The 72,089-nt window shown below is 36.1% G+C and overlaps 2 protein-coding genes across 2 annotated transcripts in view; both read right to left on the bottom strand.

Annotated features, from left to right (window-relative positions):
- Positions 1-4,109, bottom strand: part of LOC128654427 (keratin, type II cytoskeletal 1-like) — a 10,231-nt gene extending 6,122 nt beyond the window's left edge. The window contains exons 1-4 of the mRNA XM_053708333.1: positions 3,388-4,109; positions 3,058-3,278; positions 1,818-1,878; positions 1,248-1,343 (exon numbers count right to left, since the gene is read on the bottom strand). Coding sequence (XP_053564308.1) covers positions 1,248-1,343; positions 1,818-1,878; positions 3,058-3,278; positions 3,388-4,035 — 1,026 coding nt within the window. The 5' untranslated portion in view covers positions 4,036-4,109. The remainder of the gene's footprint in view (positions 1-1,247; positions 1,344-1,817; positions 1,879-3,057; positions 3,279-3,387) is intronic.
- Positions 4,110-15,918: 11,809 nt separating this feature from the next.
- LOC128652614 (keratin, type II cytoskeletal cochleal-like) lies at positions 15,919-30,154 on the bottom strand. The gene is made up of 7 exons (XM_053705546.1): positions 29,744-30,154; positions 29,399-29,619; positions 26,446-26,506; positions 22,521-22,616; positions 18,606-18,770; positions 17,947-18,072; positions 15,919-16,284 (listed from the first exon to the last, which is right to left on the bottom strand). Exons 1-7 carry the CDS (start codon positions 30,152-30,154, stop codon positions 15,919-15,921), a joined length of 1,446 nt encoding a protein of 481 aa, XP_053561521.1.
- Positions 30,155-72,089: the final 41,935 nt, after the last annotated feature.

Raw genomic sequence — 72,089 nt, 5'->3', positions numbered from 1 at the left:
AAGGTGTTTATTCATGGACTGCTCAAGATTTGCAAACCATAACAATATTGCTAAGATGTTTTAAAACCATTTATTTTGTAAGCACATTAATTAAATGTCAGTGCTTTATTGTTATGTATTATGACACACAACTTGACTTTAATGCCTCTTTAAGTCAACTGATAAAAAGTGTTTTTAAACTAAAACAATCTATAATGTATATAGAAGAGCAGAAATTAAAGGGATATAAAGGTCAAAATTAAAATGTGCAAAAACCCATTTATATTTGAAATAGTAGTATCTTTGCAATATACCTTCGTTAGCAAAAATGCTTCTAGTAAAAGTTGTAACTGATGACTGTCATATGATATAAGGGGCTGGCAATTGGGGGAAAATAAATTTGTCAGAATAAATCTACAGTTTATTTGAGTAAGTTTTTTTTGCATTGTGTTTTTATTATGCACATATTAATTATGGAACTCTACTGTATTTAATGGTCCTTTAAAAAGAAAAGTATAATTATAAGACATTTCTGTTTTGTTGCTATAGAATAACATATTAGACAAGTCTTAATCTTTTTAAAACAAACTGATATCCTTTTTGCTGCAATTGTTTTTCAATAGGCAAACTCCGCCCACCATTTGCCTTACTTAGAGGAGCCAATCTGGTCTTTAGTCCACAGACAGCAAGGCTAGTCACTGTCATAAATTTAGTATAAAATGCAGTTGTTATCTGATTAAGCTAATTAGGGACAGATATGCAGCAGATTTAGCCTTAGAAGTCACTCAACAGGGTGCATTTCATGTTCTGAGAACTAGAAATGGCTCACTTTTCCCAGCTAAATTTCATGAAAAGTGCGAAAAATAAATAATTAAAATATATAGTAAAGTTGTTTCATTATGCACAATTAAACATTTTATATAAAAATCGTAAGGTGCTTACTGTTAATTTAAGCACATGAACATCCAATTTGAAAATTACCAACTTTTAGATGAGAAAAATAATTGATATTAATAACCCTTTAAATGATACAGAAAATGAATTTGAAATCTATAATAAGAACAAAAAAAAAACCCATCTTCAATTCGAACTGTTTAAGTCATAACAAAAACGTTAATAAACAATCATTATCTGTGTATAAAAAACAACTTCAGATGTTCAGAAGCGAGTTATATCTTGTTTTGTGATGTCACCTTTATATAATGTATAAAGGCAAAGCTACTAAACTTTATTGTACAGTTATCCATAGGAATGAAGAGTATCATTACCGCTTCAAATAGTGTCCTTGTAAAGGCAATTTCATCAGCCAGGCTGTCAACTTTAGCATCCAATTCTACTTTGTTCATGTAGGCGCTATCCACATCCTAAAAACAAAATTGGACATGTTTAGACAGTGATAACAGACTCTGCATCTCACACAATCTTTAGTGTGTAAATATTGCAGACAGTGTGTGCTGTAGCAGTAACAATAGCTAGGATCCACACACTTGCAAAAAGTGCCCAGCCAGTTCTTTAGATTGAAAAACTATAACAATATTTATTTTTCTAACAAGTGTATTTCAAATGAACAATAAAGATATACTTTCCATTGTTAGCAATACAATCTGAATTGGGTTTCAATAAACATTTACATTGGTGTTAGATCACAATCTCTATAACCATATACATAAAAATGCTAATTTAGTATTTTAATCTGTATAAACCTTTCTAATTTATTTGACATTTCTTATCTCTCCTAAATTGACTACTGTGAAATACTCTAATCAATTTACACAGGTTAAAAACTGTAACTATAAACTTTGCAGTCCTGAAAATAACCAGTATTTAAAATGTCTTACCTTTTTAAGAATTACAAAATCATTCTCTGCAGTTGTGCGCTTGTTAATTTCATCCTCATATCTGTAAAAATATAAAAAGAAAAGCAGCTTTACTACATTGAATATGATTTAAAGGGAGATTGAACCCAAAAATTTTCTTTCGTGATTCAGATAGAGCATGAAATTTTAAGCAACTTTCTAATTTACTCCTATTATCAAATTTTCTTCATTCACTTGGTATCTTTATTTGAAATGTAAATTTAGATGCCGGCCCATTTTTGGTGAACAAACTGGGTTGTTCTTGCTGATTGGTGGATAAATTCATCCACCAATAAAAAAGTGCTGTCCCGAGTTCTGAACTAGTAAAAAAGCTTAGTTGCCTTCTTTTTCAAATAAAGATAGCAAGAGAATGAATAAAAATTGATAATAGGAGTAAATTAGAAAGTTGCTTAAAATTGCATGCTTTATCTGAATCACAAAATAAAAAAATTGGGTTCAGTGTCCCTTTAAGCTAGAAAGGGAATCTACCATCAATATAGAGAGGATAGATATTGAAGTAAATGATCAAATTATCTAGAATTTTGTAAAAGCATAAATATTATTTTAGCTATTAGAGGATAGTACAAAAGCAGTAGTAGTAGGTATGTATTATTCTAATTCTGAAACAAATTGGTTAGGTTCTTCAGTTTTCATATGTTTAGAAAACACCCCTGTATCATGAATGGTTTAAACCTAGATAACTGTTCTGCACGTGTTCAGTTAAAATCAGTCAATTAAGAATAAAATTATGGCAGATAAATAAATAATAATAATAACTGATCTGCTTAACTATACAAAACATTTCATTTTATAATCTGTACATATCTTGGGTTTTTCTGTGAATTAGGTTGGTCGTTTTCTTAATGAAACAATTAGCCTAGATCAACCCATGGAAATATTACATAGCACATTCTAGATAACATGCAGTAATTAAGATGTTTTTCACATCAGTGCTGACAACTAACTTTAAAATGATGTGTAACAAAAAACATCTACTACATTGATATTAATATTACACATTATCAACTATCAATAAATGATCTTTAGCATTATATGAAATATTGTCTGTGAGAATTTCATTTTAATGCATCATTGTGTACACAAATAATTTCCATTACACCCCTTCCATTAACTTTCAGTTACCAGCAAATATGCTACTACAGGACCTACAGTCAGTTTTAGGTCCATCACACATGCTTTAGTCTAAAATATTAAAACCTACTTGTTTTTGAAATCTTCTACAAGATCTTGCATGTTTCTCAGTTCTGAATCGTAACGACCTTTTTCATTGGTTAGCTGATCCAGTGATCGTCTCAGGTTATTTATATAAGCTTCAAAAAGTGGCTCAATGTTGCTTCTCTTAGTACCACCTTTTTGATCATGCTCTTGCAAGAAGCTCCACTTTGTCTTCAGTACTTGATTTTGCTGCTCTAAGAACCGTACCTAGGATCCAGTATGTATAAAACAGCAAATTATTTCTGCCATATTAAATAACAAACTAGTCTATAGATTTAATCCTATACAAATGAAAATATTAGAATGTAAGTTTCACCTTATCGATGAAGGATGCAAATTTGTTGTTGAGGGTCTTAATCTGCTCTCTTTCTTCAGTTCGAACTTTTTGGATAGTTGGATCAATTGCCAGGTTTAATGGTGATAGAAGGCTCTGATTAATGGACACTTGCTGAATTCCACCAGGTGGACAAACAGGAAAACCGGGACCACCAGGTCCAAAACCTCCATCTTGAAAGCCACCCATACCAAATCCTCCACCTCCTGGTCCTCCACCAAATCCTCCACCACCTCCACCACCCATTCCATATCCACCACCTCCTCCTACACCACCAAATCCTCCTCCTCCAGCACCACCAAATCCAATTGCCCCTCCAAAGCTTCCTCCACCACCTGCTCGAACACTGCCTGTACCAATGGAAATTCTTTTAGTTCCTCCAAGACAAATGAGACTCCTAGACCCAAAACCTCCTGATCGTCCATATCCTCCACCTCCTCCACTACCACCACCACCACCACCACCTCCTCCTCCTCTAGCCACAGAGTATGAACTAAAGCTTACTCTGTTTCCACCTCCACCTCCACCACCACCAGCACCACCACCACCACCACCTCCAATAGAAGCAGAGCTGAAGTTCTTGCTACCTGCTACAGACCGACTAGCAAAAGATTGCTGATTCCTACTCATTGTGGCAAATGAATATAAAGTAATCTAAGTAGAAACATCAATTTGGAATATACAGAAATAAAAATCAGAGAGAAGGAGTATAAGCCCCTCTGACTAAAGAGATAGCTTTTGCACCTTTTATATGATTTTAAAAAGTGGGCTTGGCTGCCTTAGGATTCATAATATCAATTTACTGCAATCATGGGCTTGGCAACTTTGGCATGCCTGGCAGCACATATTTTTTTAAGTTGCTTAGTGGATTGATAAATTGGGACACACCTATTAATGAAAAAAAAGTGGTATGAAATATTACTTCACTTAGATGCTTTGGTGTTATGAAATCCTTTTATCTCGTAAAATAGGGAAACACTTTGCTTGAGATAGACCAAAAAGATCTTCAGGCAATATTAATTAATTTATTTTATCAATGTGTAGAACAAGCATATTATCAAACAATACTCACATCATCTACTATATAAAATTCATACTCTCTCTGAGCCAATATATTAATAAAGAAATTAAACCCCTTTAATTATTAAGAAGGTCCAGTATATCAACTTATGAAATGTTATCTGTATCAATTTGCATTGTTATATATTCTTAAACAAAAACAAACTCAAACATATTTATTTTTCATAGGGTTATAGGGGGATACATAATATGTTTTACTTTTATTATGAAACATTAGTATATAGTTTCACAGTACATGCTGTTCAAATGCAGGTCTGGAAATGACTCTGTGATATCAGTTATCCGCATATCATTTAAACCTAAAAAATGTATCTGTATCTGAGAAAATAAACAAAAAAAGTTATATAAAAATATATTAAAATAAAGATGTTTGCACAGTTTTGTTATATCTGCCTAATTGTGCTGCCCTATATACTTTTTCACATTATTTTACACTTATGGTATACCTGGGAAAAATATAGAGAATTCTGTTTTGGGGACTATACCAGCTGTAGCCAGCTGATAATTACTGTCCATTGATTTTATTATTCTGTTCTTGTCCCCACTAAAACTAGAATAAAAAGTGCCTTTGTCTCACTAGGCTTACCAATTCTCCAATGGAAACTAGATATCCTGCTTTCAAAGAATAAAAATATATAGGTATATGAAACATTTTAAAGGTTTTAATGATTTGTAAACATGCTTTTTAATAAATAAATTAACTTTCTAATATAAAATATTAAGTAACCTATATTGACCTGCATTGACAGAAATACTGTAGAACGGTAAATGATTTAAGATTAATATCTACAGATGGCTTCATTGATATTTTTGGTCATTTAAAAAAAAAAAAAACTATGAAATAATTTGCAATCAACCAAACAGGATAATGCGTGAAAATGCCAGTTTGCAAGGACGATCAGCATTAATATTATGACAATGCAACAGAAATTCTTGTTAAAAAGCTGTTGATAAAGAATCCTTACAATGTTGCTATAATCAGTAAGCCTTCCCAACCTCAAACTTAACCAAATATGAATCACAGAACAGAACTTTCTCAGGTGCCAAAGGGTTCTTTGGTTTCACAAGAAAAATGCTTCACTTGCATATTCTTTTCTTTGATAATCTTCCAAAGAAGGGAAAACAATAATTAATAGCATGACTAAAAACTTATACTAAACTGCAATATTAAATATCAGAAAAAATGTCACTTTTGCTTACACAAAATTATATAAATTAACTTGACATAGATAACAACACTGAATGATAATAACAATTATCATGAGGTATTTCTAAAGTAAAAATAATATCATCAGTTCATGACCTTATTGGGATATTGTGTGGTTTTCAACAACACTGTCAGAGACTTGACTGAAAACTATAATTTGGAAATATTAATATCACAGTAATTTATAACAGTATTTCTCTGCTCATCTCATCTCCTTTTTATGTGTACATCTTTTCAATAAAACTTTTACCTTTGGGCAAAAGCAGATTTGTTACGGTGCATAGACATTTTAACAGACACAGAATATTCAAGAGCAATAAAAGATAACACACCATAAAAGAGCTATTAGCTGTGTTATATTTTTTTGCTCTTGAAAAAAAAGGCAGTTTATCTGTTGAAACGCGTTGAGAGCTTTGAATTTTAATAGAGGTGTGTTACTTGAAGTAAAGCTGTTGTTGCTTATCAACTCCCCCATTTCTGGCCTGAGGATCTTCAATAAATTCTGAAGCAATTTCTACAGTACTGGATTATCAGCTGGGTCCCTTGGAATAATCAGCGCTAACAAAATATTCAATCAAAAATTCTTGAGGCATAGATTTTGACAACAGACAAGAACGAAAAACTGTAGTATCCAGATTGCAGGCTATTTACAGGGATTCAATGATATGGGATGTAACAACAGGTGCAAATATACTAATACCAGCAGGGGGCACAGACTACACAGAGGCTATTCTATAAATTAATGCTGATGCTCCACCCTCTTTCACCTTCATGCCAACTTTTTCTCCTTTGCTTTTAACTATGTTTATTTAAAGGTGATTTTATCATGCATTGGCATTAAATAATTTTATAATATTAAGCATAGCTGTAAATCTAAAGAACCAGTCTGATTTTTTTTGTTCTCATTTTTGTCAGACAGGACATTGTGACACAGAAACCCTTAGTGATGTGCACCCAAACATGATTAATATTATTAATAACCCTCTACAGAATGTTTTCTTTCCTTGTTTTCTTATTACACATAAAATGTAATTGATGTGATCTGTGGAGCAAAGATGAAAGAATACCAAGAATGCATATAATTAGATAACTGGCAGTTTGTAAAACAAAAGTACTAATATAGCTGCCAAGACATACAGATGTGCTTCTTTCCGATTAAGATAAATCACTGCATAGTAGTATCATGTATGAAGATTGTTCCACGTGCATAATCCACTGTCCAGCTGCAAGTTAGAAGAAAATTACAAAAAAATAGCCAATCAGCATCAGCAGTGCTGAGGTCATGCATTGTTATGCTGTGATCTCATGAGATTTCACTGAAATCTCGTGAGATTTTATAATAAACTTCCTTAAAGGGACATTAAACCCCAAAAAATTATTTTGTGATTCAAAAAGAGGACACAATTTCTAAAAAGTTTCCAATTTACTTCTATTATCAAATTGTTTTCATTCTCATGTTATTCTTTGTTGAAGAGATACCTAGGTAGGTAGCGTGCACATGCCTGAAGCACTACACAACAGGAAATAGTGCTGCCATCTAGTGCCCCTGCTAATGTATAACATTGTTGCAAAACTGCTGCAATATAGTGCTCCAGACGTGCACACTCTTTAGCTTACATTTTTGCTTTTCCACAAAGGATAACCAGAAAACTAAGAAAATTTGGTAATTTAAGTAAATAGAAAGTTGTTTAAAATGTTATTTTCTACCTAAATCATAAAAGAAAAATAATGGGTTTTATGTCCTTTTAAACTGAATAGGAAAACAACATATTTGTGTCTGCACGTTCCAGATGTACACTCTCTTGCAAGTCCTGGGACAAACATTCTTACTGGCTAGACATCTTCCTTTTTTTTTTACATAGAGATGTTCAAGTTATAATTTCTAGTCAGCTTTTTATAGCTATGCTGCATAACTTTTAAGTACTTCAACATTTGGGTATTGTGTCCCTTTAAAGGGACATTTATTTTCTCATATTGCAACTAAAATAGAACATTTTAAATAGAACTGTCCTTGTTTATTGAAAAAATTCTGTTTTTTAAACAAAAAATTGTGTTTTTCATACATATGATATATCACTTTTTTTTTTAAATGTCCAGTTTATCCATTTTACTCAAAGCTTTATTAGGATAACTTGCCTACAGTTTTGTATTTTGGAGGATAATGTTTGCCTGCTATATTTTAAATGATGCCAGTCTCCTTGCTGTCAACATAATTGAGCAACACTTTTAAACCTTCTTGGCCACTGGTTCCAAGGTTGCTGAGTTATAGTTGCAATAGATGGGGGTAAATCCCAGTTATACAAAGCTTTTATTTATTTTATTATTATTTTTATTATTATTTATTTTGCGTCACTGTGCCTTTTTACTTCTATTTTTTGTTGTGTTTTCATGTCTCCTTTTCAGCCGTAAGTTATTTAACTTTTGTAATGGTTAATTAATTTTATTTATATATGGCAATATTTTCACTGTAATGGTATTTAGTGGTAACCAGCATTGGCAATTCATTAAAATGATCTATGTAAATGTTTGCAGTTGTGTTATGTGATAGTAAAGTAGTCTATCTGGATAGAATGAAATGTGTCTTGTGATCTTGCAAACAACGACAAGGAACTTGGCTGTAGGTATTTTGGGCCTTTAATCTAGAGGAGTGGTTAGGATTTTCACCAACATACATAACTCATAAAGGGCTAGATAATAACAGGAGCGCAATGTATAGCGCGTTATCTTTTGCGCAATCTTGCAAAAGGAATAACGCACAAACTGGTATTACAAATTGATGGTTAAGTATTTGAAGGCCTCACAGTTCTAGGGTGTTGTGTTTCATATATATATACAGATCTAAATAAATATGATATTTCTGCAAACTAATTTTCTAAAAATGCTTGGCCTGCTGAAATAAATGTTGTATAATCTGTGTGGGTACCTCAAAGAAAAAAAAATGTTAACATGTATGTGTAAATGCAATGAGAGCCAAACAACTAAAAACACCTCTAGCAACAAGGTGTAAAAATGGCTCAACACTGAAAGGGTTCAATTTTACTCAAGGCCAATGATTATCTAGTTATGCTCTTTTGTAATATTCACAGGTAAGTAAGTAAGCAATTGTATCGGATCAGGATGATTTTTTTCTTTAAAATGTGGAAAACTCGCAGTTAGACGTGCACAGAAGAAAAACATTTTGGGACGAAACTTTTGTAATGTTTTGTCCTAAGATTTGCTCATGGGTTCTTACAGTTTGGCCAAATGTTAACAATATTTATTGTTAGTTAGCCAAAATGTGTTAACCCTATGTGGAACATCTTCAGGGCATTAGAGAAGCAACTGCACAACAACTTAAACCTAAAGAAAGTCAAATTAGTAGCTAGTGCTACTGCTACAACCTAGAACTTTGCTGGATTTAGTTATTGAATTGCGTAAATCTGAAGTTTTAAACCTTTTCCCACATTTAGAGTAATATTTTCAGCATATGAATAAATGAACTTTTTTTTGGCTGCTCCACTACTTGTTCGTTCATTTATTTATTAATTGGGCTACTCATTTTGCTTTTTGAAATGAATGCAAATAATACAGCTGTGATTTTTTTTCTTTCATCCAAATCCAGATGCACATGTCTAATTTCTATTGACACAAATGATACACAGGAATTACAGCTCTAGACGAGTGCAAAAGAGAGTGACTAAATGAATCTATAGACTGAATTCGATTATCTTTTTACACACCAGCACATCTATCCTAAAAAAGGAGATGTTTTTGATCTATGTTGAAGGTCATAAAGTCCTGAAATATGCCATTTGTTTAAGAATGACTAAGCAGTAAGCTGGTTTTGTTATCACAACAATGATTTTCATAATGTCTTTAACTCTAAATTGGATCCTTAGTATCAGTTTATCCCAACTTCTGTGCTGATCTAAAGAGAAATGTAGTGAAAAAGAAATGCACTTACAAATTATAAATATGAAAACAATCTATACTATAATCGCGTTTGTAACGCGTCCGTCGCCATCGGTACTTGGGCCCGCAACCTCAATGGAATGAAGGCAGCGCAAGGCAGCCAACAGAATGTTGGCTGCACGCGCAGCCAAAAAATTCACCGGTACGCAGTGAAGGCAAACGGAGCATTACAAAAAAAAAACGCCCGCAATAAGTATTCAAAAAAAATTACTGCCCACAATAAGTATTAAAAAAAAAAAACCTTAGCACCCGCAATAAGCATTTAAAAAAAATATACTAACCGCCCGCACAAAGTATTAAGAAAAAAATAAACTAATCGCCCACACGAAGTATTAAGAAAAAACAAACTACCTAATAAATAAAATTATTTACCCCTAAATCCACAAACCCCAAAATCGCATTAAATCTAATTTACCTATTAACTACTAAACCGCCAACCCCCACAATGCAAAAAACTAAATTAATGACTAAGCCCCCTAACCAAACACCCCCTAAATTAACCCCTTAATTACAATAAAAAAATTATTACAATACAATAGAAAATAAAAAAAATTACATTACATTAATCTAATTAAAGAAAATAAAATAATGCTAATATTACAAAAAATAATAAACACTATCCAAAATATTTTTTTTTTAAAACCTAATCCCTATGAAAATAAAAAGCCCCCCAAAATAAAAAACACCTAATCTAATGCTAAACTACCAATAGACCTTAAAAGGGCTTTTTGTAAGGCATTGCCCTAAATAAATCAGCTCTTTTACATTACAAATAAAAAAGTCCCCCCTAACAGTAAAAAACCCCACTCACCAAACCCCCCAAAATAAAAAAAAACTAACACTAATAAACCTAAACTACCCATTGCCCCTAAAGGGGCATTTGTATGGGCATTGCCCTTAAAAGGGCATTCTGCTCTTTTTTTCAATTTGCCCCCAAAAAAACCTAATTTAAAAAACAAACCCCCCCAAACATTTTTTAAAAAGCCTAACACTAAAGCCCCAAATAGGTACTCACGGTTTCAGAAGTCCGTAGGCGTATCCATCATCTTCATCCACAGCGAAGGCGGCGCAGAGCGGAGGTCCTGAACAGTCTTCGCAGAAGTGGCGGCGGCGGTCCTCGGCGAAGCCGTGGAGGTTCCTCTTCATGCCGCCGCACACTAAAGATTGAATTCAAGGTACCCCATATTTATTGGGGTACCTTGAATTCCTATTGGTTGAATTTTTCAAAATCAGCCAATAGGATGAGAGCTACTGAAATCTTATTGGCTGATTTGAACAGCCAATAGGATTTCAGTAGCTCTAATCCTATTGGCTGTTTTGAAAAATTCAGCAGCCAATAGAATGAGAGCTACTGAAATCATGCCGCCGCACACTAAAGATTGAATTCAAGGTACCCCATATTTATTGGGGTACCTTGAATTCCTATTGGCTGAATTTTTCAAAATCAGCCAATAGGATGAGAGCTACTGAAATCTTATTGGTTGATTTGAACAGCCAATAGGATTTTATTAGCTCTAATCCTATTGGCTGTTTTGAAAAATTCAGCCAATAGGAATGCAAGGTACCCCAAATTGATTGCGGTACCTTGCATTTAATATTTAGCATACCACGGACATCAGATGAAGAGAAGCCTCCATGCCACCGAGGACCACCGCCGCCACCGAGGACTGCTGCCGCCGATGCCACCACAGATGACCACAGCCGAGGATCGCCACATCTGGAAAGACCGCTCCAGAATTCTGCGCCAGACCTCCGCGCCACCTTCACTGTGGATGAAGATGATGGACCCGCGTGGAAGAAGACCTTCTCCGCTGGACTTCTTAAACTGTGAGTACCTATTTGGGGCTTTATTGTTAGTTTTTTTTTATTTTTTGGGGTTTTGTTTTTTTAGATTAGGTTTTTTTGGGGGGCAAATTGCAAAAGAGCTGAATACCCTTTTAAGGGCAATGCCCATACAAATGCCCCTTTAGGGGCGATGGATAGTTTAGGTTTATTAGTGTTAGGCTTGTTTTATTTTGGGGGGGTTTGGTGGGTGGGGGTTTTGCCGTTAGGGGGGACTTTGTTTATTTTTAATGTAAAAGAGCTAATTTCTTTAGGGCAATGCCCTACAAAAAGCCCTTTTAAGGGCTATGGGTAGTTTAGTATTCGATTACTGGGTGTTTTTATTTTGGGAGGGATTTTTTATTTTTATAGGGGTATTAGTTTAGGTTTAATTTTATTATTTTGGATAGCTTTGTTTATTTTTTATGTATATTTACTTTTTTATTTTTTGTAGCTTTGGGGGCTTAATTTTTAACACACAGACTGTACTCTGGGCAGGCTTATCAACTAGAATATAATAAAACAGTAAACAAGAATGAATCCAAAGTGCATTTTATTTGATATAAAGATGTAACCCCTTCTTTTAAACACTTGCTCCAAGCAAATCTAGATGTACAAGAATAAAGAATGTATTTTAATAAACCAAGCCTTGTTTAGAATTAATAGCAAAATAATAAAAAAGAACTAAAACCACAAAAGAGCATGATACACAATATTTTAAATTTTCCTAAAAGGAATATAAGATACATATCACCAGTGTCATGTAGATAAGGCCAAGTATCTCATTAAAGGGGCATGGAAGTCAGTATTATGCTGAAACTATACACATTGACTCAGCACATATACACATGATACTGTTCTTGGAGTTAAAAAAGCTAAAGCAGCATTTTTTTGTAAGGCTGCTTTATAGCAGTTGCTGCACACATCCTAGGGACATATTTTGTTAGAGGAGTGTCTCTGTTGTCTGGTCAAGAGACAAAGCTTTGTAATGTATTCCTTTATTCCTAATAATCTTACAGCCGGCCTTCTGCACAATTGCCTATCTGGTACGGCCAATCATAAATTCTTCTGGGGAATTACAAGTATTTTTTATTTTTTTTAGCCAATAGAGACTGTACAAGGTAGTGTTGTGAATGTGAAAACAAATCTGTAAAGGTATAGAAGTAAAAAAAAAAAACGCTAATTAAATGGACATTAAAGCCTTTTTTTATCTCAAAGAGGGCATTTTATATATATATATATATATATATATATATATATATATATATATATATATATATATATATATGCTGAGTTTAACATCCCTTTAACCAGCATTGCATATCCACACTTTGTGTGAGAAACTATCTAGAGAAACAAGTGTGGAGAATGGTCTTGTGTTGGCTTTATGACAGTTAATGACAAATATGCATCCATTGTATGAAAGCATTCTATAGAAATTATGAGCAATATACTATACTATAGACAAATGCAGTTTATAGACTCAGATGGCATGAAAATCCCCAAGTGTAAGGTAGGAGAATAAAACATAAGCGACATGGGATGCTTATTTGGGTTACATTAGCATTCCCCAGTATTAGTGTGAAAACAAGGCAAGTAGAGGGACAGTTGTTGCTTTATTATTATTAGGGTATGTTTAAATCAATAGCCCTTTCTGCCATAGTTTGCAGATGATGAAGACTTAGAGCTGTAGTTGTGAACTACAACTGAAGGTTTTCCACTTCTTTCGCTATAATGATGACCGGCTGAACTGCTTCCACTTTGAGTCTCATAGTTCCCTCCACTGCCTGAACTGATGCTCTTTCCAGGATTACAGAACACAGCTGAGAAAGAGACAGAACGTATGCTATCATTATATAGCTAATAACTTGAACAATTAACATTTTGACCAGGGGTGGAAACCCCATTTATATAATAAGTAATAAAGTCCTTAAAGGGACATTAAACCCAAACATTTTCTTTAATGATTCAGATAGAAAATACAATTTAAAAAATGTTTCCAATTTACTTCTATTATCAAATTTGCTTTGTTCTCATGTTATTCTTTGCTGAAGAGATATCTAGGTAGGTAGTGTGCACGTGCTTAAAGCACTACATGACAGGAAATAGTTCTGCTCTTTCTAATGTACAACATTGTTGCAAAACTGCTGCCATATAGTACTACAGACACGTGCACTCTCCTGAGCTTACATCCCTACTTTTCAACAAAGGATAACAAGAAAACGAAGAAATATTGATAATAAAAGTAAATTGGAAAGTTTTTTAAAATTGAATGTTCTATCTGAATCATAAAACATTTTGGGGGGGTTTATGTCCCTTTCAAATGTTCTCATGATGCATTTTGTTTTATTTGAAATGGCAATAAAAATCACTTAAAGGGACATGAAACCCAAACATTTTCTTTCATGATTCAGATAGAGAATACAATTTTAAACAACTTTCCAATTTACTTCTATTATTTAATTTGCTTCCTTCTCTTGTTATCCTTTGCTGAAAGGTTTATCTAGGAAAGCTCAGGAGCAGCAGAGAACCTAGGTTCTAGCTGCTGATTGGTAGCTGCATATATATACTGATTGTGATTGGCTCACCCATGAGTTCAGTTAGAAACCATTAGTGCATTGCTGCTACTTCAACAAATGATACCAAGAGAATGAAACAAATTAGATAACAGAAGTAAATTAGAAAGTTGTTTAAAATTGTATTTTCTACCTCCCTGGGTTGCCCATCCCCCCTCCCTTCCAGCTTATATTAATCATAATTAATTTACTGAGCACCCTCAAGGTAGCAGCTTAATCGCAGATTCCAACAAAATAATAGTTAAGTAACAAATTATGGAATTATATAGGTAGAATCACTCAGGACACAACAATGGGTCAAGATAAGATAGTTGAAATAGATGACCCATAAGGGCCAAAATGTTATTTTTTAGCTTAAATTCTTGTAAATGGTGCTATTAGAATTAGTTTACAGATTGTTCTGAGATATAGAAAACTTAATTTTTTTTTGTGGTGTTTAGTGAATTAGGTATGTTTTCTCTTGTTTCCTTGACTTATTGTTTTTTTGTAATGTAATGCCCTGCGAGGCGAAACAGGATTCCATATGTAATAGACTAATTAATTTTTTATGCTGTTGGAAAATAAAGGGAAAAAATGAAATTTAAAAAAAATGTCATGCTCTGAATCATGAAGTTTAATTTTGACTTGAGTGTCCCTTTAACCAAAACAAAAATAACAAACAGGGCCTCTAAAACTATAAAGGAACATCCAACATTGTTCTTCCATGAGTCAGACGGAACATGCATTTTCAAATAATTTTTTAATATACTTCTATTGTAAAATTGTCTTCATTAGATCTAATTTATAACCCTTTTACAGAAATCAACAGCATTTTTCGCTCCTATTATTAGGAGAACTGCCGCAACAGTGGAGGGATAATAAGAGAGGAAATGGGGGAGAATCATAATTGTCAAGCAGTATATTACAGGTGGGGTTGGTGGGGAGCGGGAGTTCAGGGGAGAGGGGTCATATTTTTTTCACTATGTTTTGTTTCATTTACGTTTATAGAGGTAGCTATTTAAGGAAAGTCAAATGTATAATATAGAATAAGACATTGCACCGATCAAGTTATGTTCAGAAATGATTTATTTTCATTTCGGAGCTGCGTCTCCATGACAACGATAGAACGAACTGGAGCTGCGTCTCCACAATATATGTCTATTTCGCTATTTATTTATTTATTCATTTATATTTGGGTATTTTTTTTTGCTGCCTCTTTTCTTTTTTGTATGTATTGATTGAAAATGTGAAAAATAAATATTAAAAATAAATAAATTGTATTTTCTATCTGAATCATGAAAGAAAAAATGTGGGTTTCATGTCCCTTAAAGCAATTTTTTATAACAATATTTAATTTAATAAGAATAGCAGCCATTGAAATGAAACAGTATGCTTGTAGCCTGGAGGCAAAGGGCCAGTGAATTGTAAAGTGTAACTTTCTAATGCTATAGACTTGTCACATCTAATACCAACCAATTACTTACAGATTTGAATGTTGTTATCGATCTCTCCATGCATCCTATTAGAAAGAAATATTGTTAGTATATCTGAAACCATTGTACAATTACGCACATTTTACAGCTATTTACACCTACTAATTGTCATATGGGATTTCATCATTTTTGAAGATGCTGTTATATAAACAATTATAAATGGATGCTGATTTAGCATTTACATTAAATTTGAATCAGGCAATTATTGAGAAATGAATGCCTCTATGTAGCAATATATAGGTCACATGTCCGTGCCAGTTCCGCTAATGACTCTCTTTATAAGTGCTGGAGTAAAAGTAGTGAGTAACATGAAATTATTGTCATCATTGTTTCTTATATGGATTAATAATATATCTGTAAAACATTGTCTGTTTGCAGATTCACAGATTGGAATCAACTGGGCACATTAGTAAATGATGACTGATAAAATATTGCTATCCCCAACATTGATAAAAATGGTTTTATGCATTTGTTTTATGTGAGGAGTTTGGCAGACGACGCATTTGTTTTGAATGAGAGTTTTTGTATATAATGTTATGGAGAGAACTAACCTGCTTTCTTCTCCCTCCAGTAGCGTTTTATAAGTGGCTATCTCAATGTCCAGGGCCAGTTTAATATTCAGCAGCTCCTGATACTCGCGTAATTGGCCGGCCAAGTCTTGCTTAGCCTTTTGTAAAGCAGCTTCCAGCTCTGCCATTTTTGCTTTGGCATCTTTTAGAACAAGCTCACCACGCGTCTCTGCTTCACAGATGGCTGTCTCTAGTGCAGTAATCTGTAAGTATATGTATTTATTTATATACAGGATCAGTAGCCGGCCTACTCAACAAAGGATACCAAGAAAATGAAGCAAATTTGATCAAAGTTGATTAAAATTGTATTGTATGCCTTGTTTGAATCATGAAATAATTAACTTTGGTTTCATGTGTCTTTAAATTGAATTAAACAATTTTAATGATGGAGGGATCTATCTCAGCTCATTAGAAGGGGCATTTCAGTACATAAGACCATGGTGCTTCAGACCATGAAAACTGATCAGATACTTTGCTGTGAGACCCTTCAACAACGGTATTCCAGTTTGCTTCAAAACACATTTCACATCAACCAAAAGTTAACAAGCACCGGCCTTATGACCACTGCTTCTTAACAAGTCTTCTAACTCATAGGTACTGGAATTATTAATCAGGAATAAATGAAAACCCTGCTCTCAAGCAAATAGTTGCACAAGGGCTGCACGAACATTTTCTTGCGCAATGTTATATTTGGACAGATAGATGCTGCACCAGAGGCTTCATCTGAAGCATGAAAGTTTAATTTGGATTTTTATGCTAATTTACCATTTGCACTGCAAATGACCTTCATTAAAATAAATGTTTTGATGGCATTTTAAAGGGACACAAGTCAAAATTAAACTTTCATGATTCAGATAGAGCCTGCAGTTTGCAGCTTACCAATATACTTTCATTAACAAAATGTGCACAGTCTTTTTATATTTACACTTTTTGAGTCACCAGCTCCTACTGAGCATGTGCAAGAATTCACAGAATATACGTATATGCATTTGTGATTGGCTAATGGCTGTCACATGATGCAGGGGGAGTGGGAATAGAAATAACTTTGAAATTTGTCTACTACACATTTAAAGTTCAGACTAAGGGGTACATTTATCAAGCAGCGGATGCTGCAATCTACCCCCGAAGTTCCCGGCTCGCTGGAAACTTTAGTTAAAAAGTATCAATCGTAAGACCGCTGCTCCTTAACTCATCCGCCACCTCTAAGGTGGCGAACAGCAATCACCCCGATCAGATATGATCATTATGATTGACAACCCTGCTCGCGGCCTTGCAGGCGGCAGCATTGCACAAGCATTTCACCAGAAATGCTTGTGCAATGTTAAATTCCGACAGCGTATGCTACAGCGGATCATGTCCGTCCAACATTTGATAAATCTACCCCCTAGTGCTATTGCGTTGTCTTTTTATCATGCATTTGTTGATTATGCAAATCTACTGTATTTAGTGGTCATTTTTGTTAATCATTATCTATACTATATTAAAGCACAAGTATATTTATTTTATCTCCCTAATTGTGGATAAATAAATGATTGCTATAAATAACTGAGTGTATCCCCTGCTCTATGCAATTTCTTTGTAGTTGGGGGTTGATTAAAGGGCTATTTAACCCAAATTTGTTCTTTCAGGATTCAGATAGAGCATGCTAGGTAGGTTTAGTAAGGTCAGCAGCCAGGCTAGTAGGTTAATACGCTAACTAATAATGTTACTACTAGGGGGCTTCATTGCATTCTCGGACTCAGGCAGCACAATATCTTGAGCCATCCCTGGCTAAAGTTTTAAAGCTTTTCTGTTAAATGCATGTGTAAGCCTCTAAAATTAGCAGACAGCATGAATATAATGTGTAAATACAGTATGTGCCTTACCTGTTTCTTCACACTGTCAATTTCTGAGCGCAGTCTCTTGATCATGCTGTTCAGCTCCTGCATCTCATTCTTGCTTTTCTTCACACAGTCTCCGTGTTGCCCTGCTGTTTCCTTCAAATGCTGAAACTAACCATATCATAGCAGTTTCACATGGGCATATGGATATCAGCTAAAGCACAGATGCAGCTAGCATGTATTCTACTTGTGGAGTACACACAATAGTAAATGTATGTACTTTGTTAGGCCCATTGACATAAAAGTATGAAAATGCATTTATCCTATTCATGAGCATACTCAAGTATATTCAATCATTTTATAATTGTCAACATTACAATATTTACATTGGTATTTTTTAATATATTTAATGTTCATTTTACAAAAATGTACATAATAGATTTGTATGATGAAATAATTATCATGAAATATTTAGGTCCTCGTGAGAATGTTGGTATTGGGCCACATAATCACACAGAATCAGTCACACACACACTCACACATGCACACTTACACACACAAACACAGGTATGGACATATTTTAAGTTCTATATAAATAGGAAAGAGTGAAAGCAGGACAGAATTCTCAAACTGTTTATACGGGACCATTGCACAAAATGTGGGTTAGAGCCTGTGTCCAATGCAGTTGGCATTGGCACACTGACCTTTTTGTCATAGGCTGTCTCCGCTTCAGCTCTGCTCCTGGCAGCAACTTCCTCATACTGAGACCTCACTTCACTAATGAGATCGGCCAAATCCAGATCCCGGTTGTTATCCATAGACAGCACAACAGAAGTATCAGCAAGTTGTTCATGAATTTCAGCCAGTTCCTATAAACCATGCAGAGTTGTAGTATAAACAATTTTGTAAAACACACTTTTATTTAGACAACCTAGGACACAAAATCCCAGAGTAATTCTCTTAATAATTTCACCCTACAATCTCACTGCTTTTTCTCACAAAATAAGTATCAAAATACTCAAAACACTACTTACTCTGAAAAGAAAACCCATGAATTGGTAAATAACACTGATTTTAAGGTATAGTGCACTGAAAACGGCTGTATTTGAATTGCAGTGGGCGTAATAGTTAAGCTTAAACATATTTTTGAACTTTTACATAGCAGAAACCTCTCATTATTTCTATGGGAGACATCTTGCCACATGTTTATGTGCTCAAACCCGACAGGAGTACACTAATTCTTCATATACACTAACCAACATGAGTTATTTTAGGGTGCGTTATATATTTATTAAATATAAAATATTGGAGACAATAAATAATTAATGCAAATAATTATTATAGATGTACTAAAAAGTCTAAATAATCTATAGAATATATTATTTTACAATATCTATAATAATTAATAACTATTAATATTTTATTTTTAATATTTTACATAACTTATTCTTCATCTGCATGAACCCGACACCGCGTTAGACTTAAAGAGCGAAACCCGAAGAGCATTACATATATTTCACATTTCAGTGTTCTTTGCATAGAAAAATAACAATTTTTTATTGTTAAATATATATTTCTATATATGTATCTGATAATGTTAATGTAAAATATATATTTATACCTATATATCTATAGGAACTGTATGCAGCATTAAGCTTTTTTTATTACAAATATTGTGTGAATGATGTTTTAAACATATTGGTCTTTACCTTTTACTAGCAAATGTTAATATATCAGGTCAATTTATTCTCAAAATGATCTTATTAAAATCTGACAATACCTGAGTTATACGTGGGAGTGGGGTTTTAGAGGGGAGTGGAACACTCTTCGCGAGTTCAAACAATATAGGGAGTATGTTTACTTAAATGTTGGCTGTTACCTTTAAATCGTGTTTCCTGTACTATGCACTTTTATGCCTTAAAGGACAGACCTAAGAAATGTGAAGAATTTGCAAAGGTTGCCACAACAGCTACAGTATATCCCAAGTGTACTACTGGGGGATTTAGAAATCCTCTATTTATCCTTATTAATTTTCCACTTTTTATCCCTTCTACCTGTCTTCTATTTGTGGATGAAAAGAAGAACAGATTTAAAGGATTCTGATCATTTTTAGAATGAAGGATGCTATTATTATAATTAAAGGGGCACAGCAAACCACCCCAGCAGTCCTCTAGAATTACTACTGTTCAAATGGCCGTAATCTTTGAAAAAGCAAATGGTCGCACATCTGCCAGATGACATTCCGGGCATCTCATAAATGCTTAATTCTGGTCATAAGCTGGTCCGATGCACACAGGTCAATCCACTATCCACTATCTGGGTATCCTGGTGAGAAAAGTTAAACTGGTAGCAATATTTTTACTGAATTAGGAAAGAAAATTGCTCAACAGAGATAGAGGTCGGATAGTAGCTTGTCTTACGAGATGGTGCCCACCCATGGTGTAACCTCTGTACCCTGGATGTCACTGACTGGTTACCGTCCCATAGGAAAAGCTATTAAGTCCTGTCAATCCCCAGTTGAGCCTTGTTCTTTCCTTGGGCTTTGTTGTAATGATGTGATCATGTTCTAAATGATTTAAGCATTGCTTCACCTATATTTTCTACAGTTTAATTTGTAAATGTCCTCCCATTAACATATATCATAGCATAAGGTGTCCAATGCACAATATCTTGTACAACAAATGTAAAAAGTTAGCAATGTGAAAAACCAATAATTATGAAAGAAAAATGTAGGAAACATGTTTGCAAAGTGGTACATTTTTGTAATGGTAAAATATTTGCATGTCTGTTTTGTTATGCTACAGTTGTGTCACAAGATAGAACAAAAGGTACCTCAGGGGACTGGCCATGGGCATTCTGGGAGGTTCAAGAGTCATGGTTAGGATTTTCCCCCTACACTTAGATCCAGCATGAGGAATTAATAAAGGCTCTATTGCCCTTGTGACGTGTGTTATTTGCACTTGTGTCCCACTGTTTCAAAGCTGATGAAGTTGTCTTGTTTTTATTTTCTTTAACTGATTGTTTTTGCTTATGTTAGAGTGGGTCATTTTATAGAGGGAGGTTTTTCTGTGTGCCTGTTATGTAATATTTTTAAGGCATTTTGGTGTCAGGGTAGAACACCTTCTATGCACCGAGAGGTAATCGGTTATGAGATAAATGCTACCACATTGATTATGGGGTAGCTGTCGGCATTTAACATTGCACAAGCAGTTCTAGTGAATTAGCAAGGGTTGTCAATCAACCCGATCGTATGAGATCAGGCGGATTGATGTCCGCAGCCTTAGAAGAGGCGTATGAGTTAAAGGGACAGTCAAGTCCAAAAAAACCTTTCATTTTTCAAATAGGGCATGTAATTTTAAACAACTTTCCAATTTACTTTTATCAACAATTTTGCTTTGTTCTCTTGGTATTCTAGTTGAAAGCAAACCTAGGGAGGCACATATGATCATTTCTAAGCCCTTGAAGGCCGCCTCTATTTTATTTACTTTTCACAGCAGGGGAGAGCAAGCTCATGTAGGCCATATAGATAGCATTGTGATCACGCCCGTGGCTAGTGGCAGACACTGCACTAATTGGCTAAAATGCAACTATATGCAAAATAACTAAAAGTCATGTGATTAGGGGCGGTCAGAAGATGCTTAGATACAAGTTAGTCACAGAAGTAAAAAGTGTATTAATATAACAGTGTTGGTTTTGCAAAAAACTGGGGAATGGTTAATAAAGGGATTATCTATATTTTAAACAACAAAAATTCTGGTGTTAACTGTCCCTTTAAGGAGCAGTGGTCTAAAGACTGCTGCTTCTTAACTCTTGAAGGCTCAGGCGGAAACAGGGGCATTCAGGTCCATTTGACCCTTAATAAATCGGCCCCATAGTCTCCCTAAGGAGTATATGTATACCTCCTATACTGACAAGGCCCATATAGGCAAAAATGTACATCTGGGGTTAGCTGTCCAAACCCATTGTTCAAAGGAGACTCAAGTGGGTAAGACGACCCTCTGTAGGTACTATCCATAAGGGCAAACTGGTATGTTCATGCCCAGTTTCCTAGATCAAATATTGGTACTGAACCTATGTTGCAATTGTATGCAATAGTAACATTAGAACTATATGTTCTTTTAACTATATATTGTATGTACATTCTCGAGGGGATTTTTTTTATACCAAGCAGACAAATTATTATTAAGTATGAATTCTCATAATTATAGGGATTTGATATTAGACAATAATGTTGTCTACATGTTTTTCCATGGGTTTAACCTTTTCTAAACTGCTATGAAAACCTTCAGCTATTTACAGTTAACTGCACTTTTATTTCTTCAGTATGCTGTGCTATGTGTGTCTACCTGAAGACAAATAAATCGGAAGGATTAGACTCTAATCTGTTTCCCGCACCATATAATTAACTTGCATCTTTATATACTGAGTACAGATAATAGGTGTTGGATTGTATATGAAAGGGCTGATGTGATGTAACCATCCATAATAAACATAACCTTAATCTTTTTTTAACACTGTAGGTACCTTTAGTTTAAGAGGTAATAAAGACAATCATTGTTAGCCTGCTCTGCTATTTTTATTGGAGCAAAATCATGAATATTTAAAAGAATAGCATGTACCGTATCATAAAGAGCCCTTAAGAAATTGATCTCATCGATTAGAGAATCTTCCTTGGTCCCCAGTTCTGCCTTTTGCATGAACAAAACATCCACATCCTAAAAAAAAAAAAAGTAATTAAAGTCAATATTCTTCACAAATAACTAACCGTGAGTGTTTTATTGTGTGCATTCAAAAATATCATTAAAATATATGGGGTCAAATTATATGTGGAGCTCAAAAAAGCTTTCATTTGTACTCTGGTATTACTAGTCCATGATTAATATATACTGTGCATGCGGTAGTATAACGTGCGCTACAATATTTATGTTGAATAGCGCATGTGCTTTCTTTCCCTCAGATAATAGATTTCTAAGAAGGCCTGTGCTAAAATTCATATCGGATAACACTTGAGTGCTAAGCCAAAGAAAAACAGTCAGATACTCCATAGTATTTTGAAATGCAAAAGTCTTTACTTCATAGGCATCAGTACAAAACAGAGCAACGTTTCGGGGCTTTACACCCCCCCCTCAGGCTAAGCCGACAGTGATCAAAATATCCACTCAAGTAGCGGAGTATTTGGTAAAGTTCTTTTCCTATAAACCTTCCATGTTTTTGAATGTGCAATAAAAAGCGATAACAGTTAATATCTGTTTTTCAAAAGTGCTAAATGTGAAAGTGGCATTTCAAACTACGTGCAAGCTTAACACTTAACCAACAACTTGTAATACGAACTCAATAAGAAAGCATAGGGCATGCTATATGTACATCTGGTGCGTTAACATTTTGCTTTAGTTAAAATGCGTTATAACCAACCACTTTTTAATACCTAATCATGCGCTATTGTTTGTGCAAGGTCAAGCATCGCTTGTGAACCTGTCCACCTGCGATCCTGATAAATTTTTCTATCATTATTTAGACAGAGAATACAATTTTTAAAAAAACTTTCCGATTTACGTCTGTTATCAAATGTACTTTGTTCTTATGTTATTCTTTGTTGAAGAAATATCTAGGTAGGGTGCAAATGTGTGGAGCACTACATGACAGGAAATAGTCATCTAGTGCTCTTGCTAATGTATAACATTGTTGCAAAACCGCTGCTATATAGTGCTGCAGATACGTGCACACCACTGAACTTACATTCCTGATTTTCAACAAAAGATAACAAGAAAACAAATATTATTTGATAATAGAAGTAAAGAGGAAATCTTTTTAAAATTGTATGTTCTATCTGAATCACAAAAGAAACCTTTTGGGTTTTATGTCCCTTTAAGGTGGAAATAAATATACAGGTAAAGTGTAACATTTAACAGGATTAAAGGGACAGTATACACCAATTGTCATATAACTGCATGTAATAGACACTACTATGAAGAAGAATATGCACAGATACTGATCTAAAAATCCAGAATAAAACCGTTTAAAAACTTACTAAGAAGCTCCCCGTTTAGCACTGTTGATAAGGTTAGGCTGGGACACCCATTGGAAGGGGCTGATAAAACAGCAAGAACAGACACAAACAGGAGAAAGCATGGATCTGTAGACTTGAGGCTACATCTGATACTTTGGGGCTTGGTTAGGAGTGTGAAATTCAGCACAATCTCATTAAAAAATAAGCAAAACTATACATTGTTACAAAATCACTCCCAGATAGGCTTTATAAATGAATCATCTACAAAACATTTATGCAAAGGACAATCTAGTGTACATTGTCCCTTTAAGGAACAAAAAAGATAGATCTATGGTGAAGTAATAAACTTAGCAGAGGAGCAGCAAAGCAAGAGGGCTGACTTCCTTTTACTAGATAGTTTGTACACTTGACATACTGATGACTGTTAAAGGGACATTGTACACTAGATTTTTCTTTGCATAAATGTTTTGTAGATGATCCATTTATAGAGCCCTTCTGGGAGTGTTTTTGTATCAATGTATAGTTTTGCTTATTTTTTAAGAACATTGTGCTGATTTTCAGACTCCTAACCAAGCCCCACAGTGTCAAATGTATACACGCATTTACAGACTCCTGCAGGCTCCTGTTTATGTTATCTGTCTTTTCATATGCAGGGAAGGGGGATGGGCGGTATATCTGCCCTTTTTGTTTAACCAGCCCCTTTCAGTGGGTGTCCCAGCCTAACCTCATCAACAGTGCCAAACTGTGAGCTTCTAAGTAAGTTTTAAAAGGTTTTATACTGGATTTTTAGATCAGTATCTGTGCATATTCTTCTTTATAGTAGCGCCTATTACATGCAGTTATATGAAAATTAGTGTATACTGTCCCTTTAAATAAAACTTTCTTAACTTTATTTACAATTTGGTTTGATGGTCTTCATTCAGAACTGAAAAAGTCAAGCAAGTAAAGATAGAGTTTAAGTGATGAGAACCCATCTGTATTTAAAGGCAGATAATGAATCAACAAAATCAGGCAGATCAAGCAATGTATGTTATAGTATTTTTCAGTGAAACAGAGCTACTGTTAAATGTACTATAGAAGATTAAATAAATGTGAAAAAGAAAAAGATTTAGCATCTTTCTGTACTCAGACTTTACTATAAGTTACAACCACCAAAAAACACCCATGCTAAATAGTTTCTAAATTTTATCTTGAGTTTAGAAATACCCAGGGGAGGGCCCGTGTTTCTGGCGAGCCGGCAGTTCTGAGCAGGCGGGCAGACATCGCCGTAATTCAACCCGATTAAGTACGATCAGGTTGATTGATACCCCCTGTGATTGGTCGTGAATCTGCAGGGGGCGGCAATGCTAAATACGGAGAGCGTATTGCTCTCTGCATTCAGCGATGTCTGTCGGACATGATCCGCACTGTCGGATCAGGTCCGACAGACCTTTAATAAATAGGGGCCCCAATGTTTACATGTTCTTTGTTTTTTTTGCAAGTTATAGGGCAATAAGTACAAGTAGCACTTTGCTATTTCCAAACCATTTTTTTTTTTTCAAAATTAGCGATAGTTACATTGGAACACTGATATCTGTCAGAATTCCCTGAATATCCCTTGACATGTATATATATATTTTAGTACACAACCCAAAGTATTGATCTAGGCCCATTTTGGTATATTATATATGCCACCATTTTACCGCCAAATGCGATCAAATAAAAAAAAATTGTTACTTTTTTACTAACTTTTTCACAAACTTTAGGTTTCTCACTGAAATTATTTACAAACAGCTTGTGCTATTATGACAAAAATGATCCCCTTTGTTCAGAAATAGCAGACATTTATGGCTTTGGCATTACTTTTTGGTAATTAGAAGGCCACTAAATGCCGCTGCGCACCACACTTGTATTATGCCCAGCAGTGAAGGGGTTAATTAGGTAGCTTGTAGGGTTAATTTTAGCTTTAGTGTAGAGATCAGCCTCCCACCTGACACATCCCACCCCCTGATCCCTCCCTGACCCCTCTCAAACAGCTCTCTTCCCTCCCCCACCTCACAATTGTCACCGCAATCTTAAGTACTGGCAGAAAGTTTTTTGGGTTTTTTTTATATCATTTTTTTTTTATCTAGTGAAATGCTAGTGCAATGCCACCCCCTGCTCACTGGCGGCCAATCGGCCGCTAGCTGGGGCTGTCAATCATTTGGATCAGATCAGGCTGATTTCAATCCGTCACCTAAAAGGTGGCAAACAAGTTAAGCATCTGCTGCTTAATAAATGGAGCCTATTAGCTGCACATTCTAGTGACCCATTTATAAGAGTCCCTAACTGACAAAGAAGAAAACATAAGTTACAATATGGCTGCACCCACTGCTTTCTAAACACTAGCTTTACACTTATTTTTTCAAAATATATTTAATCAAGTAATACAATATCATTTTTAAAAATACATCTGGATATTATTCTCAAGCTAATCTTTGCTTCGAATACATCATTTTATATAGCAATTATTTTGTGTTTAATGTCCCTTTAAATACTATTACATCATAACATCTTACCTTTTTCAGTGTCACAAAGTCATTTTCAGCAGTTGTCCTTATATTAATTTCTTCTTCATACCTGATTGTAAAACAGATGCAGCATGTTTACACATAACAGTGAAGTTAAAATATTTCCTACATTTAAAATCCAAAGAACTGATCTAAAGTCTAATAAACTGAATTTGATCTTTCATCACAACTTTACCCTTCCTCTTTATGACAAGTTATATACAGGACATAACTGGACAATATGTAGGTGACTGGACATGATGGTTTGTGAGCCACACAATAAACCCCCTCCCCAAACAAAGCTCTTCCTTAGACCCCGCTCTTGATCCTACCATGTGTGTTTTTCACAACTAGGCAGTAATTATACCCATTGGCTGCCAGTAACACATATAAACATTAGAGATTTAACCCCTTTGCCTACCCCTCACTTTTATTATGCTCCATATCTGTAATTGCATTGAGGTATAGGAGGCATTATGCATTTAATACTCATGGAATGAAAAAAACATTTAAGTGTCCAGTATTTTTGTGAAGATTTTCCTGGACAGTCTGATAAAATATTGGACTATTCAGTTGAATACTGGACACCTGGCAGCCCTACACACAAAAGTATACCCTTTTTTGCTCCATATATTTGTGCTTTTCTAACAATTAAAAGTGTCATTGTTTAAGCACAGTTTACATTATTTTGCAGTCCATGGGCACACTACTTGAAAAGCCTCTTAAGTTTTGTGTTTATCTTATCTTGTGGTTTGTCAGAGAGATATTTAAATGAGCTACATTTCAAGGAATAAATTCCAATCTCTCTGAGGAGAACAGAAAACCTACACTTTTCAGATTTAAATTACTGGAAAAATTGGAAAAATAAGAAAAGGAAATACGTTGCAATGTTATTGTAGATTGTATAATTAAACATTTCATGAATAATATTTGATGGTTATTGTCCCTTTACTTATACTGCAAATTGTCTGAGTTGACTACAAATTACACAGTGATTGCTTATAGCTAGCACTTACTGGCCACAATTTAAAGTGATAAACATAGTCACCAGATTATGGGGCCTATTTAATATGGTGCGAGCGGACATGATCCGATATTGCGGATACGCTGTGTCGGCATTTATCATTGCACCAGCAGTTCTGGTGAACTGCTGGTGCAATTCCGCCCCCTGCAGATTCACGGCCAATTGGCCGCTTGCAGGGGGTGTCAATCAACCCGACAAGTTATGAAGCAGTGGTCTTGATAAATATGCCCCTATGTATTATTACTGTTTTATAAGTAGGTCTTTTGAAATTTAGTGCTTATTGTCTGTATGTACAGGTAGCCCTCAGTTTACGCCAGGGTTAGGTTCCAGAAGGAATGGTTGTAAATCGAAACCGTTGTAAATTGAAACCCAGTTTATAATGTAAGTCAATGGGAAGTGAGGGAGATAGGTTCCAGGCCCCTCTCAAAATTGTCATAAGTAACACCTAATACATTATTTTTAAAGCTTTGAAATGAAGACTTTAAATGCTAAACAGCATTATAAACATAATAAAATAATCACACAACACAGAATATATAATTAAACTAAGTTAAATGAACAAAAACATTTGCTAAACAGCATTATAAACCTAATAAAATAATCACAATGCAGACTTCACTTGCATTTTTCTGCAAACAGTTCTTTCTATGCATTCCAATCTGGACTGATTTATAGACAGGAAGATCTTGTTCCTTTGAAATCTCCTTGATAGCTCAGGTCTGGTTAAACTGATTAATTTCAGCTTGCTTGGCTTTGCTGTAACACAACAGATCCACCTACTGGCTATTTTAATAAATGCACTGCTTCTCAATGCTTTTCAATAGCAGTCACATGACTGAAAAAAAAGGTTGTTATTCTGAAACGGTGTAAATTGAACCGTTGTAAAACGAGGGCCACCTGTACTATGCATTTCCTGGTCATATTAATTTACCTTTTTGTATTCAGGAAATAATCCTTAAATTCTGTCATCTCCGATCAACTGATGCCTCATTTTAGAGCAGCTTGTAAAATATATATTTTCATTATAGGACTGATACGACATAGTACTTTGAAATTATTATCGTTATGTGATAAACATTGTAGTGCAAACATTACATGCTTACATTTACTAGAGTATGTAGTTTGTGAACTTCTTACTATGGAACTGTTGTGAATGTCAGGGTTGTGCAACTTCCACTGCTCTCAAATAGGACTTTTTATATGTGTTTAACCCATTTTTTTATGCAGATCTTTTTCAATGCAAAACCTTAAGGGACATTTTACTAAAAAAGTTAACTGTATTACAGATATTTTTTTTTTTTTTTTAAATGGATGTTCTTGTGCTGAATAAACCAATTTTTTTCTTTGAGAGTTATACACAAATATGTATGTTCTGTTCATTTCACTTAAAGGGAGAGGAAATCCCAAACATTTAATTCATGATTCGGATAGAACTTACAAATGTAACCAACTTTCAAATTTACTTTTAATATCAAATATGCTTCATTCTCTTGTTATTCTTTGCTGAATGAACTTCATTGCACTACTGACAGCATAGCTGAATACATCTAATTAGCCAATAACAAGAGATAAATGTGTGCAGGCACCAATTAGCATATAGCTTTTATTAGTGTAGAATATGTGCATATTCACTTTCAATAAGGGATACCAAGAGAACAAAGCAAATTGGAAAATAGAAGTGATTTTAAAATTGTCTTAAAATTGCATGCTGTATCTGATACTTGCAAGTTTAAATTTGACTTTCCTGTACCTTTAAATTTAAACATCTTTAACAATTATTTTTTCATGAAAAAACTATTTTTAATGTTTGACAGCTGCACAATGTGTTGCTGATATAAACTATGGGTTAATATTTTTTTATTTCTCTTTAACTTTTATTATGATAATGTATCTTTAATCCTATACTGATTTAAAATAAACTTTTCTGTTTCGGCTTACTTAGACTTGAATTCCTCCACTACGTGTTGCATGTGCTTCAGTTCCCCATCCAAGCGACATTTTTCATTCTTTAAACCATCACTCTGTTTATGCAGGTTGCCAATATATGCTTCAAACAATGGTTTGATGTTATCTCTTTTAGAGGCAAATTTTTGGCCCTGTTCTTGTAAAAAGGTCCATTTTGTTTCCAGAATCTGATTTTGTTGCTCCAGGAACCGAACCTAAACTCAATGAAAAAGTTAAACAGAATAACTCAATTATAAATGTCTGTTCCACAGCTATATTAGGTGTTTTATTTTTGAAAAATCAGAGGAAAGTCAATGCACACACACCGCTAAATCTTACCTTGTCAATAAAACACGCAAATTTATTGTTGAGTGATTTGATCTGCTCCTTTTCTTCTGAGCGCACCTTCTGGATATTTGGATCAATATCTACGTTAAGGGGTTGAAGAAGACTTTGGTTTATTGTAACAGACTGAATTCCACGAGGGGGACAAACAGGGTAGCAGTCTCCTCCAAATGTTTTGTTGGATCCTGGGGCTTTTCCGCTGCCTGAACTAATGGAAACTCTTTTGTGTCCACCAAAATTAAAGAGGCTGCCAGTGCCAAATTTTCCACTGTTATGATGTTTAGGGCCAACTCCTACATAATGAGATAAAGAAGAAGTGCTGAAATTCATCTTTACACCTTCAGGTCCTCTTCCAGCATTTTCTTTTCCAGATCTACCATGTGCTGATTGCCGACTTTGGCTCATTGTTTCTTTTCAAGGAAGCGTAGCAAACAAATGTGTTTGAAGCAGAGGAAGGAAATAAAAGATTTATGAGTTCACCACAAAACATGGTGCCTTTTATATGATGAAGATAAGGGGCTTGGTTGTATTGGAGAGTTAAAGATACATTTAGTACTATAATTGGTGTGGTCTGGGCTTGGCGTCACTGGCACCAGGCATTTCTTTATCACTTATTTTAATTCAGGTGTGGATTAAAAACTCCTAATAGCATCATGCAATCCTAAATTACTATGTTTATGCAGTTAATTTCATTATGAATATTATCTAATCTGCTTTATTGAGACTAAAAAAGGCCCATGCATGGTTTGTTCTCCTCCATGAAGAAGAGATTAAATTGTTTTACATGTTCATCTGTCAAGAAGTATTTTCTAAGACAAAGTGCCAACAAATACTTTGCTAAAATGAACAGACAATTTCTAAATACATTTTTCAAGCACTGTTATTTATCTAAATGTAGCTGATGTATAATGGGGTCAGTAGGGATGGACAGATGTTTTATCATGTTCTTTAAAAACATTGGTCATGTTTCTTTATGAATGAGGCCCAACATTCAATGGTCATTTTTTGGAAAAAAAACATTTATTCCCACTTTTTCAAATGTGAACTTTCAACTATTGAATACAACATTCAAACATTGGTTCTTAGAGACTTAAATATGTTTTTAAGAATTAATGTTGAAATGTCAAATGATACAATTTGTCCTAGTATAACTGAAATAACAGAATGAATATCAAGGGGAATATTTGTTCTTCCATTCAAAAGTCATTTCTCAAAAACACGCCCATTCCTAAGTGGACAGTTTATAGTTATATGAGGTATTATTAAATAATAAACTCTATGGCGTAGAATTAATACGCAGCGCATGCTGCTTTCTACACCAGTAGCTTCCAGCTTGCTGGAAACTTAAGTTAAGAAGCAGCGGTCGTACAGTGAATCATGTCGACATATAATAAATTGACCCCTATGTCTAAGTTTGAAATTTAATAAATAAAGGACAAATGTAAAATATTTTTTATTTTTTTTCTTATTTTAAACTTTTTTGAAAGTTTAAAAACCCAAATAATTTCAGAATGAGATAAAATACTTTTCCTTTGTGCGATTGGTCGAATTTGAGGTTAAGAAGCAGCTGTGCAGTGTATGAGACAAAGCCTGTGTTTCTGCCTCCTCCTGTGCTGCTCCTAGTCTATGGAACATTCTACCCCACTACATCAGACTGTTTCCCATTTTGTATAGCCTCAAGCCCTCTTTGAGACCTCTTCCTTATTTAGACAGACCTACCTACCTACCTACCTACCTACCACCTCTGCTCTAAGAGTTTCTCTTTCTAAACAACATAATCTTGAACTTCCTTATCTCACTACTACAACTTCAATCTACATGACAATTTACCCTACGCTTTCTGTCTCCTCACCCTTTAACCTTTCGTTTTTAAGCTCTTCTAAGCTGAGTCCACCTCTGAAATGATTTCATTTGTGTAGCCTGAAATATAGAAACATAGATTTTGATGGCAGATAGGAACCATAGACCCAGCAAGTCAGATATTTCCTAAAAGTATAAACTTATTTAGTTTGTAGGATAGTCTTATGCTTATTTATGTGATGCATCTGTATTTTTTTTTTAACTTGAATCAGTGCACGCCTACACTGCACAGTGCTATGCAATTGGGCAGTGCTTTACTATTAAATTCTAATAATTATCACAATAATAATAAATATGCATAAGCTAAAGAAATAAAAGTTCAGCAAGATAAAAATAAATAGTCTTTTCATTACTATTTTTCTCTCTTATATCCTGTATATATATTATATATAATATCATCTGTTAAACCGAAATAAATGCACAGAAGCAATCAGTGCTACGTTATGGTAGACAAAGAAAAACAATGTTTCAAATATTACCTTCTTCTCTTTAATTTCCTCAACCACATAATCTTTTATTCACAGAATATTTAAATCATTGAAGATATCAAACCTATAACTACACTGAAACATACTCTATGGACTAGATTTATCAAAGGGTAAATGACCCTCATCAGTTGTAGGCTTTCTCATATGAACTTGCAGCTATGAAGTAGCAGTTTAAACCTCAGAGGTGGCAGATTAAAGTCACCCCAGACTGATTGCCTAACTCAATTTCTCTCAACTAACTCCTTACTTGATCAACTACAATCTGGCTTCCCCCAAACACACAACAGAAACGTCTCTCACTAAAGTAACACATGATCTGCTATCAGCTAAAGCAAAGGGACATACCTCCTTACTATTTCTTCTGGATCTATCTGCTGCTTTCAACATAGTTGACCAATCCTCTCCTCTTAAAAATCCTGCATTCCTTTGACATCTGAGACACAGCCCTCTCCTGGTTTGCTTCATATCTCTCAAACCGCTTGTTTACAGTTTCCTTTAACAGCAAATCATCTGATCCTTTGCCTCTCTAAGTTGGAGCACCACAAGGCTTTGTCTTGGGCTTCTTGCTTTTTTCTTTCTATACATTGTTTGGGTTCCAGTGTCACTTATATGCTAATGATACCCAAATCTATCTTTCCACTCCTGATATTTCTCCCTCTTTACTCAACCAGTTTACCAACTGTCTATCAGCAATTCCCTTTTAGATGTCCTTGCACTACCTCCAACTCAATCTGTCTAAAACTGAGCTGCTTCTTATTCCCCTCTCTTCCACTGACTTGAAATCACACTTGACTCTAAAATCACATTCACTCCACATATAGAAGCACTCACCAAAACCTGCCGTGTACACCTATTCAACATATCCAGAATTCAACCTTTCCTTACTCAAGACACTACAAAAACAATAATTAATTCCATTATTTTGTCACACATTGACTACTGCAAACTACTTCTAAATCGAATCCCAAACACCACCTCTCCCTCTCCAAACTATTATGAATTCTTCAGCTAGACTCATCCACCTAAGTCGCCAATCTAAATCAACTGCTCCGCTTTGTCAGTCTCTCCACTGGCTCCCCATACACTCCAGAATACAATTAAAAGTATTAACCCTAACCTAAAAAGCACTCAACAGCCTCACTCCCAACTATATTTACTCTCTCATCTCCAAATACTCACCGACCCATACTGCTTGATCAACCTCTGACATTTTTCTCTCAACTGCTATTATCTCAAACAGCCACATTACGAGTTTTGTGTTATGGCTGGCTCGCTACTAACTTGCAAGTTATTTCCACCGCACACAAATACCAGCGCTGCTTTGAGCTGCTTTGACGTGCTCGTGCACAATTTCCCCATAGACATCAATGGGGAGAGCCGGCTAAAAAAAAGCCTAACACCTGCAATATTTGGAGCATAAAGCTACGTAATGCAGCCCCATTGATTCATTTGGGAAAAGAAAATTTATGTTTAAACCTAACATCATAACATAAACCCTGAGTCTAAACACCCCTAATCTGCCATCCATAACATCGCCACCACCTACATTACAGTTATTAATCCCTAATCTGCCGCCCCTAACATCGCCGACACCTACATTACACTTATTAACCCTTAATCTGCCGCCCCTAACATCGCCGCCGCCTACATTACAGTTATTAACCCCTAATGCCCCCGACATCACCGCCACCTACCTACACTTATTAACCCCTAATCTGCCGCCCCAATGTCAACGCCACCGACCTACATTTATTAACCCCTAATCTGCCGCCCCCAAAGTCGCCACCGCCACTATACTACAGTTATTAACCCCTAAAAATCTGGCCTCCGACATCACTAACACTAAATAAATATATTAACCCCTAAACCTAACCCTAGGTCTAACCCTAACCCTTACACCGGTAACTTTAATATAATTAAAATAAATATAAATAAAAATTACTATCATTATCTAAATACTTACCTGTAAAATAAACCCTAAGCTAGCTACAATATAACTAATAGTTACATTGTATCTATCTTAGGTTTTATTATTATTTTACAGGTAAGTTTGTATTTATTTTAACTAGGTAGACTAGTTAGTAAAAAGATATTAACTATTTACTAACTACCTAGTTAAAATAAATACAGTTACCTGTAAAATAAAACCTAACCTGCCTCACACTAACACCTAACATTACACTAAAATTAAATAAATTACATTAATTAAATACAATTAACTAAATTACACAAAAATAAACACTAAATTACACAAAATAAAAAAGAAATTATCAAATATTTAAACTAATTACACCTAATCTAATAGCCCTATCAAAATAAAAAATACCCCCCAAAATAAAAAAAAAAACCCTAGCCTACACTAAACTGCCAATAGCCCTTAAACGGCCTTTTGCGGGGCAATGCCCCAAAGAAATCAGCTCTTTTACCTGTAAAAAAATACAAACAACCCCCAACAGTAAAACAACAGTAAAACCCACCACCCACACAACCAAATCCCCCAAATAAAAACTTATCTAAATAAACCTAAGCTCCTCATTGCCCTGAAAAGGGCATTTGGATGGACATTACCCTTAAAAGGGCATTTAGCTCTTTTACGGTGTCCAATCAGCCAATAGAATGCGAGCTCAATCCTTTTGGCTGATTGCATCAGCCAATAGGATTTTTTGCCCTTTAATTCCGATTGGCTGATAGAATTCTATCAGCCAATCGGAATTCAAGAGACGTCATCTTGGATGACGTCATTTAAAGGAAACTTCATTCTTCAATAGCCAACGAAAGAAGAGGATGCTCCACGCCGGATGTCTTGAAGATGGAGCCGCTCCGCGTCGGAAGGATGAAGATAGAAGATGCCGTCTGGATGAAGACTTCTGCCCATCTAGAGGACGACTTCTTGCCGCTTGGATGAAGAGTTCTCCCGGCTTCGTTGAGGACTTCTTGCCTGCTTGGATGAAGACTTCTCCTGGCTGGATGAGGTTGGTTGTCCGGTCTTCAAAAACTGTAAGTGGATCTTTGGGGGTTAGTGTTAGTTTTTTTAAGGGTTTATTGAGTGGGTTTTATTTTTAGATTAGGGACTTTGGGCACTGTAAAAGAGCTAAATGCCCTTTTAAGGGCAATGCCCATCCAAACGCTCTTTTCAGGGCAATGGGGAGCTTAGGTTTTTTAGGTAGGCTTTTATTTGGGGGGTTGGTTGTGTGGGTGGTGGGTTTTACTGTTGAGGGGTTGTTTGTATTTTTTTTTTTACAGGTAAAAGAGCTGATTTCTTTGGGGCAATGCCCAGCAAAAGGCCCTTTTAAGGGCCATTGGCAATTTAGTGTAGGCTAGGATTTTTTTTTTATTTTGGGGGCTTTTTATTTTGATAGGGCTATTAGATTAGGTGTAATTAGTTCAAATATTTGATAATTTCTTTTTTATTGTGTGTAATTTAGTGTTTATTTTTTTTTGTTATTTAGATTAAAAAAAATTTATTTAATTTTAGTGTAATGTTAGGTTTTAGTGTAAGACAGGTTAGGTTTTATTTTACAGGTAACTTTGTATTTATTTTAGCTAGGTAGTTAGTAAATGGTTAATAACTATTTACTAACTAATCAACCAAGTTAAAATAAATACAAACTTACCTGTGAAATAAAAATAAAACCTAAGATAGCTACAATGTACCTATTAGTTATATTGTAGCTATCTTAGGGTTTATTTTACAGCTAAGCATTTATTTAGTTTTAAATAGGAATAATTTAGGTATTAATTGTAATTTTTATTTGGAATTATTTTAATTATGTTAAAGTTAGTGGGTGTGGGTTAAGGTTAGGGTTAGACTTAGGGTTAAGTTTAGAGGTTAATAACTTTTGTATAATGGTGGCGACATTGGGGACAGCAGATTAGGGGTTAATAGGTGTAGTTAGCTGTCGGCGATTTTGGGGGCAGCAGATAAAGGGTTAATAACAGTAATGTAGGCTGCAGCGATGTTAGGGACAGCAGATTAGGGGTTAATAAGTGTATGTAGGTGACAATGACATTGGGGGCAGCAGATTAGGGGTTAATAATATTTAACTAGTGTTTGCGATGCGGGAGTGAGGCGGTTTAGGGGTTAATATGTTTATTATAGTGGCGGCGATGTCCGGAGTGGCAGATTAGTGGTTAATAAATTTATTTTAGTGTTTGTGATGTGGGAGGGCCTCGGTTTAGGGGTTAATAGGCAGTTTATGGGTGTTAGTGTACTTTGTAACACTTTAGTTATGAGTTTTATGGTACAGCTTTGTAACGTAAAACCCATAACTACTGACTTTCAGATGACGGTGCAGATCTTGTAGTTATAGGCTGTACCGCTCACTTTTTGGCCTGCCAGGCAAACTCGTAATACCGGCGCTGTGGAAGTCCCATTGAAAAAGGACTTTTTGAAAGGTGTGGTAGTTACATTGCGTGACAACCAAAAAAAGCATACGGTACAGCTGTACTTTCAAGACTCGTAATACCGGTGGTTGGGAAAAAGCAGCGTTATACTCATAACGCAAAACTCGTAATCTAGCCGTAAGTCTCTCTCTCACCACCAAGACTTCACATGCACTGCTCCTTTTCTCTGGAACTCTCTACCCCACTCCATAAGACTGTCTGCAACCTAGTATAGCTTCAGACGCTCTTTGAAAACCCACCTATTTATAGACATTTACCATCTCGCCTTTTCATCCTACACAAAATAAATCTTGAACTGCATTGACTCACTGCTGCAACTACAATCCACATCACAAGCTACCCCAAACCCTATGTCTCTTCACCCTCAAACTGTAGACTGTAAGCTCTTTGCAGCAGGGCCCACTTCCTCCTGTGCTAGATTTGTTTAGTCTGTTATATTTTTGCATCTTATCACAAATCCTTATCATTGTATACCGCAATCTCTTTACACAGCGATACAGAAATTTGTGGCGCTATGCAAATAAATAAGGATAATAATAATAATCTAACCAGGGTGATTGACCAATTCTGCTCTTACGTGAGAGCAGGGGGAATTGTTGTACAGGTGTCTGCTTGTGCAATAACTACCTATGAATCATTCCCTATATAAATAATACAACTAGATACAGGCCTAGATTACAAGTGGAGTGAGATTTATTGTGTAAATTGTAAATCCATATCATGAATATATAGAGAGCATCTGTTTACTTGTATTACAAGTTGAAAGTAAAGTTTTCTTGCTCAGGCACTAGAATTGCTGGAGTGCAAGTTATCAGAGCTGAAAGTAAACCCTGATTCCAATTGCAAAGTTATTAGAAACCTACCAGTTACACACACACACACATATATATATATATATATATATATATATATATGTATATATATATAAAATGCAAGCCACTAATACAATGGCCATTTAGCAGGAATATCCCTTATAATTCTTAAATGACAATAGCTATTTGCATGTATGAAACTAATCCTTTCACTTCCAAAAGATTAGCAGAACAAGTAAATGAAGAAGTCATGCATTTCCGATGGAACATTATGTATATACAGTGCATGTGAGTATGATGTGTAATTTAAATGCCCACCATAGTGAACGCGAAATGTTGTAACTATTTATTATGCAACATATTAATATAATAATATGGTAGTGAGATCTGCTCTCCCTGCAAACTCATCCCATTTGATTGAGCCATGGTTTCAATTAGCAGACAACTATTTCATACAGTAAATATACATAAAGGAGCAATTTCCCTTACAGTTTAAAAATCTGCAGCTGGTATAACAAATCATTGTAAGTACATCAAGGGAAAACCTATTTTACAATAAAATGTCCAATTAATTATATCTAAAAATGCCATAAGTGTGTTTTTTAATGCTCAAAATCAATTATGTTTGTACATAGGGGCCAAATTATCATTGTGTGAGCGGAAATGATCTGATATTGTGGATCATGTTCGCTGCACATCGATAAATGCAGACAGCATACGCTCTCGGCATTTATCATCGCACCAACGGTTCTTGTGAACTGCTGGTGCAATGCCGCCCCCTGCAGATTTGCGGCCAATCGGCTGCTAGCAGGGGGTGTCAATCAACCTGATAGTATTCAATTGGGTTGATTTCTGGCGATTTCTGTTTGCCGCCTCAGAGCAGACGGTGAGGTTATGGAGCAGCTGTCTTTAGAAGGCTCTCCAGAAACACAGGGCATCAAGTTCCATACGGAGCTTGATAAATATGCCCCAAAGTCTTGAAATAGTGTTAAAATAAAACCTGAGGCCATTTTTGTTGTTTGTAAAGTTCTGTATGCTGTTATCACTTGACAACAAGGTTTAACCATGGGCTTGTAATTTGAACTTAAAGGGACATTAAACATTAAATAAATGTTAGCTAGAATTATGCTTTTAAAGAAAAGATTAGTCTGAGAATAACATTTAGATGTAGTTTTCACATTTTCATTAGCTGTTAAATAATGACAAAATAAGTGTAAAGTTTTAGGCCTAGATTTAGAGTTCGGCGGTAGCCGTCAAAACCAGCGTTAGAGGCTCCTAACGCTGGTTTTGGCCGCCCGCTGGTATTTGGAGTCAGTGATTAAAGGGTCTAACGCTCACTTTACAGCCGCGACTTTTCCATACCGCAGATCCCCCTACGCCATTTGCGTAGCCTATCTTTTCAATGGGATCTTCCTAACGCCGGTATTTAGAGTCGTTTCTGCAGTGAGCGTTAGAGCTCTAACGACAAGATTCCAGCCGCCTGAAAATAGCAGGAGTTAAGAGCTTTCTGGCTAACGCCGGTTTATAAAGCTCTTAACTACTGTACCCTAAAGTACACTAACACCCATAAACTACCTATGTACCCCTAAACCGAGGTCCCCCCACATCGCCGACACTCGATTAAAAATTTTAACCCCTAATCTGCCGACCGCCACCTACGTTATACTTATGTACCCCTAATCTGCTGCCCCTAACCCCGCCGACCCCTGTATTATATCTATTAACCCCTAACTTGCCCCCCACAACGTCGCCGCAAGCTACTTAAAATAATTAACCCCTAATCTTCCGACCGCAAATCGCCGCCACCTACGTTATCCCTATGTACCCCTAATCTGCTACCCCTAACATCGCCGACCCCTATGTTATATTTATTAACCCCTAATCTGCCCCCCTCAACGTCGCCGACACCTACCTACACTTATTAACCCCTAATCTGCCGAGCGGACCTGAGCGCTACTATAATAAAGTTATTAACCCCTAATCCGCCTCACTAACCCTATCATAAATAGTATTAACCCCTAATCTGCCCTCCCTAACATCGCCGACACCTACCTTCAATTATTAACCCCTAATCTGCCGACCGGAGCTCACCGCTATTCTAATAAATGTATTAACCCCTAAAGCTAAGTCTAACCCTAACACTAACACCCCCCTAAGTTAAATATAATTTTTATCTAACGAAATAAATTAACTCTTACATACATCCTAATATAGCTACAATATAAATTATAATTATATTATAGCTATTTTAGGATTAATATTTATTTTACAGGTAACTTTGTAATTATTTTAACCAGGTACAATAGCTATTAAATAGTTAAGAACTATTTAATAGTTACCTAGTTAAAATAATAACAAATTTACCTGTAAAATAAATCCTAACCTAAGATATAATTAAACCTAACACTACCCTATCAATAAAATAATTAAATAAACTACCTACAATTACCTACAATTAACCTAACACTACAATATCAATAAATTAATTAAACACAATTGCTACAAATAAATAAAATTAAATAAACTATCTAAAGTACAAAAAATAAAAAAGAACTAAGTTACAGAAAATAATAAAATATTTACAAAGATAAGAAAAATATTACAACAATTTTAAACTAATTACACCTACTCTAAGCCCCCTAATAAAATAACAAAGCCCCCCAAAATAAAAAATTCCCTACCCTATTCTAAAATACAAATATTACAAGCTCTTTTACCTTACCAGCCCTGAACAGGGCCCTTTGCGGGGCATGCCCCAAGAATTTCAGCTCTTTTGCCTGTAAAAAAAAACATACAATACCCCCCCCCAACATTACAACCCACCACCCACATACCCCTAATCTAACCCAAACCCCCCTTAAATAAACCTAACACTACCCCCCTGATGATCTTCCTACCTTGTCTTCACCATGCCAGGTTCACCGATCCGTCCTGGCTCCAAGATCTTCATCCAACCCAAGCGGGGGCTAGACATCCACTGAAGAAGTCCAGAAGAGGGTCCAAAGTCTTCCTCCTATCCGGCAAGAAGAGGACATCCGGACCGGCAAACATCTTCTCCAAGCGGCATCTTCTATCTTCTTCCATCCGATGACGACCGGCTCCATCTTGAAGACCTCCAGCGCGGATCCATCCTCTTCTTCCGACGACTAGACGACGAATGACGGTTCCTTTAAGGGACGTCATCCAAGATGGCGTCCCTCGAATTCCGATTGGCTGATAGGATTCTATCAGCCAATCGGAATTAAGGTAGGAATTTTCTGATTGGCTGATGGAATCAGCCAATCAGAATATAGTTCAATCCGATTGGCTGATCCAATCAGCCAATCAGATTGAGCTCGCATTCTATTGGCTGTTCCGATCAGCCAATAGAATGCGAGCTCAATCTGATTGGCTGATTGGATCGGCCAATCGGATTGAACTATATTCTGATTGGCTGATTCCATCAGCCAATCAGAAAATTCCTACCTTAATTCCGATTGGCTGATAGAATCCTATCAGCCAATCGGAATTCGAGGGACGCCATCTTGGATGACGTCCCTTAAAGGAACCGTCATTCGTCGTCTAGTCGTCGGAAGAAGAGGATGGATCCGCGCTGGAGGTCTTCAAGATGGAGCCGGTCGTCATCGGATGGAAGAAGATAGAAGATGCCGCTTGGAGAAGATGTTTGCCGGTCCGGATGTCCTCTTCTTGCCGGATAGGAGGAAGACTTTGGACCCTCTTCTGGACTTCTTCAGTGGATGTCTAGCCCCCGCTTGGGTTGGATGAAGATCTTGGAGCCAGGACGGATCGGTGAACCTGGCATGGTGAAGACAAGGTAGGAAGATCATCAGGGGGGTAGTGTTAGGTTTATTTAAGGGGGGTTTGGGTTAGATTAGGGGTATGTGGGTGGTGGGTTGTAATGTTGGGGGGGGGGGTATTGTATGTTTTTTTTTACAGGCAAAAGAGCTGAAATTCTTGGGGCATGCCCCGCAAAGGGCCCTGTTCAGGGCTGGTAAGGTAAAAGAGCTTGTAATATTTGTATTTTAGAATAGGGTAGGGAATTTTTTATTTTGGGGGGCTTTGTTATTTTATTAGGGGGCTTAGAGTAGGTGTAATTAGTTTAAAATTGTTGTAATATTTTTCTTATGTTTGTAAATATTTTATTATTTTCTGTAACTTAGTTCTTTTTTATTTTTTGTACTTTAGATAGTTTATTTAATTTTATTTATTTGTAGCAATTGTGTTTAATTAATTTATTGATAGTGTAGTGTTAGGTTAATTGTAGGTAATTGTAGGTAGTTTATTTAATTATTTTATTGATAGGGTAGTGTTAGGTTTAATTATATCTTAGGTTAGGATTTATTTTACAGGTAAATTTGTTATTATTTTAACTAGGTAACTATTAAATAGTTCTTAACTATTTAATAGCTATTGTACCTGGTTAAAATAATTACAAAGTTGCCTGTAAAATAAATATTAATCCTAAAATAGCTATAATATAATTATAATTTATATTGTAGCTATATTAGGATTTATTTTACAGGTAAGTATTTAGCTTTAAATAGGAATCATTTATTTAATAAGAGTTAATTTATTTCGTTAGATAAAAATTATATTTAACTTAGGGGGGTGTTAGTGTTAGGGTTAGACTTAGCTTTAGGGGTTAATACATTTATTAGAATAGCGGTGAGCTCCGGTCGGCAGATTAGGGGTTAATAATTGAAGGTAGGTGTCGGCGATGTTAGGGAGGGCAGATTAGGGGTTAATACTATTTATGATAGGGTTAGTGAGGCGGATTAGGGGTTAATAACTTTATTATAGTAGCGGTGCGGTCCGCTCGGCAGATTAGGGGTTAATAAGTGTAGGCAGGTGTCGGCGACGTTGTGGGGGGCAGATTAGGGGTTAATAAATATAACATAGGGGTCGGCGATGTTAGGGCAGCAGATTAGGGGTACATAGGGATAACGTAGGTGGCGGCGGTTTACGGAGCGGCAGATTAGGGGTTAAAAGTGTAATGCAGGGGTCAGCGATAGCGGGGGCGGCAGATTAGGGGTTAATAAGTGTAAGGTTAGGGGTGTTTAGACTCGAGGTACATGTTAGAGTGTTAGGTGCAGACGTAGGAAGTGTTTCCCCATAGGAAACAATGGGGCTGCGTTAAGAGCTGAACGCTGCTTTTTTGCAGGTGTTAGGTTTTTTTTCAGCTCAAACAGCCCCATTGTTTCCAATGGGAGAATCGTGCACGAGCACGTTTTTGATGCCGGCCGCGTCCGTAAGCAACTCTGGTATCGAGAGTTGCATTTGCGGTAAATATGCTCTACGCTCCTTTTTTGGAGCCTAACGCAGCATTTGTTTGAACTCTCGATACCAGAGTTAAATTTATGGTGCGGCCAGAAAAAAACCCGCGGAGCGTTAACAGCCCTTTTACCGCCGAACTCCAAATCTAGGCCTTAGTGTCTATAAAACAATGGAAGCTGCCATGTTGTAACTTAGGTTACTTTCTCTTCTGTGCCAATTAGGGACAGTTATAAATAGGTCACTAGAGTGTGCAGCCAATGGCTGTGTGGAATATAACAGTGTTCTGCACCTCCATTTCTAACAGGAACTGAAAAGCTAACAATTTCAGAATGGAATTACAGGAAAAGGGGACAAAACAAATAATGAACGTATATTTTTTTACATATATACGATTTATCATTTTATATTACCATTTCAAAGTGCTTAAAGTCCCTTTAAGGTTCCACTTTGCACTCATCAACAGCATAAGGAGTATCAGTTACTGCAAGCTTGAGATTATGTTTGCAATTCTCATGGAACCAATTTCACTTCACATGCAATCTAGGCTAGATTGTAGAATTATTTATAAATATATAATATATGTTAATGTAACATTTATAAATCCTCTTTTAAGAGTTTTTGTAGGGACAGGAAACCCAAAAATTACTTTGATTATTCAGATAGAAAACTTAAAAATGTTTCCAATGTATTTCTATTATCAAATTTGCTTTGTTCACAGGTTTTTCTTTGTTAAAGAGATATCTAGGTAGGTAGCATGACAGGCAATAGTGCTGCCATCTAGTGTTCTTGCTAATGTATAAAATTGTTGCAAAACTGCTGCCATATTGTGCTGCAGACACGTGCACAGTGTTGAGCTTTCATCCCTGCTTTTCAACATTAGATAACAAGAAACCTAAGAAAATGTAATAATAGAAGTGAATTGGTAAGTTGTTTAAAATTGCAGGCTCTATCTGAATCATGAAAGAAAATTTTGGGGTTTTACATCCCTTTAAATTGTATATTGTGATCTTTTTCAGAATGCTATTGTATTTTCCAAATTGCCTACCTGGGGGTCGATCCGATAAAAATCGTCGCCCGCAAAAGTCGGCGACGCCAATATTTGCTCGGGTTTGGTATCCTATATACGGCGTAACCTAGAAGTTACGCGCATATATTTCTGCCGTCGCCCGTAGTTTTTTGGGCCATAGGCAGGTATACCAAACCCGCGCAATTTGGTATCCAATATACAGCGTAAGGACTTACGTGGCGAAAATTGAGAAATCTTACTTCATTTTCACCTCGCCACAAAAAGCAGCCGTAAGAAGCCTTACGCTGACTATTGGAGCCCCGTAACTCCCTAAACTGGCTGCTAAAATAAACCTAACACCTAACGCATGCGCAATGTCTATCTCCCTGTCAACCGCAATCCCCCGCCGCAATCCCTAATAAAGTATTTAACCCCTAAACCGCCGCCATCTACATAAACTAACCCCCTACTGTGAGCCCCTAAAACCGCCACCATCTAACTGATCTATCCCCTAATGTGAACCCCTAAAACCGCCACCATCTAACTGATCTATCCCCTAATGTGAACCCCTTACACCGCCGCCATCTATATTAAAATTATTAACCCCTAATTTAATCTACCTACCCCGCCGCCAGCTATATTATCTATATTAACCCTAAGTATATTATAGTTAATATAGTTATTACATTATATATATTAACTATATTAACCCTAATTATATTAGGGTTAATATAGTTAATATAGTTACTATAGTATTTATATAAACTATATTAACTCTATCTAACCCTAACACCCCTAACTAAATTCTTATTAAATAAATCTAATTCATATTATAAACTAAAATATTCCTATTTAAATCTAAATACTTACCTATAAAATAAACCCTAAGATAGCTACAATATAATTAATATTACATTATAGCTATGTTAGGGTTTATATTTATTTTACAGGTAAATTGTTAATTATTTTAACTAGGTATAATAGCTATTAAATAGTTATGAACTATTTAATAGCTACCTAGTTAAAATAATTACCCAATTACCTGTAAAATAAATCCTAACCTAAGTTACAAATACACCTACACTATCAATAAATTAAATAAACTACAAATATCTATCTAAAAATACAATTAAATAAACTAAACTAAATTACAAAAAAAAAAACACTAAATTACAAAAAATAAAAAAAAGATTACAAGATTTTTAAGCTAATTACACCTATTCTAAGCCCCCTAATAAAATAATAAAGCCCCCCAAAATAAAAAAATTCCCTACCCTATTCTAAATTAAAAAAAGTTCAAACCTCTTTTACTTTACCAGCCCTTAAAAGGGCCTTTTGTGGGGGCATGCCCCAAAGAAAACTGCTCTTTTGCCTGCAAAAAAAAAACACAATACCACCCCCCAATATTACAACCCACCACCCACATACCCCTAATCTAACCCAAACCCCCCTTAAATAAACCTAACACTACCCCCCTGAAGATCTCCCTACCTTGTATTCACCCAGCCGGGCCGAACTCCTCATCCGATCCAGGCGATGTGTTCCAGCAAGCGGCAGTGAAGTCTTCTTCCATCCGGGCGATGTCTTGAAGCAAGCGACAGAGAGTCTTCTTCCATCGGCGATGTCTTCAAGCAAATCGGCATCTTCAATCTTCTTTGTTCGCTCCTCCGCCGCGGAGCATCCTTCCGGCACGATGACTTCCCGACGAATGAGGTTCCTTTAAATGATGTCATCCAAGATGGCGTCCGCCGAATTCCGATTGGCTGATAGGATTCTATCAGCCAATCGGAATTAAGGTAGAAAAATCTGATTGGCTGATTGAATCAGCCAATCAGATTCAAGTTCAATCTGATTGGCTGAACCAATCAGCCAATCGGATTGAACTTGAATCTGATTGGCTGATTCAATCAGCCAATCAGATTTTTCTACCTTAATTCCGATTGGCTGATAGAATCCTATCAGCCAATCGGAATTTGACGGACGCCATCTTGGATGACGTCATTTAAAGGAACCTCATTCGTGATTTAGACTTTTGGTTTTGTAGGCGCCGGCAGTTTCTAACGTGCCGCAAGTCACTGGCGATGCCAGAAATTTGTACTTGCGCAGATTTCTGGACATCGCTGGTTTGTCAGACTTACGGCACGTTAGCATCTGACGGCGACATATATGGGATAGCTCGAGTTGCGAGCTGAAACTGCGGGCGACGCGGGTTCCCTCGCTTGCGCCGCAAACTACGATCTATATCGGATCGACCCCCTGGTGGCTTACCATCTGCTGAACTTGACACTGCAACTGTCTTTCCTGTGCTGTACTCGTGCATCCTCATGTGATTTTTAATTGATATCAGTTTACCAGTTTTTAATTTGCATTATGTGATGGTCAAATCCTGTGGAATATCAGTAAAGTCAAAAATTAAACTTTCTTTGTCCAGATGAAATATGCAATTGTAATCAACTTTCATGTTTGCTTCTGTTATTAAAATTGCTTTGTTTGCTTTGTATCTTTTGTTGAAGAGCATGCCGAGGTAGGCTCAGGAGCAGTGCTGCACTTTTTGGAATCAGGGAATATTGGTGGCTACACATTTATGCCTTTTGTCATTGGTTCACCAGATATGTTCAGCTAGCTCTCAATAGTGCGTTGATGCTCATAAGCCTACTCTTCAACAAAGGATAAAAAGGAACAAAGACAATGGGATAACAGAAATACATTGAAAATTTGTTTAAAGTCACATGCTCCGTCTTAATCATGAAAGTTTAATTTTGACTTTACTGTCCTTTTAAGTAACTCTGATCATTGGCCTCCATTTATGAAGATCCATCCGGACAAGGTTCTAATGAAGAAAATCTGTCCAGACTCATTCAGGGCCTCTCGATCAGCATCTGCTGCCGGAATTTTTAGGACTTCACGTTGAACTCCATGTGCATCCATGATTGTCTGTCATCCCAGACAAACAAATCCTGGCTGTCTAAGGTTGCAGACCTGTGAAGAAGCTGTGTTCATACGACCGCTGCTTCTTATCGTTTGGTTGCAGCTTGCCCACCGAAACATCCCAGAATCTACTTAAGCAGCTTCACAAATGGGAGCCTTTGTCTATATTTCTCCACTTCAGAACTGCTAAAGGGTTGATAAGTTTCATATTATAAAATATATATTTTAATGTACGTTACTGTATAGTTATATATACACCCCATATTTAATTAAAGGAAACTCCAAGGCAGAGTTCCATCTCTGTTAATACCTTTATATCATTTAATTGTCAAATTATTGTTGCTTTCCTGAAAATAAGATCTTATTAAACCTGCTGGGCATGCTCTGTATAATTATTTAGTACATATTCTTACCAAAGAAATAAACATGATCTTGTAAGACTGTGTCAAGACTGAATTTGCTGGAGGTCAAAGACAGGCAGCCAGGAATGAGCAGCAAGTCAGATTATTGTATTAATATACTAATCTACAGCAAGCTTGTTCAGCAATGTATCATCACCGGACAGTAACAGGTCAGATTATTGTATTAATATACTAATCTAAAGAAAGCTTGTTCAGCAATGTATCATCACCGGACAGTAACAGATCAGATAATTGTATTAATATACTAATCTACAGAAAGCTTGTTCAGCAATGTATCATCACCGGACAGTAACAGGTCAGATTATTGTATTAATATACTAATCTACAGAAAGCTTGTTCAGCAATGTATCATCACCGGACAGTAACAGGTCAGATTATTGTATTAATATACTAATCTACAGAAAGCTTGTTCAGCAATGTATCATCTCCGGACAGTAAAAGGTCAGATTATTGTATTAATAAACTAATATACAGCAAGCTTGTTCAGCAATGTATCATCACCGGACAGTAACAAGTCAGATTATTGTATTAATATACTAATATACAGCAAGCTTGTTCAGCAATGTATCATCACCGGACAGTAACAGGTCAGATTATTGTATTAATATACTAATCTACAGAAAGCTTGTTCAGCAATGTATCATCACCGGACAGTAACAGGTCAGATTATTGTATTAATATACTAATCTACAGAAAGCTTGTTCAGCAATGTATCATCACCGGACAGTAACAGGTCAGATTATTGTATTAATATACTAATCTACAGAAAGCTTGTTCAGCAATGTATCATCACCGGACAGTAACAGGTCAGATATACCCAACAGTAACAGTACTAGGTTACATTACTGACAGATGGTAGGCTTAAGGCTGGACCTTTAGAGCTGCAGATAGATGTAGGGCTGGAGGGAGACAAGAAGCTTGTGGCAATAGATACATATGGGAAAGAAATCCAGCAGTGTGCAGGTCCAGACAAGAATACAAATAGCCAGACACACTAAGTTGCCAGTGATGTGGTATATACAGATAAAGGGCATAAGTGAAATATGTGCATGTGGTGCCCAGTGGTGCCCAGGTGCAGACTGATCTAGTGGTGAGGAATATACAGGTAATGTTGTATTTACTGTACACATAAAGGGATATAAAACCTAATTGTTTCCTTTCATGATTCAGATAGACATTGCAATTTTAAACAACTCTCTAATATACTTCTATTATCATGTTCTTTGTTCTCTTTGTATATTATTTTCATAAAAGCTCAGGAGCGTGCATGTGTATGGAGCACTATATGGTGGCAGTTTTGCAACAATGATATCCATTTGCAAGAGCACTAGATGGCAGCACTATTTCCTGACATGTAGTGCTCCAGATCCCTACCTAGGTATCTCTTCAACAAAAAAATACTGTGGGAATGAAGCACATTGATAATAGAAGTAAATTGTATGCTCTGTCTGAGGGGCCTATGTATCAAAGATCTTGCGGATCCGATCCAACAGTGCCGATCAGGTCTGCAAGACCTCGCTGAATGCGGAGAGCAATACGCTCTCCGTATTCAGCATTGCACCAGCAGCTCACAAGAGCTGCTGGTGCAACGCCGCCCCCTGCAGACTCGCGGCCCACCTGCAGGGAGGTGTCAATCAACCTGATCGAACTCGATCGGGTTGAATTGTGGCGATTCCTGTTCGCCTGCTCAGAGCAAGCGGACAGGGTTATGGAGCAGTGGTCTTTAGACCGTTGCTTCATAACTGTTGTTTCTGGCGAGTCTTCACGGGCCCACAAGCTCCGTACAGAGCTTAATAAATGGGTCTCTAAATCTCAAAAGAACATTCTTTGTTTTATATCCTTTTAAGTTTTCTGTAAGATTTATCTACATTTAATGCAACGCAAAATCTTTGACAATTTGACAATTTGCAAACCCCTTTTGACTTCTGTTGCACAATGTATCTTGATTGCTCATATGACTTTTTAAATATAAGTTTTCACACATATTGAGCTCACATACTATCATTTCCTAGATTAATAACAAGATAAAAAATAGCTGAAATCTCTGAAATTTATACACAACTAAAATATTTATAATCTGACTGTTAATTTATGAATGCAATTAAGAATTTGGACATAAAAAACAAAACAATGATAAAATACCAAACATATAACATTGCTAATTGCACACCCATCATAAATTGATACATTTTGTTTTAGTGCAGAATTTGTTATTAAATATCTAAAAAAATAATAATATTATAATGCATAAAAATTTGGGCAACTTATATAATTCAGACAGCCAGGATGCTATTGGAATGGAATATCATAGAAAAGTAAGCCAAAAACACTTTTTTTAATAAGCTAATTCAAATGGACTAGATTTAGGTGGTAAATGATCATCCTGAATAAGTAGTTTTTTAATCAGAAAGTGTGTGGGTAGGTGGGGACTAGGTGCATATTTCATTCTCTGACCCAGCTATGTGCAGTTACACCCTTTTCAATTATCAGATCCACAAATCAAAGTTCTCAACTTGCACATAATTTATGTGCAAAATATTTTCAATAAGCCCCTAAGCATCTATGTTACCACCTAAATAGAAAAGCAATTGAAGCAATTTTCTAATCTCTTCTTCCATAAGCTGCTTGGGTTTTCCTTTCAAGCAAACACTGCTCAGGCATGCCACATTGCCAGAAGTATGCAGGGAATGGGCATCTCTCCAGGCTTTTTGTATAATGTGGCCATAATTAGGTGATAAGGAAAAAAAGCTATTTTTGTCTTGGACATATATATATATATATATATATATATATATATACACACACAGTATATATATATAATACAACACACATAAAGTCCAGTACTAACTCACAAGCTCTCAGCTAGGATTAAAAACAAAACTGGAAGAGTTAGTTACCACATTTGGCCAAATGGGACAAGCCCAGGTACCGCGTCAAGGTCTCTTCCACATACCTGAGTCCCTAATACAGCCACACAACTGCAGCCATGCACACAAATGCAAGCTAATAATCAAATAAACTGGGAACAGGTCAGGGTTCACAGACTTATGTAATTACCCTGGGCATAAGCAAAATCAGGAGAAAGAAATGCACATCCAGACTGGACCGGGTACACATCCTATGACTCATAAACAGGCTCAGCTTTGGTTGCTAACGCATTTACATAAAGCTCCATTATTTACTGAGTCACAGGCATTTAACCCCGGGCCTGCCAGGATGCAAGTCCTTAGGGAGAATTACAAAAACAGACAATACAACACACATAAAGTCCAGTACTCACTTACAAGCTCTCAGCTAGGATTAAAAGCAAAACTGGAAGAGTTAGTTACCTGTTTATGAGTCATAGGATATACTGTATATATATATATATATATATATATATATATATATATATATATATATATACTGTATATATATACTGTATATATATATATATATATATATATATATATATATATATACTGTATATATATATATATATATATATATATATATATATACTGTATATATATACTATATATATATATATATATATACAGTATATATATATATATATAAATGTAATACATTTTTTCAAACAAAATGGGTCAAAAATGCTCTTTACTCTTTTTTAATCCAAATTCTTTTTTATTGAGAAGATCATATGAGTTACATGTTACATTCAGATAATACAAAACAAACAACAATCTTGATGAATCATGAATATCTTTCTATCAAGGTAAAAACAATTCTCAATTTTTAAACTATCATAATAAATTTTAACATCAACTCTTATAAAGGATGCATATTGTTATACTTTTGCTGCAAAACAGTAAGCCTAGTTATATGTCAGTCTATAACACTTAAATATTTTCTTTTCTTACCAGGAATAGCTTACCAAAGCTCATCTAGTGCTGTGTTCTTAAACAAAATCTTAGCATTGCATCTAGACTCTATCGTATCTTGAGTAGGTACTGTTCCCAGATGGCCTGGGCAGCAATATATGGGTCTCTTGTGTTATTTTTATAAGATCCATATTCCTTGAGCTCCATTAACTCTGAGACCCTACCTCTCCACATGTGTAAGTTGGGGAGTGTCGAGGATTTCCAATGTTTGGCTATCATGGATTTTACGCTATTTATCATTATTCTGAATAATATTTTATGCTCTTTGGAGGTTAGTTTTAAAAATGTATTAAGTAAGAAAACTAGAGGGTCTAAAGGAATAACAATGTCAAAGGCATCTTCAATTTCCCCAACACTGTCCCTCCAAAACTTATTTATCCTGTTACACCACCACCAAATATGTCCCATTCCACTGCCTATAAATCCGCATCTCCAACATCTATTGGTGACTGTAGGATAAAGTCGATGTAGACGTTTTGGGGTAAGATACCAGTTATGAAGTATATTATAATTTAACTCGGCTATGTAAGCCAAGGATGAGGATGATTTTGTATTTCTAAATATATTCATTGCTGTGTGGGGCTGTGTTAAAATGGCATGCATCCTAGATAGAGTGTGCTTCCTTGGTTGGCTGGCTGTAAATCGTTTCTCTAAAGTTGTAAGGGGCCTTAGCATATTATTGCTGTAATTGTGTGTCGTTATGTAGTTGTGTACACGCCTGTAGGCAAACCAATTTTGGGACCACGTAAACCCTTGTTCTTGCATTTGCTTTTGAGATTGAAGGTGATCATTGTTAGTAATCTGGTGCATATCTAGGTCTATGATTTCATTATCTGAGTCAGATAACTTTCCTAGGTTTGCCACAGAGAATTCACTATTATAAATCAAGGAGGTCAGGGGGGAGGGATTTGATGAGATATATGGATTTTGTCTGTTTTCTACATTCCACTGCTGAAAAGTCTCTCTGGTTATAGGATTAATAATATTCTTACCTATGGATTTGAAGTTAGGATGCCAGCATAGTGCAGACAACCTCATCTCCTGGTTCAGATTTTCCTCTATCTCTATTCATCTTTTTTGTGTCCTATGTATCTTCCAAACTAGTATTCGCTGGATAAAGACCGCTGTTCTGTATGAGTCTATATTAGGGACTCCCATTCCTCCCTGTTCTCTGGAGAGCATCATAGTTATTTTATTAATTCTAGGTTGCTTTCCCTTCCATATGAAGGAATGGAATATCTGTTGTATCCGAGATATGTATTTAGGAGGGAGAGGAATTGGTAGGGTCTGCAAAATATACAATAGTCTGGGGAAGGCATTCATTTTGATGGTGTTAATTCTACCTATCCATGACAGGCGCTTAGAGTTCCAGGAGGAAAGATCACGAACCAGAGCCGTCCGGATGGGAATATAATTTAATTGATAAATCATATCTACGTCTTCTGCCAATTGGATGCCTAGGTATTTTATAGAGTTTGCACACCATCTAAAAGAACATTTTTTTTTTATCAGGAGTTACATCTGCTGTGTGAGAGAGACTCCAAGAATCTCGGATTTAGAGTGGTTAATCAAGAAGTTTGTAAGTTTGTTAAATAATCCCAATTCATCCATCAGTAGGGGTATTGACCTATCGGGGTTGGTAAGTGTGAATAGAATGTCATCAGCAAACAGGGATAACTTATATTCCTTCTCCCCAATGACCATGCCCGCAATTTCTTTATTAAGTCTCATTTTGATGGCTAATGTTTCTAATAAGCAGACAAATAGCAATGGGGAGAGAGGACAGCCCTGCCGCGTGCCATTAGAAATTTGGAAGGGTGCGAGAAGATGCCATTAAGGGATATGCGGGCGCTGGGACAGGCATAAAGGGCAAATATCCTATGTAGCATAACGGTCCCCAGACAAAATGACCGCAAAGTCAGCTTAAGGAACGACCAGCTAACTCGGTTGAAAGCCTTTTCCGCATCAGTGGAAAGCCACACCGCTGGAGTCCCAGTTGTCTTTGCGTGCCAAATTAAATGCAGATTACGGACTGTATTATCTTTGGCCTCTCTATTGGGAATGAACCCAACCTGGTCCTGGTGAATTAGTAGGGGGAGAACCAAGTTTAACCTGGTCGCTAAAATGTTTGCATAAATTTTGATATCAGAATTTAGGAGAGAGATTGGCCGAAAATTGGGTATCTGGTCTGCAGGTCTATTAGGTTTCGGTATTACTGATATATGTGCTTGTAAATTCTGAAGGGGAGAAAGATTTATTTCTATCTATGTCCTGATAGTAAGATAGTAGGTGAGGGACCAGGATGTTTTTGAATTTAGTATAATAGGCGTTCCCAAAACCATCAGTGCCTGGGGCCTTCCCTATAGGAAAAACAGATATGGCATCTTGGACCTCCTTGAGAGAAGCTTGTGAATCTAGTTCTGTTTCTTGTTATTCAGTGAGGGAGGGGAAATGTAATTGTTATAGGTAGTTGCAGATATCTTGTTCAGTGGGAGAAGGTTGTTCCCTCCCCAAATTATATAACCTTTCATAGTATGATTTGAATTTATTTGCTATGTCCCTGGACGAGGTACAAGTCCTCCCTTTGTGGTCTTGTATTTTCATAATGTAGCGTTTGCTAGTACGTTGTCTCAACAGTCTGGCTAGAAGTTTACCCTGTTTGTTATTGCCCTTGTAATATGTTTTTTTGAGAAAAAGTGCTTTGCTTTTGGTCTCAGTTCCAAGAAACATATTAAGCTGTTCCCTTTTGTGTTGTATATTGTCTAGAAGGGACTGATTTCCTGGGAAATTTTTATGTATGCCTTGTAGTTTATCTAAGTCTTCCAATAGTGTATTCAGCAAGTGTGTTTTTTGCTTATTTCTATTAGCTTTCAAAGCTATGATTTCCCCTCTTATCACACATTTGTGTGCTTCCCAAACACACTGTGAATCCACGTCCTGAGTACAATTTAATTTAAAGTAATCTTCTAGGGAATTGGCAATCTGTGAGCAAATGAGTGGGTCTTTTAAGAGGGTTTTGTCTAATTTCCAGGACTTATCATGTTGTTGGGATGTGGGCCATCTAAGATTGCAACTAATCATAGCGTGGTCTGACCAAGTTAGGGGGGAAATGTCCATGTGTTGGACTAATTCTAAGCTAGTAACATCTATGAGAAGGTAATCTATCCTTGAATAATTTCTGTGAGGGTGCGAATAAAAAGTGTAGTCCCTCGTTGATGGGTGGAAAAGTCCCCAGGCGTCATGAACTGCCAGGCTGGCCAGATTGGATTTAACTGACCTCAATAATTTATGTGGGACTGAGGATGCTCCTCTAGAACAGTCAATGTTAGGTTGAAATCACCTCCCAATATTAAGCTACCTTTTGCACAGTCAAGTATAGTGTTTCTGATAGTGTGAATAAATTGTGGTGCCTGGGTACTGGGGGCATATATATTGGCAAGCGTTATTACTAGGGGGGCTCCTATGGGTCATTTTAATTACTGTTTTAAAGTGAGAGTTTCCATTTTAATAAGAACATAAGTAAGCATAACATTAAACATTCAATAGAAGGTATGGTATTGGAGTGTCATACCACCTCTTTCAAGTTGCTCATAGTTCAAGGGAAACCTCTTGCCTGTCTGACTCAATTGTCTGCTGGAGGGGGTGATGGACCCGTTTTAAATCTCTTTTATGGTACTCTGGACCAAGCAGGACGTTGTTCCCTAGGTCTGTCTTTGCACTGATCCACTTGTGTTGGCGGGAAGTCTATAACTTTCTATGGAGGTGGCTCAAAGGTGATGTTGAGCTTCTTGGTCAAAGAGTCCAGGTCATTGTAGTTTTTGTATACTAACTGGGATCCATTGTGATTGATATTGAGACTAAATGGGAAGTCCCACCGGTATCTGATGTTGTTTTCTTGGAGCTTTTTGGTGATAAAACGCACCTCCCTTTGCCTTTGTATGGTATCTGCGGAGAGTGATTCTGAAAAGAAATAGTTTGCCTGGTCCTGGCTGCCTGCCAGAGCTCCTCCCTTATGGTAAACTTCAGCAATCATAATATAACATCCCTAGGCGGTGCGGGGGATCTAGAGGGGGGCCTCAGAGCTCTGTGAATTCTTTCAATGTTCTCGTTTGCAAGCGGAGTAGCTTTGGGCAGCAGGAATTGGAATAGGTCTTTGACATAGGATTTTAGATGTTCTTGAGGTATCTCTTCTGGGATACTCCTGATTCTTAAATTATTTCTCCTCCCCCTGTTGTCCAGGTCCTCCAGTTTAACATTCAAAATTTGAATCATGGAATCTTGGATAGATAATTGTTGGGTGTTAGAGCTAACCAGATTATTTAAATTGTCTTGGCCGTCTTCAAGGTACTCTATTCTGGAGCCCATTTCATTCAGATCTTTTTTTAAGTCTCTTATTTCCTCTTTAATAAAAGATTTAAGTGCTTCAATATCTGTCTTGGATGGCAAACTTGCTATCTGAGTTTAGATAGAAATCAAAGAGTCCCTCTAGTGTCCAGCTACATCTGAGGAGGTATCAGAGAAGCGAACCTCTTGTGTCTGAGATATTTCTGAAGTTAGGGTATCTTGTGTGTGAAAAAAAATGGAGACAGATGGAGCCAGGGCTGGGTTTTTATTTTGCTTTTCTGGCTTATTTCCTTTTTTGGCAGCCATTTCAACTGCAGTGGCCTAAAGGAGAGCTTTATGAAACTGAGTTCCTGTCTCTTTAAGGGGTTTTGTCTTTACTGGGGGTACAAAATACACAAATATGTTGAGTGTATTGCATGTATAAATTTATCTTTGTGGCCTTTATCTCTGTATGAATTTACTACCAGCAGTTATGAAATTTCACCCACATGGGTGTCTGATGAACTGCCACTCTGACAAGGCTGAGCAGTATGGGCAACAGTACGTTTTATGAAAGTCCCCTCAGTGTAACCCCTATGGTAGCCTTTATTATGCTTGTGGCTGGGAGATCCCTTGGAGCTGCCTGTCTTTGTACCCCAAATGGCGTACTTTCAATTACTGATTGCAATGGCTCCAGTCCAGACAGGAAAACCGTTCCCCTTGACTCCCCCGGTCTAACTCACCAATTAGTAACAGACTTGTGGTTCGGTGTTGTTTTGTAGAGTCTGCTGTGCTCGCTTATTCGATGCGGTCGCACCTCTGTTATTAACAAGCTCGAGGAGGAAGAGGTAAGATGGCGCCCGCTCCTCTAACTATCCTGTACTTTTCCCCTTGTTAAAGCAATCTGCTCCTTCCTTGGCGGTCAGAGAAGTGACCGGATATGTCCCACAACTCCCCAGCTAACTTCTTGTGATGTTTTATCTCACAATATTTACTCTAAAGGACTGACAGCAACGGAGCTCTCACTCTCACTCTGCTGCCATGTCCCAGCACGGCGAAGCCCCGCCCCCTTTACTCTTTCTTTTTTATTTAAAAATTGTTATGAAACAAATTCAGCTCTACAGAATGGACAATGGAAAAGACATCAGGCAAATTAGAAATAGCTCAATTTTGCACATTGTGTGTTAAAACCTTAATGGATTATGAATATTTCACCTTGCAAAGTTTTTCACATACAGAACAATTTACTTTTTATTGTAAATACATATATATTATTATTATTATTATTATACTTTATTTATGAAGCGCCAACATATTCCGCAGCGCTGTCCATTGTTACAATTCATTTAAATAAAACAATACAAGACCTGTAAGAGACAGGACAACATTTACAAGCACATACAGGAGGGATTGAGGGCCCTATTCCCATGGGAACTTACATATATATATATACATATATATATATATATATATACCTGTATATATATTCCTATAGATATATAGGTATAGATATGTATTTTACACGAACAGTATCATATATATATACACACTATATTTAAAAAGTACATTATTTTCTATGAGCATAGGAATGTAAAATATGTGTAATGTGCATCAGGGTTCGAGATTTAGGACTAACACGGTTAGGTTAGCCACATGAAGAATTGCTGTCTTCAATGCGCGTTATTGAAATATTAAATATAAATTATTAGAAAATATTAATAAAAAATATTTAAAATTATTATACATACTGTACAAAATATAGATATGTTTAATAATTTAAAATAATGTTTATTGATATTTTTTAATAGTTTATATTTAATATTTCCATAATGCACAACCAGAGCGTTAGTCCTAAATTGCGAACCTGATGTGCTTTACGCATATGTTCTTCACATACACCTAGATTACAAGCTTTGCGTTACGGTTTCAACGTTGAAGAAAAAGGCAATTTCAGTATAAAACCTGTAACGCAGCCTTTACAAGTCTTGGCGGTATAGCTGTACCAGAAGCATTTTAGCCTTTAACGCAACGTCAGTCCCGCACTCAAAAAAATGAATTTTTTGCCTGGGATATGGATAGAGCTACCATTGCAGGTTGTACGGTGATGCTAAAAAGCTTGCATTCCAGCCTATACCGACATGATCCGTTCCGCAATCTGAGACCAGCAGTTATGGATTTTGTGTAAGAAAAATGTTTCACAAAACTCATAACTAAAGTGTTACAAAGTACACTAACACCCATAAACTACCTATTAACCCCTATTCTGCTGCCCTTCCGCATCACAAACACTATAATAAACTTATTAACCCCTAATCTGCCGCTCCCGACATCCCTGACACTAATAAAATGTATTAACCTCTATTCCGCCACTCCCCGACATCGTCAGTGCACCACTATAATAAAGTTATTAACCCCTATTCCCCTGCACCCCAACATCGCCCACACTATAATAAAGATATTAACCCCTATTCTTCCGCTCCATGACATTGCTACCACTAAATAAAGTTATTGACCCCTAAACCTCCGGCCTCCCACATCACTGGCACTAAATAAACCTATTAACCCCTAAACCGACAACCCTCCAAATTGCAAAAAAACTAAATGAATCTATAAACCCCTAAACCTAACAAACCCCTAACTTTAAATTAAAATTACAAGATCCCTATCTTAAAATAAATAAAAATTTACCTAAGAAATTTAAAAAAAACTAAGTTTATCACATTCACATATCACATTCGAATTCGAAATAGTATTTCTAGTCTAATACTGTGTTTTATAAATCTAATATTCAAATTCAAATTAGAAATGAGTATTTCTAGTCTACAACTGTGTTTGATAAATGTAATATTCGAATTTGAATGTCACATTTGAATGTGATATTTGAATTTGAATGTTAAAATATCGAATTTGAATGTGAAATCCAAATTCAAAAGTGACGTTCGAAAACTGTAAATAACATTCGATAATAGAATTTTTATGAAGATTAGTTCTTATCAACATTCATTTATGTAAATCGAATTTCTACAATAACATTTGTTCTAACATTCTAATTTGAATATAAACACATTTGCCCACCCCTAGTAATTACCTTACTGAAACCACCTCTGCAGAAGATGTTACACACTCTGAGCAAGGTTAGACTAGATACAAATCTGAATAAGCTGTAGTGAATAGAGATAGACTTGGAAATGCCAGAAGTACAGTCGATAAACAAGCCAGTGGTCAGTAACAGGTTAGCTTAAATTGAGTTTGGTAGCTATAAAAGCAGTCTATCATTGCTTAGATGTGATTTCTGTGTATCATATGTGAACCCTGCCATCATCATCACTAATTAAAGTTTGTATGAGTTCGTTTTTTGATGGTAACTATTCCTAGGACACCCATTTTTTATACTCTACCCAAGGTCGATAAACATCTTAAAGGGACAGTGTACACCAATTTTCATATAACTGCATGTAATAGACACTATTATAAAGAAGAATATGCACAGATACTGATCTAAAGATCCAGTTTAAAACCTTTTAAAAACGTATTTGAAGCTCCCAGTTTAACACTGTAGATGATGTTAGGCTGGGACAAGAAGAGCAGACACTGTGGGGCTTGGTTAGGAGTCTGAAAATCAGCACAATGTTATTAAAAAATAAGCAAAATTATACATTTTACAAAAATACTACCAGATAGGCAATATAAATGGATCATCTACAAAACATTTATGAAAAGAAAAATTGAGTCTAAGGAACTCCCTGGATGCCCTATTGTCTCAGGAATTGATTCCAAATTTTCTAATACTGCGATGTCAGGCTTTTTGTTAAAAAGTCAAATTCATATATTAAAGTTATAAGTGGTGTTCTAAATACATTGAAGAATATATATTATAGTCTGGATGTTTCCAGTTTATAAACATCTATTCCCCATCCTAGTGGTTTGGGGGTGATTAGTATATATTAGTGGTTTGGGGGTGATTAGTATATTATATTGAATATTATTACAATCTGGTTTATACAATCAACAACAAACTGATTTTTTGTTACGATTGATGTGGATTATATTATATTGTAATTATTTTCTTTCCTAGGATTAGTTTTTCCTTCAATTACAAGGGACAGTATTAATTCCAATGTCGCTCTAACCTATGCAAATATCTTTATGAATGTTTATGAAGAACATTTTGTTTTTGAAAGTCATTTATTTTTACAACACAATGCCACTTGGTGGAGCTATATTGATTACATATTTGGAATATTGTTGGGTAACATTGGAACACTTCAAGAATGTGTTACTTGTTTAAACTATATATTAAAGGGACATGAAACCCAACATTTTTCTTTCATGATTCAGATAGAGAATACAATTTTAAACAACTTTCCAATTTACTTCTATTATTTAATTTTGCTTCCTTCTCTTGTTAACCTTTGCTGAAAGGTTTATCTAGGCAAGCTCAGGAGCAGCAGAGAACCTAGGTGGTTCTAGCTGCTGATTGGTGCCTGCATATATATATATATATATATATATATATATATATATAGCTCTATCACAGGTGGTATGTGTGAATAACTTTGTTAAACTAGTTGAATCAGATATTGATTCATTAGACATTGAAACAGCGTTTAGGGATAATTTAACAGAAAAAAAAAAGCTTTAATTAATGATAAAACTATTACTATAAAGCCGGCCGATAAGGGCGGAAATGTAGTAATATTGAATTCAACAGACTATGTGAAAGAATGCTCTATGCAACTTTTAGATAGAAAACAATATATGATTTTGAAAAGAAATCCAACAGAAATGTAAAAAGATATTCTGAAAAATTTGATCAAGGAGGGGGTACAGGATAGTTTGTTAAATAAAATGGAAGCAGAATTCCTAAAAGTAAAATTTTCAAAACTAGCAGCATTTTACACAATACCAAAAATTCTTAAAAATAAATTACCACCTCCAGGAAGACCAATCATTTCTGGTCAGGGCTCCCTAACAGAAAAGGCATCACAATATATTGATTATATATTGAGACCAAGTTTATTGAGTTTGCCATCTTATGTGAAAGACACTCAGGATGTATTAAAAATCATTGAAGGGATGTGCTTTGAGAACACTTGGATAGTAGTGGCAATAGATGTAGAATCTTTATATTCATCTATACCACACAAAGAAGGCATTGCAGCGTGTGGATATTTTTTGGAACAAAGGGGCCATCTGTTCTCAAGGCACACAAAATTTGTAAATAAACTACTAAGTTTTGTGTTAGAACATAATTTTTTCACATTTGGGTGCAAATTCTATCAACAGGTAAGGGGCACAGCAATGGGAACTTGCTGTGCCCCTACCTATGCATGCCTGTATTTAGGCAAATGGGAAAAAGATGTCGTCTATGGGGGAGGCCAGGGTGAATATATACAACTCTGGCTTCGCTTCATAGATGACATCCTATTTTTCTGGTCAGGAACTGAGCAGATGTTACATGAATTTATGAGAGCACTCAATATAAATAACTACAATTTAAAATTTACATATGAATTTAATAAAAAAGAAATAACATTCTTGGATTTGAGTATTAAAGTACAAAATGATAAGATAATAACTAATACATTTAGGTAAAAGACAGCAGGAAATACTTTACTAATGGCAGACAGCCCCCATCTCCCCTCTTTGATCAAAAATATCCCCAAAGGGCAATATTTAAGACATTGTAGGAATTGTACAGAGTCCAAAACATTTAAAGAAGAAGCAAGGTCTTTAAGAAATAAATTTGAAGATAGAAGATATTCTCAGAATACCCAGAAGCAAGCTTACACTTTTACTATTAAAAGGAATAGAGAAGAATTACTGTATAAGGAAAAAGAGACTGATAAGGAAAATAAAATTAGATTTATTTCAATTTTCAACAATAAATGGCAAGATATCAGAGCCTTATTAAAGAAGCATTGGCCAGTCCTTACATTAGATAGAGACATTGTAAAGTTTGTAGGAGATAGACCCCTAATGTCAGCCCGTAGGGCCCCTAGTCTTAAAGACAGATTAGTTCAAAGCCATTTTACAGATACAACAAAAGAGAATTGGCTACAGAGATATCAAGAAAAAGAAGGAAACTCAAAATGCTGAAAATGTTCAGTCTGCTGCAATATGCAACAAGGTACTTATTTTGTTGATAAATATGGGCATAAATATAAAATAAAAGGAAAAATCAATTGTAGAAGTGAGGGGATCATTTACTTGTTTTTTTGTTGTTGTCCCATGTATTACGTGGGAAAAACCTATTGAGAATTGAAGGAAAGGATCAAGGAACACAAAAGAGATATCTCAAATGAAGTGAAAACAAGCAGTGTAGCAAGGCACTTTAAATTATTTCATAATAGTAATGAAGAAATGTTAAAATTCCTAGGTTTAGAGAAAGTAGACATATCAATCAGAGGTGGCAACCTAGAAAAATATTACTGCAAAAAGAGTGATCTCAGAGCCCGGAAGCCTTATGGTTTAAGTGAAGAGATAAACTATGCTCCTTTTCTTTGATTTTGATTTAGATTTTTTAGGATTATAGTATCTTGTGCTGTAGAAGTAAAAACTTAAGAGAAAGAAGTTTTGGGTAGTGAGAAAGTAGATATATGAACAAAGAAATGATAAATTATAACACTGTAGTAAAGGAAAAAGGTATAGGATCTTAAAAACTGAAAAAAACCTTAATGTAGAAATAGTAACATCAACTACGTTTCTTTCTATTGAATTTTAGGATTGTTAATAAATTAAAAGTTGCATTAAATAATGAATATTCATAAATTGAAGTTCAGTGTAAATACCATGTATTGAAATAGAAATAAAAAACTGCAAAACAGGAAATTAAATTTGATGAAGAACAAAAGTGATAATTGTATATACATATACGACTTTGAATTTTGAAGACTAATATTTGGGAAAAATAAGAAATAGCAATATATAATAATGATCTTGTTCTTTAATGTTTAGAATTCACAGTAAGAAGTGTATACATTAACATTTTAATAATATAAATTACGTTTTTTGAATGTAAATTAAATTAAATTGAAAGCATTAATCCCCAAAATTAACCATGGAAGAATTTAGTTATAAGCATTGAAAAGTGCCATATGAGTATGCTAATATTTCACCAAAAGGGCGGAACAAAAGAACGGTACAAAAGTCAGAACTATGACCAATGGAGATCAAGCTGGACGAAGCCCTGTATACGTCACCACTAAGGGTGAAACGCACGTAGCTGAGAGTTAATGAAACTGAGGGCTACAGCTGAGCCCTCAACACCACGCTGATCCGACGAAAGAGAGCAGCGGTACAGAGCGAGGCACACTCGTTGTGAGTTGGAAGAAATCCGTAGCTAGAGTGGTCAAGTGAGTATTCCCCATGCGGGGAGGAAAAGAAAAGGAAACTACAAACAAGGTAAAATTAAATATCTATTGAAATGTTTTACAGACAGCGGAGTTGAAGAGACAGCCTAGCAAGGTGTGCGGAAGCATAGCTACACAAGCCATAATCCCTTGAGGTGTCATACACTCCCTAATTGCAATGGAGAATTTTACAAATCTAACCTAACACACATAAACCAATTAACCAAAAAGCATGGTGAACAACATTATAACTCCTCGAGAGATAAGTCCCACTCTTGTACCGCTACACAAAGCGAACATTATTATATATATATATATATATTATAATTGGAACTTTTAAGAAATACAGCTTTCTTGGATACATGTTTAAGTCCTATTTGGATACAAACCAGGAACAGTTTCTTGCTTATATGAACTAAATTGTTTCTATTTCAACTATAGTTATAAACAAGTGGGCCCACGTTCGTTATGTATGAATGACAATGATTCTCTTATAATCTGCAGCAATAAATCATATGTGCACTATAAGCATTAATATTTATTTTTCTGACAAGGTTTTATTTACAAATTTTAAGCATTTTTTTCTGCAAATTGTATAATGTATGGTTGATGTTAAGGTATGCTAGCATTCATACTTTAATCCATGGTGAACAGGGATTATAGAGGGATGCCATCCTTTAATAGAATAACTAGTTTTTTGTATATTTAAACCTATACTCTGGTGCCGGATAAAGGGATCTTACTGTGTGGATTTTCTTTCCCACAGTTTTTCTCCGTAGTGTTATATATATTGTATATATATAGTGTATATATATTGTGATTGGCTCACCCATGTGTTCAGTTAGAAACCAGTAGTGCATTGCTGCTCCTTCAACAAATGATTCCAAGAGAAAGAAACAGATTAGATAATAGAAGTAAATTAGAAAGTTGCTTGAAATTGTATTCTCTATCTGAATCATGAAATAAAATTTTTGGGTTTTATGTCCTTTTAAATTTACTCTTGAGTATAGTACAAAAAGAATAAAATTTTTGGATACTAAAGAACATAGGACAGGACATTGTTTATAGTTGGATAAATATAGGAAAATGAATGATCTTAACAACCTTTTGCATTTTGAAAGTATATATCCAATATTTTTTAAAAACTCAACTGAAAGTCAGTTAATGAGAGTGAAACGGATATTTTCTAATGAGTAAATAGTTAGGACAAGTTTGGATAAAATAGACAATTCGTTTGTAAATAGAGGGTACCCCAAATTATTGATAGAGAAGGAAAAACAACAAATATTGATGGTGCCTAGGAACAGTGGCGACTCTAGAAATAATATATAGGGGGGGCACATAAGATACCACAGTCAAACTGGGGGGGCACTAATAATTTTTACCACTAAGTCATACCACTGAAAATAAACTAAATAAAAATACATAAATAAAAAATATATATGGAAAAGGAAAAAAAGTATTACAAATACAACAGTAATGCATATTATATCTTCCTTCGTTTATAACATAATATGCATGGTCATACATAGAAAATATACATACATACATACATACATATAAACACATACATACACGCTTACATACATATACACACACATACATACACAGACACACAACATGCATACACATATACACACACATACATACACAGACACACAACATGCATACACATATACACACACATATATACATACATACACACACACATGCATACATACACACACATATACACACATACTCACAGAAAAATGACAAAACAATTACAACAGTCTATGGCCTAGATTTAGAGTTCGGCGGTAAAAGGGCTGTTAACGCTCCGCGGGTTTTTTTCTGGCCGCACCATAAATTTAACTCTGGTATCGAGAGTTCAAACAAATGCTGCGTTAGGCTCCAAAAAAGGAGCGTAGAGCATTTTTACCGCAAATGCAACTCTCGATACCAGAGTTGCTTACGGACGCGGCCGGCATCAAAAACGTGCTCGTGCACGATTCTCCCATAGGAAACAATGGGGCTGTTTGAGCTGAAAAAAAACCTAACACCTGCAAAAAAGCAGCGTTCAGCTCCTAACGCAGCCCCATTGTTTCCTATGGGGAAACACTTCCTACGTCTGCACCTAACACCCTAACATGTACCCCGAGTCTAAACACCCCTAACCTTACACTTATTAACCCCTAATCTGCCGCCCCCGCTATCGCTGACCCCTGCATTACACTTTTAACCCCTAATCTGCCGCTCCGTAAACCGCCGCCACCTACGTTATCCCTATGTACCCCTAATCTGCTGCCCTAACATCGCCGACCCCTATGTTATATTTATTAACCCCTAATCTGCCCCCCACAACGTCGCCGACACCTACCTACACTTATTAACCCCTAATCTGCCGAGCGGACCTGAGCGCTACTATAATAAAGTTATTAACCCCTACTCCGCCTCACTAACCCTATCATAAATAGTATTAACCCCTAATCTGCCCTCCCTAACATCGCCGACACCTACCTTCAATTATTAACCCCTAATCTGCCGACCGGAGCTCACCGCTATTCTAATAAATGTATTAACCCCTAAAGCTAAGTCTAACCCTAACACTAACACCCCCCTAAGTTAAATATAATTTTTATCTAACGAAATAAATTAACTCTTATTAAATAAATAATTCCTATTTAAAGCTAAATACTTACCTGTAAAATACATCCTAATATAGCTACAATATAAATTATAATTATATTATAGCTATTTTAGGATTAATATTTATTTTACAGGCAACTTTGTAATTATTTTAACCAGGTACAATAGCTATTAAATAGTTAAGAACTATTTAATAGTTACCTAGTTAAAATAATTACAAATTTACCTGTAAAATAAATCCTAACCTAAGATATAATTAAACCTAACACTACCCTATCAATAAAATAATTAAATAAACTACCTACAATTACCTACAATTAACCTAACACTACACTATCAATAAATTAATTAAACACAATTGCTACAAATAAATAAAATTAAATAAACTATCTAAAGTACAAAAAATAAAAAAGAACTAAGTTACAGAAAATAATAAAATATTTACAAACATAAGAAAAATATTACAACAATTTTAAACTAATTACACCTACTCTAAGCCCCCTAATAAAATAACAAAGCCCCCCAAAATAAAAAATTCCCTACCCTATTCTAAAATACAAATATTACAAGCTCTTTTACCTTACCAGCCCTGAACAGGGCCCTTTGCGGGGCATGCCCCAAGAATTTCAGCTCTTTTGCCTGTAAAAAAAAACATACAATACCCCCCCCCCAACATTACAACCCACCACCCACATACCCCTAATCTAACCCAAACCCCCCTTAAATAAACCTAACACTACCCCCCTGATGATCTTCCTACCTTGTCTTCACCATGCCAGGTTCACCGATCCGTCCTGGCTCCAAGATCTTCATCCACCCCAAGCGGGGGCTAGACATCCACTGAAGAAGTCCAGAAGAGGGTCCAAAGTCTTCCTCCTATCCGGCAAGAAGAGGACATCCGGACCGGCAAACATCTTCTCCAAGCGGCATCTTCTATCTTCTTCCATCCGATGACGACCGGCTCCATCTTGAAGACCTCCAGCGCGGATCCATCCTCTTCTTCCGACGACTAGACGACGAATGACGGTTCCTTTAAGGGACGTCATCCAAGATGGCGTCCCTCGAATTCCGATTGGCTGATAGGATTCTATCAGCCAATCGGAATTAAGGTAGGAATTTTCTGATTGGCTGATGGAATCAGCCAATCAGAATATAGTTCAATCCGATTGGCTGATCCAATCAGCCAATCAGATTGAGCTCGCATTCTATTGGCTGTTCCGATCAGCCAATAGAATGCGAGCTCAATCTGATTGGCTGATTGGATCAGCCAATCGGATTGAACTATATTCTGATTGGCTGATTCCATCAGCCAATCAGAAAATTCCTACCTTAATTCCGATTGGCTGATAGAATCCTATCAGCCAATCGGAATTCGAGGGACGCCATCTTGGATGACGTCCCTTAAAGGAACCGTCATTCGTCGTCTAGTCGTCGGAAGAAGAGGATGGATCCGCGCTGGAGGTCTTCAAGATGGAGCCGGTCGTCATCGGATGGAAGAAGATAGAAGATGCCGCTTGGAGAAGATGTTTGCCGGTCCGGATGTCCTCTTCTTGCCGGATAGGAGGAAGACTTTGGACCCTCTTCTGGACTTCTTCAGTGGATGTCTAGCCCCCGCTTGGGGTGGATGAAGATCTTGGAGCCAGGACGGATCGGTGAACCTGGCATGGTGAAGACAAGGTAGGAAGATCATCAGGGGGGTAGTGTTAGGTTTATTTAAGGGGGGTTTGGGTTAGATTAGGGGTATGTGGGTGGTGGGTTGTAATGTTGGGGGGGGGGTATTGTATGTTTTTTTTTACAGGCAAAAGAGCTGAAATTCTTGGGGCATGCCCCGCAAAGGGCCCTGTTCAGGGCTGGTAAGGTAAAAGAGCTTGTAATATTTGTATTTTAGAATAGGGTAGGGAATTTTTTATTTTGGGGGGCTTTGTTATTTTATTAGGGGGCTTAGAGTAGGTGTAATTAGTTTAAAATTGTTGTAATATTTTTCTTATGTTTGTAAATATTTTATTATTTTCTGTAACTTAGTTCTTTTTTATTTTTTGTACTTTAGATAGTTTATTTAATTTTATTTATTTGTAGCAATTGTGTTTAATTAATTTATTGATAGTGTAGTGTTAGGTTAATTGTAGGTAATTGTAGGTAGTTTATTTAATTATTTTATTGATAGGGTAGTGTTAGGTTTAATTATATCTTAGGTTAGGATTTATTTTACAGGTAAATTTGTAATTATTTTAACTAGGTAACTATTAAATAGTTCTTAACTATTTAATAGCTATTGTACCTGGTTAAAATAATTACAAAGTTGCCTGTAAAATAAATATTAATCCTAAAATAGCTATAATATAATTATAATTTATATTGTAGCTATATTAGGATGTATTTTACAGGTAAGTATTTAGCTTTAAATAGGAATTATTTATTTAATAAGAGTTAATTTATTTCGTTAGATAAAAATTATATTTAACTTAGGGGGGTGTTAGTGTTAGGGTTAGACTTAGCTTTAGGGGTTAATACATTTATTAGAATAGCGGTGAGCTCCGGTCGGCAGATTAGGGGTTAATAATTGAAGGTAGGTGTCGGCGATGTTAGGGAGGGCAGATTAGGGGTTAATACTATTTATGATAGGGTTAGTGAGGCGGATTAGGGGTTAATAACTTTATTATAGTAGCGCTCAGGTCCGCTCGGCAGATTAGGGGTTAATAAGTGTAGGTAGGTGTCGGCGACGTTGTGGGGGGCAGATTAGGGGTTAATAAATATAACATAGGGGTCGGCGATGTTAGGGGTAGCAGATTAGGGGTACATAGGGATAACGTAGGTGGCGGCGATTTGCGGTCGGAAGATTAGGGGTTAATTATTTTAAGTAGCTTGCGGCGACGTTGTGGGGGGCAAGTTAGGGGTTAATAGATATAATACAGGGGTCGGCGGTGTTAGGGGCAGCAGATTAGGGGTACATAAGTATAACGTAGGTGGCGGTCGGCAGATTAGGGGTTAAAAATTTTAATCGAGTGGCGGCGATGTGGGGGGACCTCGGTTTAGGGGTACATAGGTAGTTTATGGGTGTTAGTGTACTTTAGGGTACAGTAGTTAAGAGCTTTATAAACCGGCGTTAGCCAGAAAGCTCTTAACTCCTGCTATTTTCAGGCGGCTGGAATCTTGTCGTTAGAGCTCTAACGCTCACTGCAGAAACGACTCTAAATACCAGCGTTAGAAAGATCCCATTGAAAAGATAGGCTACGCAAATGGCGTAGGGGGATCTGCGGTATGGAAAAGTCGCGGCTGTAAAGTGAGCGTTAGACCCTTTAATCACTGACTCCAAATACCAGCGGGCGCCCAAAACCAGCGTTAGGAGCCTCTAACGCTGGTTTTGACGGCTACCGCCGAACTCTAAATCTAGGCCTATATTTTTTCATAAGAAGATAAAACACAGATATAAATGGAAAAGGAAAACAACTAAGCAAGTATTAAAAATACAAAGAGTATTATCTTCCATTATAACGTAAGATACCAGAGGACATATTATATGCATGGACATTAATAGAAAATAGAAGTTTGTCAAATTAAATATTAGATGTGGGTTAATCTAAATTTGTACTCTAAGAAAAAATGACATAAACATTGAATGTATCTCCAATATATTAACCCTTTGTTGGGACAGAAGTTGGATTTAGATATTAAAGGTTCATTTTTGTTATGGTAAAAAAATTTTTAAGGTAAAGGAATATTCTTGTCAAAACTTAAAACACACATCATAACTAGCATTGGCTAATTAATTAAAATGTATAACCAATAAACACCACTATATAAACTAAAAAAATTAACTTTTTGCTGTTCTACCAAAAAGTACATCTTGCGGTTAGCCTGTGTCCCCCAAAGGATGACCATACCTTTATTTTTAAGTATACTAGTAATATGTTTCTACCTTTGTGTCTGGTAATTCACAATCAGGATATTAAAGTTACAGTCTATTCAAAATTAAACTTTCATGATTCAGATAGAGCATGCCATTTTAAGCAACTTTATAATTTACTCCTCTCCTATTATAATTTTTTCTTCATTCTCTTGGTATCTTTATTGGAAAATGTAAAAATGTAAGCTTAGGAGCTAACCCATTTTTTGGTTCAGCATCTGGGTAGGGATTTCTGATTGGTGTCTAAATGTAGCCACCAATCAGCAAGTGCTACCCTGGTGCTGAACCAAAAATGGGCCAGCTCCTAAGCTTACATATTTGCTTTTTTTTTAAAAAAATAAAAAAATACCAAGAGAATGAAGAAAAAATTATCAAAGTAGTAAATTAGAAAAGTTGCTACTCTATCTGAATGATGAACTTTATTTTTGACTAGACTATAACTTGTTAAAAAAAGGTAAACTCACTGTTTATAAATTACAACTACACACACTCTATAAAACTGACTGAAACTAACACAGTGAATCATGATTCATTAATCAATCAATCAATCATAATGTATTCTCTTCTGGGATTTTTTTAATGCTTTTGCTTTTGTTTTAATGATTGTTGACCTGACCTGACCTGTTTCTGAAGTCAACTTGCAGACAGACCCAATTACCAACAGTAAGTAACTAGATAAAAAAAGTTGGTAATTCATACAGTACTATGGTATGGGGGTAACATTTTTTTTAGCAAGTACGTTCACAACAGACAGTGAGTCAAACTCATCAACACTCAGAAGAACATTCATCATGGATAGTTAGATCTTTATGAAAAAAATTTTATCCTACCATCGAATATTAGCTGACTCAGAGTCTGAGCTCTCTTGGACCAGACCGGGGACAACAACGTTACGTCACAGACAGATCGGTCTTAATGCGTGTGCGCCTGCCAATCCAAACTCAGTGCCAACTGTGGCTGCCAGTACCAGGGCCAAACAGCTCCTTCCCCCGCGGTGCGCTTCTGCAGAATCTGCACACAGTGTCACCTGCTGCTGGCTTGCTCCTCCCTCTTCCTCTCCAGAGCCTCCGGTCATGTTCCTTCTGCTGTGAAGGAACGTGACCGGCACTGGCACTTATTATCTGACTGGAGGAGGAGTACGCCAGCATGCATGCCTATGCCAATGTTTGTAGCCTTAGCCATGATGGGATAATAACCGTAATTGGAGTCAGACAGTGCCCCCCCGCCCATAGTGCTGCCACGTGGAGAGCCGGCATGATGAGGCACATGCTGAAGTGCTGACTGTGCTGTGGTGTGTGTGTGAGACAGACTGGGATTGACTTCCAATTCAAAATAATTTATAAATGACTCAAATTCAAAATAAAAACGATCAGTAATATACACAAACACAATGAATCTACAAATAAATACTAACAGGTAACCGTACACTACTTGCTGGTCCTCCAGAATTATGAAAGTGTCGGGGCTGGCGGAGGGGCATGCGGGGGGGCAAGCCATTTTCTTGTGGGGGCAAATGCCCCCCCTTGCCCCCCTGTAGTGACGCCACTGCCTAGGAATGATTTGTTTAAACCCCATAATGGTAGCAGTAAAAATAAAACAAATTGTTATTTGTATCTGAATTTAATAATAGTAGCAGTCAGATTTGGAATATTATTTGCAAGCATTGGAAGATATTACAGTTATATAATCATACTGTGGCCGAATTTAAATGCCACCATTGGTGGCTTAAAATAGGTCACGTAGCCTGAGGAATTCCTTGATTTAATCTGATTTGTGTCCAAATAGAATAATAAAACAATCACTTTTAGCACCCAAAAAATGTGGATGTTTCCCCAGTCTAGGATGCTCCTTTTGTAATAGCCTTATATGTGATACATATTTTGTACAACGCCTGTAAGAAATAAACTCAATTATTCTCTAAGCTACGGGTTTAAAGTTCATCATATTTAATTGAGAATGTCACAATTTAAAGCAATGGTACGTCAGTGAACAACTATAGTTAAACCGCAACTGCAGAGCTACTTTGGGTTTTGTTCCTAAAATATAGAAACATAGAAAGTATGTTATTTAGACAAACTATATTCCCAAACTTAAGGAGCAATTAATGTAAGGATCTTACTTTCATAAAAACTATTACTGGTGAAAAGGTTACGCAGCTCCAGTAGTGTTATGATGAGTTACCAATCAAGTAAAAATCCAGTACTGCAGTAGTTGTATTTAAGTAAGTGCACAGGAGGTCTTGTAACAACATATGTGTTTGACAGAATGTATTGAGTGAAACACCTTACCCCAATTTCCAGTAGCGATGGGTATTTGGAGAGGAGCCAATCAGCCAGGCTGTTTTCACTAAGCGTGTACTTGAGGAATCAATACAATGTTTGCACGCTGGTGAGGATATGAAATGCAAGCAGCTGGGGACAGGATCAGGCGTGCGGCTCGCACTGGTGGTGTCACCCCGAGTCCGTAGGTGGAATTAGGAGTTTGAGGCCAACAAATTTAGGTGGACAGATTATATACCTAAAACAATGTAAATTCAGAATGGTTAGGAGCAGGGCAGGATTTACCATTAGGCAGAGTAGGCATGTGTCTACAGACACCTGTCATAGAGGGGTGCCTATCTCTCTGCTCCATATCCCTTTTCTACACACCTCTTCAGCTCTGCCCTCACTCACCATAGTAGATAATAACTTTCCCCTAAACAAATATAGCTGCCACACTGGCCGGTCCGGTCCTTTTCTCCAGTGAATGTGGACAGAGCAGCCAGGGCAGCCTGAGAGTAAGTGTGTGGGGGTTGGCTATGGGTAGTGAAAGTGAGTGACTATTTGTACGCTATTACAGAGCACTCTGAGTGCACAGTGGATATGTATCAGCTGCAGCGGCTGTCAAATTCTAAATTACAGATTGTACAGTCAGAGGGCAGTCTTTCCATAGGTAAGAAAATGATTAATAAAATGCCAGGGCTGCACAGGATAAACACACTTGAAAAAAAAACAACTTACTCTTGGTTGATTGTGCACATTGCAGGCTTGGTCAGAAAAAATTCTAAATGAAGCCC

This window comes from Bombina bombina, chromosome 3 (assembly GCF_027579735.1).
Source record: "Bombina bombina isolate aBomBom1 chromosome 3, aBomBom1.pri, whole genome shotgun sequence".
NCBI lineage: Eukaryota > Metazoa > Chordata > Amphibia > Anura > Bombinatoridae > Bombina > Bombina bombina.
Note: the sequence above shows the minus strand (reverse complement) of the source record. Positions and strands in the feature narration are given on the sequence as shown.

Excerpts from the sequence above, each read along its gene's own strand:
- LOC128652614 (XM_053705546.1), bottom strand. The coding sequence starts at position 30,154 with ATGAGCCAAAGTCGGCAATCAGCACATGGTAGATCTGGAAAAGAAAAT. Across the intron at positions 22,617-26,445 it reads ACTTTGTGACACTGAAAAAG|GATGTGGATGTTTTGTTCAT; the intron begins GTAAGATGTTAT and ends TTTTTTTTTTAG. Across the intron at positions 16,285-17,946 it reads TTGACAGTGTGAAGAAACAG|ATTACTGCACTAGAGACAGC; the intron begins GTAAGGCACATA and ends ATATACTTACAG.